Genomic DNA, 72,089 nt, shown 5'->3' with positions numbered 1-72,089 from the left:
TCCTAAAGAGGGAAAAAATGCCCCGGCGGTCCTAGTGTGTTCACTCACATCACTACCACATGTATATGGTAACAAATCCCCCCTAGAGTGATGCGGTGAACGAGAGCTGGCACATGAGTAAAGGGAAGTTCCATGCCCTAAGGACAGGATCAGTCCACAAAGGGGAGTAGCCCAAAGCTTTGCGGAAAGCTTCAAGCTTCTCACGAGACAATGCCTTTGTGAAAAGATCTGCAAGGTTGTCTTGTGTTGGCACATAAGCCAAGCTGATCTCTCCTGCTGAGAGCCTCTCCCTGACATAGTGGTAATGCACCTCAATGTGATTTGTGCGGGCATGAAAAACTGGGTTCCTCGCAACTGCCAATGCGCTCTGACTGTCAGTGTAGATAGTGTTGGCATTGTCCTATCCAACACCCAAATCAGCCATAAGGCGTCTGAGCCATACACACTCAACCGTAGTTGTGAAGACTGCCCTGTACTCAGCCTCACAACTCAAAGTGGCCACAGTAGGTTGCTTCTTGCTCAACCATGATATACATGAACTGCCAAGCATGAAACAAAAACCATTTGTGGACACTCGCGTGTCAAAACAACCAGCCCAATCTGAGTCCGAAAAAGCATGTAAGTCTGGCGGCAATGATCCCCCCTTGGGATAAAACAAGCCAAGATGTAAAGTGCCACTAAGGTAGCGGAAAATCCTCTTCACAGCCTGCCAATGCTTAGACCCTGGGCTATGCATGAATCTGTTGACCTGTGAGACTGCAAACTGAATATCTGGCCTCGTGTTGCATACATAAATAAGGCAGCCAACAGTAGTTTGGTAAAGAGTGATATCAGCAAGATCGCCAGCATCATGTAGACTCAACTTCAAACTTGTTTCCATTGGAGTGGCAATAGGTTTGCAATCCTCAAGTCCAAACTTACATAGCAATGTCTGTATGTAACTTTTTTGACATAAGGCAATACCACCATCACACTGCTTAAACTGTATACCCAAGTAATGATGCAACAACCCCAAATCTTCCATCTTGAAAGTAGCATTCAAATCAGCCTTAAAATCAGCAATATGTCTCTCATTTGGTCCAGTGATCAGCAAATCATCGACATAAAGAACCACAATGAGAAGTACCTCACCCTCACGCTTTACATACAATGTGCTTTCTGTTGGACTGTTACGAAAGCCTTGTTTGACCAAATGAGTGTCAGCTTTCTCATACCAAGCACGAGGAGATTGCTTCAACCCATACAAAGCCTTGTTACATTTTCACACTTTGTCCTCTTGTCCTTTTATGACAAAACCGCGAGGCTGCGTTACATAAACTTCCTTAAATGTCACCATTCAAGAAAGCAGTAACAATGTTTGATTGATGTACATCCCAACCAAAATGAGCTGCCAATGCACATAGAAAATGCACAGTAGTCATACGACAAGTGGGAGCAAAAGTCTCTTCATAATCTATGCCTTTTTGTTGTGCATAACCCTTTGCAACAAGTCGAGCCTTATGGCGATCAATCTCACCATCCGGCTTGCATTTCAACTTGTAAACCCACTTCGTACCAATGGCCTTTTTTACAGGAGGCAAATCACATAAAGTCCATGTGTCATTTTCTATAAGTGCATCATATTTTGATTGCATGACATCCATCCAATTTTCTAAATTCTTTGCTTCATCAAAAGACAGATGCTCCTCAACATCATGTAAGATAGACACAGCCAAAGCATAACAATTTGATGCATAAGATGCATGGCGAGAGCCTGAACGAGTACGACTAGACAAAGGTGCATCCAATTTACTGTCACGCAAAGTGTGCACCAACCATTTTGGCATACCTCTAGCCTGCTCATTTTCAGCCCTTTCCTCATCAAGTACATCATGTACATCTGCATAAGTAATAGGCTGATCTAAAACATTTTCAGAAACCCCCATGAGCTGTACATTTGCCTCATTGGAACTTACATTCGTATTTCCACCACTGAAAAGAGGAAACAAAGTGTCATAAATGTCCTGTGAGCTTACATTACTGTCTCTAGTACATGACAGCAAGGGCTGAACAAAATCTTCCACAAACACTACATCCCGAGAAACCGGAATACGTTTTGTTTGCGGATGATACAACCTGTAACCTTTGCTTTCAGTACTATAACCAACAAAAATACATTTGACAGCCTTATCATCCAATTTTCTGCGCTGCACTTGTGGCACCAAAGCATATGCCAAACAGCCAAAAACACGCATGTGCTCAATAGAAGGCTTTCTACCATGCCATGCTTCATATGGAGTAATAGACTGCAAAGCTTTCGTAGGACACCTGTTAAGTACATAAGTGGCACACATGATGGCCTCAAGCCAAAAAGAATGCGGCAAAGCTTGACTTTTGACCATACATCGTGCAATTTCTGTCAGTGACCTGTTTTTCCTCTTAGCAACACCATTTTGTTGAGGTGTATAAGGCACTGTACATTGGTGTTTTATCCCACGACTAGCCAGAAATGCATTAAATTCATGAGACATATACTCCCCCCCTCGATCGGAACGGAGGTTGCCCATAGTACATTTCGAGACATTTTCAGCCATAGCCAAAAATTATTTGAAGCACATAAAAACTTCGGACTTCGCTTTAAGTGAAAATACCCATGCATGCCTCGAGTAATCATCAATGAAAGTCACGAAGTACAGGTAATTGCCCAAGGACGGAGTTTGCATGGGTCCACAAACATCACTATGCACAAGCTGCAACACGCATGTGGCCCGAACTGAACCATCCTTTGGAAACTTAGAACGTTGCATCTTCCCCAAAATACAGCCTTCACAAACATGTTTGACAGGTGCTTCAAGAGGTGGCAAAGAAGCAACCATATTAGATTTTTGCAAACGTAGCAAACTGGCAAAATTCAGATGACGAAAACGTGCATGCCAAAGTTTTGCATCTAAAATAGCCCTTGAATCTGCAACAGCATTTGCAAAATTTTGTCCACACTTGTCATACAAAGTGAGCTTCTACAGCCCACGGCACAAAAGGCCTGATGCAACAATTTCATCTCACCAAACCTGAGATCATGAATTGTACATCTGTCATCCACAAATTTGACTACAAGTCCAAGTCTAGCAAGTGCGGATACAGACAAGAGATTCTTCTTGATCCCAGGTACATAAAGTGCATCAACAAGTATGAAAGAACTGCCATTTGCAGCAGTAAGCACAATCTTTCCAACTCCCTGAACCGGATAAGAGGCATTGTTGGCACAAGTGACAGAATTCCCATCAGGGACAGAGTTGAGAGAGGTAAACAATTCACGAGGTGAGGTAATGTGCTTTGTAGCACCACTGTCGAAATACCACACATTTGAATATGCAGCAACTGACAAGCATGCATCATGGACAGCAGGATTGTAAGTGCACTCTGCGCTAAAAGCCCATTCTGCATCAACATCAGCATCACAATCTCCTTTCACAGAAGACTCAACAATGGCTGCATTTGTTGTGGAACCAGCATTTGCAGTGGAACCACCCTCTTTCTTCTTAGCCTCTTTGGCCTTCAACTTAGGACACGACTTGATCAAGTGATCATTAGCTTTACAATAATGGCAACGCAACTTCTTTTTGCCCTTATCACCAGAATTGCCAGACGAAGTGCTGCCAGCAAAAGCATTAGGAACAGAATTTTTGCCACTCGCAGCAAAGCCATAAGAAGTGGCTGCATTGCTGTTACCACCCTTTCTTTGAGAAGCAATAAAAGCCTGTTCAACTGCACGCTGCCTAGGCTTGTTTTTTCTGGAAAGTGACTCTTGCAACAGCAATGTGCATAATGCATCAAACTTGACAACTTCTGAATTTCCTTGGGTCATAAGTCTCCAAGTACTAGAAAAAGTCTGGTAGGAATCTGGTAAGGCATCAAGAACAGTCTGCACAAGGGAACTGTTTGAAATGACTTCACCTGCAGAAATAAGTTGCTCATTGATATCCTTGACACTAGCAAGGAAAGTGTCCATATCATATTCCTCATGCATAATCTTCGACTCCAGCTCTTTACGCAACAAAGCAATTTTAGCCTCATTGTGGCTTGCATAAAGACCTGCTAGAATATCCCAAGCCTGTTTTGCAGATTTTGCTGAACGGATGTGAGGAACAATGGTGCGCTTCACAAACAACGCAATCAATGCATGAGCCTGCACATCCTTAACATCCCAACGAGCTTGTTCTGCCGTAGTCAAAACAACTGTAGCAGCTGAAATCCTTGCAACAAGGCCTGCAACATCCTCAACATCGCCTACATCCTCAGAACCAGGACGTACATCAATGCCCTGCACAATGTTCCAGACACCCTTTGACACAAGAACATGTTGCATCATATAAGACCACATAGGGTAGTTGTCCCCATCCAACCTGTCCTCAGCAACAAACATCTTGAACACATCTGTGTTGTTGTTGTCAGCCATGGTAAATGTTGCACCTGATGTGAAAACTGTCCGAAAATAGGAGAAACAGAGCGGGAACGACATGTGCTATATAGCACAAACCGTAGAAGACTATAAGGCACCTGTTATGCGGAAAACAACACTGACAAAAATTATGCACAAAATGACGAAATAGCCTGTGCAGTACTGCCTGTAGTGGAGACAGAGGCCGAAACGAGCCGAAATCGAAAATCTGAGTAGACCAAGCTCTACAAGCTTTCCCGAAGTATTTGTCGACCTGCGAACGCTCGCCAAAGCTCATTGAAATCGGAGAAAGTGAGCAGGCGTGTACTGGAGCAGCTAGTAACTAAGCCCAGGAGGATGCAACCTGCTCTGATACCAATTGGTGGAATTAGGGTTGCAGAGAAACACACACAGCTTGGAGAAGACAAAGGAAGCTCAAGGCACACAATAGAGAGTGTGTTACTTAGTGTGCAATGGAAAGATAGATAGCCCTAGAGTGATGGGCGTATATACAATGCATGGGGGAAAAAACCTCCTAAAGAGGGAAAAAATGCCCCGGCGGTCCTAGTGTGTTCACACACGTCACTACCACATGTATATGGTAACAAAAAATAGGGTAAAAACTAAAGTTTGTATTGACTTTTTGAATCTTGAGTATAAATTTGGGAAAAATTTGTTCAAACTTGTTGAAATTTGATTCATAGGCTTATGTTGATGTTGCATACCACTAGCTTCACCATGTTCTAATAAGCCCACAAATCAAATTTGGTAAGATTTGGACCACTCGAGTGAAATTTGTGACTAAAATTGCAAAGTTACTCTGCGGACAGATAATTGATGACCATTTGACCGAAAATTGTCCAAACTGGATGAAAATTGGCTAGTGACCTTAGCTTAAGGTGCTTAACAGATACGTGTCAAAGTTGAGGCAAAAATTTGTAAAAAATTGTCAGAAGTAAATAATCGCGATTATTTACATCTGCTTCAAAACTTGATGATTTTGCAAATTTGAGTATACCACAAGGTCAAGCACATTAAGTAGACCTCACAAATCAATTTTGGTGAAATTTGGATCCCAAAAGTAAGACTTAGCCAGATTCTCGAAATCAGAGTCTGCGGACACCAAACAGTTGATAAACTTGATCAGAATTAGTCCAAGCTTGTTGAAATTTTCCCAGAGACTCTAACAAGTTGTATACTTGCCAAAACTATCAAAAAAGTGCAAAATTTTGACAAAAGTAAATAATCACGATTATTTACTTCTGCTATCCAGAGAGATCATTTTTTTACTTTTGAACTCATACAGTGATAGATCAACACAATATAAGGCCACAGGGCAATTTTGGGTTCAATCGGATCAAAATTGGTACAGATACACTCAGTTATAGGTTGCAGATTAGACCTTTGATTTTGTTAAAGTCGAATCTAAAAGTCAAATTTTGACTCCCATAGCATGATTTGAAGTGATACACAGAGACCAATCACGAGAGTTCTCAAGAGCTCTACTGTCTTTATAGAAAAAATAGATAACTTGATTAATTTTGTACAGGAATCAGGTTGCAGACTCCTCAATTAGTGGCTTGACAGAAAGTTGCAATTGAATCGAGTGAAAATTGATGACAAGTCAATCCAAAGGTGAGTACTCTATCCAGGGCTTCATAAGTTTATATGAACCTTAGATTTAGTCGTGTACTAGGAAATTAGGGCATACTCGAAGAAACCCCCAGTAGGTATCTACTGAAGAAAGCGTGAATCAAGGCAATTCCTTGCACACAACCCTAAAGAAGTCTCGGACACTTTTTCAGATCCAACATCCGAAATGTCTTCTTAGTCGACTCACTCAGAAACCGGAACGACAGTGCGCTATAAGTATATACTATCTTTTTACAAGACTAACCGTCATGGAGCCCAGGTTTACTTGGACCCTAACGAGGAGTATGCTATTCGCATTGATGACCATGGTATTGAGTTCGAAGAAGAGGTTAGGGCAAACAAACAAGGGAAAATGTACATGGATCGAAACGGAACTCGGTATTTATAGGTCGAGAACCCTGACGTGATAGACAAATGGGGGTTAGAAATAAACACTATAATCCCAGATATTTCACCAAAAGAAGGACCACCAACTTTGGAATTCAAGGGATACGATCAAGTAGACTTGAAGCCTTTGAAACGTCTTAGTACGGATAATCCTAGGATCAGAGTCTATTGTTGGGAAGGTAGAAACATAAAAGATATTTTGTGGACTTCTCATGCCAAACCAGGACAATTAACGGCCATGAAGATCATCTACATCTTCAAGATCAAAGATAAGGGATCAGCAGACCTACCAACCTACCTGTTTAGGGATTGTTATAACAACAACTTTGTTATGATGACTCCTAAGGAGGTAGAACAAACCAAATACCAAGGGTATTCCATACGGGATTGGATATTGGGGCAAGGACCAGAAACAATTCCAAGGGATGAACACTGTGAGAGATCATCTGAGAGTAATGTGAAGAAACCAGAAACCACCTCATCACGTAGAAAACCGGGTGACACTAAGGCCAGTCCAGGGCTACATGAGTCACTATTTCCAACATACTTGTTTGAAGGACTCCAAACAGGACCAACTCCCAAAAGATCTAGAGTTGAGCCAAATAGATGTGTTAGACCAGCTGATTTTCAAAAATGGATCAGAAAATATAGTGGATCAAGGGATCCATATGACCACTTAGCAAGCTTCAAGCAAGTGCTAAGAGTAGAGCGTATATTCGATTTCCATACTCAATTCAAGCGGTTTGGAATGACATTAGAAGGAAAAGCTTTGACATGGTTCCAAAACATTCCACCAAGGTCAATCATGGACTTAAACACATTAGCTCAAGGATTTGTAGCTACTTGTTCCAAAACGGGGGATCAAACATAATATGGTAGCTCAAATCTACAACTTTAAACAGAAACATGGTGAGTCTGTTAGGGATTGTGCAACTCGAATGAAGCAATATATTGCCAGATGCCCAAAGATGGAAATACCTGCAGAAGAACGACTTGTATCTTTGTTTCTAGAGGGACTGCTAAACAAAGAACTTCATGCTATACTCTATAGTAAAAAGCATACAAACCTAGAAGCGTGTGTGTCTGATGCTATTGACCTAGGAGACAATTGCAAGATCTTCAATAAAGAAGATGTTCCTAAGGATAACCAAAGCGAGAAAACATCATCCACAAAACCAGCACAAGTGGGAACGGTTGCTACGGCACCACTCTCAGCCATAGAAGATATGCTAAAAAGGATGAACGACATGATGAACAATATGCAAAAAGCACCTATGAGAGGACCAGGACAAGGGATACCTCCACAGGGACAACCAATTAGGCCACAAAAATGGTGTGCAATCGAGGGTAAATGGACCAACCATGAAACCCATGAGTGCTACTTCAGACGAAAGTATGATGGGAATGTTCAGTACGTGCCCATGAGGCCCCAAGGACAACCCATGTACAGATATCAGCCTAATATGGCCCAAGCTCAAAGACCACCAATGGGTATGAAGAGACCTCAACCTGTGTTGGGACAACAACCTCCATATCTAGGACATAATGCCGTGCCTGTAAAGTACATGGAAGGAGTCATAGATGAACAAGCATTAGTGTATGTTACACCCTATGCAGAGCCTAGTCCATCTACAGTAATGGTAGAAGGAGATTGATATAGCCCACATCCACCACCAATGGAAGAAACCATGACTTATGCTCCACTAGAGCTTGCACCAATGTATTATGTAGCTAATCAAGGTGTCCGACCTCCCATGGGAAGACCCATGATGAAGCTTAGAACAGGAAACTATCATAAATGTGGTGCCGATGACCATTGGAAGAACGAATGTCGAGAGCCTAACAAAAACCTTAAACCAATTGAAGCCTATTGCATACAGTGTTGCAAAAAAGGAGGACACTTTCCGGAAGATTGTCCTAAGAATCCTTTGAACAAGGGAAAAACCGTCGTAAACGTAGTCCAAGTGATGCCTAGTAGCTCATCAGAGAGTGAACCGATTGTTCCAATCAAGGTAATCACTAGAGCCCAGGCAAAGAAAAAGAAACACAACTCCTCTGATGATTCGGAGAACACGAAAGTTTCTTCTCAAAGAATCAAAAGGAGCAAAAGCAAAAGATATGAGATGAGAACACAAAAACAACGGGTTGAAAACGAAGAGAAAGCAAAAATGCTAGCCCAGGACAAGTTGAAAGAAACCGGCAGTGAATTCAAGGAAACAACCGTGAAATCTGCAAGATCCATTCTGGTTGATAAAATTTTTGAGCCTATTAATGCTGCCTTGGATGCCTACCAAGCAGGACTTAAAGCAGACCAAAACATGGAAAAAAAATGGAAAAACTATCCATCTCCAAACATGGAAGCAGCAAAGCTGGAGGCTTATCAAAATTTGGTAAGAATCACACAAGAAATGCTGTATAAACAAAAACCCAAGCTTGAAAGTATTGCAAAACCTGAAGAGCTTGCGGTAGAAGAAACGAAAGCAAAATCAGATGTGGTGGCAGAGCCCCACCTTGAAACAAATGAACCAGAGCTTATAGTGCCGAACAGTGAAGATGCTTTAGACGGAATTCCATTTGTAGAGGAAGACTAGCCAGGACACTTATGGGAAAAGGTAAGAGAGATCAATGATGGGAGCCTAACTTTAAAGTCAGCTCCTATTGAAGAAGTCTGGTTGGATAACCTACCATCTGATATGAACATGGATTTGCAATCCTTATACGGGGATTGCGGATTGGAGGCTTCAGGAATATCTAAACCATTGACATATAAAACATTACCTTCTTACTTGGGAGATAACGAAGATGAATCCATCATGTGCAAGACCACTCAAGTAAAAAGAGCCAAACAAACCCTAGAAGTAGACAACATTCATTTAATCATGTCTACACCCATCCAATGCACTCTTACTTTGGGAGAACTGTTGAAACTCAAACCATACTTGTGGAACGATTTACAAAAAACCCTAGAGAAGGTTGGGATAACGGGGTTAATCTCTAAGAATTTGGGAAAATTGAAAAATGAAATGGAAAACACAGAGATTCGATCAGTTCCTATGAACAAGGTCGAAGAATATTATGAAGGGGAAGAAGGAAACACCACCCTCCCAGTGAAATATAATGACATTGAAACCATGGCAATACTAGATGTGGAGCTGGCATAGCCATAGCCACTAAAGCAGTATGGGAATCCTAGGGACAGTCAGCCATTAGACAAACGCGAATGAAATTGCAGTGTGCTGACGGACACATCGAGACACCATTAGGGCTACTTGAAAAAGTGATAGTCAATTCCTGTGGAATTGAATATCAACACACTTTTTCCATAATAGACTTCGGGAAAAAACTCAACTATGAAATCATTTTGGGAAGACCTTTCATGCGACAGGTACAGCTTATCCAAGATTGGGGAAACAACTATCTGTACTTGAAGCAGGTGGGATCTATAACAAGAGTCAATCTAAAAGATCACACTTATAGAGATGTCTTGAAAACACCCATCCAAGAGTTTGATTCAGTCTCTTCGGCTGAAACTAAACTCCAATCCTGGTTAAACAAAGGCCCTCCTATTTGGATGTGCGGAGCTTCAAAAAATGGAAGCTTAAGACGAGAGGAATGTATCCTAGAAAGGAGCTGTACAGATGAAGCCTACATACCTGAACCATTTTGAGAGCATTAATTTGAACCATTTGAGTGGACTCAAATTTTAGCGACAATGAATGTATGTGTTAATACGTCTATGCATATTCAATTTTGCAATGAGGATGGCTACGACATAATTCCCATCCAAATGATGTCAGTCCTCGATATTGAAAACAAAGATGAGGAAACCAAGGACTTGATGAAAGCTCAACAAGTCTTTTCTGACCTCTATTACGATGCAACTGATGAGTTAGATGAACACTCAGCTACCTCAAAAGATTCGGGGTCAAAAAAAGAGCATACGAGAGCTCAATTACTCTTAAGGGGAGGGGAGGAAAAGTTTTTCGACTTTCCAAACCAGAAATCAAGAAGACAAAAATGGTATAGACGAAAGAGAGACACCAATATAGTGAAAACACGACCTATGCCATCAGTCTCCAGTAAAACACAATTCCTGATGCAAATAAATGCTAATGATTGTGTCAAGGACAAAATAACTGGCAGATATCCTTCAAACAAAAATTCAGAAATGTCTCAGACATCGAGAAAAACAAGGAAGGGTACTCAAGAAAAATTACAGAATAAGAAACCACTCATGACCAGAGTCGAGCGGAAAAAGAAATATCAAGAGTTGAAAAAAGCTCTAAAGGAGATATACACAACCAAAATGGTAACCACAGAAGAGGATGGCAAGGATGTAATGCATGTTCCATCCCATTATAAAAGTATACTCTTTACGATCGGAAAATCATAATTGACAACCTGTTAGGGAACTACGAAAACAAAGCGAATCTTACAAAGGGCCTGAAAACACTAAAAGGGTAGACTTGGCTAAACACAGGGGAAGAGCCTAGGCCTGCTTACATTGTGAATGACCTAACAGAAGAAGAAAAAAAGCTTTTGCTGAGCTTGTTAAAGGAATACCGATATATCTTCACTTGGTCTTACAAGGATCTCAAGGGTGTTGATCCAGAAATCTGTCAACATACTATACCCATGAGAGATGATGCAAAACCAAGTAGACAGAGACCATACACTTATAACAAAACATTTGCCAGGAAGATCAAAGAAGAGATTGAAAAACTAAAGGAAGCTGAATTCATTTACGAAATTGAACACACAGATTGGGTGTCTCCAATTGTGGTAGTACCTAAGAAGAATGGGAAATTACGAGTGTGTGTTAATCTCAAAAAGGTGAATGCAGCTACCATTAGAGACAACTTTCCTCTTTCGATAACTGAGCATGTTTTAGAACGAGTGGTAGGAAAAGAAGCTTACAGCTTCTTAGACGGCTTTTGGGATACAATCAACTTTTGGTTGACCCAAAAGATCGGCATAAAACTGCTTTGCAACAGAATGGGGTATATTTGCCTATCGGGTTATGCCGTTTGGGTTAACTAATGCTCTAGCCACATTTTAGAGATTGATGAGCCATGCTTTCAAAAAGTATCTTTGAAAATTCTTAGAAGTATACATGGATGATCTATGCATACATTCGTCAATCCGAGCTGATCGTTTTGAACACCTCAAAAAGGTATTCGAGAAATGTAGACTTTATAGGATTTGCTTAAATCCTAAAAAGTGCACATTCATGGGAAGACAAGGGAAAATTCTTGGACACATAGTGTCTAAAAATGGCATAGCTACTGATATTGAAAAGATTCATGTCATTGCTGATTTGCCTAGACCAACAACATTCAAGGGGGTACAAGCCTTCATGGGACATTGTGGATATTACCGACGGTTCATCTACATGTATGCTATAATTGCAAAACCCATGTATAGCTTGATTACGCACTTTGAATGGACCGAGGCATGTGAAGAATCCTTCATGAAGCTTAAGCAAGCTCTCGCCTCAGCTCCAATATTGAAAGCACCAGATTGGGATAAGGTATTCCACGTAAATGTAGATGCTTCAAACTTTGCTATTGGTTGTATACTAGCCCAACCAGGAGATGGGAAAATTGACTTTCCTATTTCTTATACTAGCCGACAATTGAACATGGCAGAAAAGAATTACCACAACCGAAAGAGAAGGACTAGGAATGATCTATGCCGTTAAAAAGTATAGACACTACCTATTAGTCACCAACAAGTTTGTGTTCTTTGTGGACCACCAAGCTTTGTTATATTTGGTCAACAAGCCATGCAGCACAAGGAGAATAGTGAGATGGTTCATCATTCTTCTCGAATTTGATTTCACTGTGGTTGTAAAAAAAGGCACTACACATCAACGAGCAGATCATTTGTCAAGGATTGTTTCAGTGGAGTCCTATTTGTTCTCCGTGGAAATGATACCTAGATGGTCGGAAAACATTGTGTCATTGATGACAATAACTCAAGTGGATTCACGAATACCTTCCTATCACAATTGAACCAAAGAGGCTAACCGCAGGTTGGGGCTCAAGCATTTCTATGAACAATAGCCTTGCGGAGTGGACTTTTATAAAGCTTACGAGCTTCTATCCACCATCAAAGAGGACGGAACCGCACAAATATCTGACACCCAAGGGAACAAGGTCGAAGTAGTAATCACCAAAGAGATAGTGGTAGAGGCACTCAGATTGCCCACTGAAGGAATGACCATGCGGGCAAGAGATAGGAAAACCGCAAGCACATTTACCAAGGAGACAGCCACGGCTACATTCGCCGATCTCATCCACAAACAGATGGAAGAGCCAGCCCGTCTGTACCATCAACAATTTCATATTCTGGCAAAAAGGCCACCAAGGTACACTACACCAAATCACGTCGTGGCCACCACCTTCACTCAGGTTCTTAAGTCAACAACGTAGCCTGTGGACCACACGTAGTATGTCTTGACAACCTTGAAGGGCACCAAGAAGGAGGATGAAATAACATACTTGGGCGCGCCAGAAGTGTTGACTAGAATAGCCTATCATGCCATTGGCATGGCCGACAACCTACCGCCTGTCCCTGATCAGCACAACCCTCTCCACAAGCTACAAGGTCAGGTAAAAGGTCAAAGAAATCAGATGATGAGTCGGCTGACAGCTCACCAGAGCGGCACAGCAGCGAGAGCTCTGACAACGAAAAAAAGAGAGCTCGGAGGGAAGAGATGAAGGGGAAAGTTTTGGCTGCCCACCAAGAGGAGCCAGCTCAAAAACAAGCGCGTTTTGAAAGAGAAAAACAGGCTTACCAGCGCAGTAGGCAAGCACTAGGAAAGGACCCAGAAAAATGGGTACCCACAGGACTGAAAGGACCTCGAACAAAGCATCATACAAGAAAAGAGGCAGATGATCCAACATCTTATTTAGAAAGAATGTACCAAGAGGCCGAAGCTAAAGATGAAAGAGGCAAAAGAAGCGGCAAAGAAAGTTGAGGAAACGGCTACACAAGAGCAAAGCCAGGGATCTCCTCGACCCACCTCACCGCCGCCGAAACAAAAGGACCATCCCATGCCTAGCCCACCACCAGGCTAAGGTACCAATGAAGAAGCAGAGACTGAAAAAGAAAAAGATTCTGAATCTACCCAACGAACAAAATCTACACGAAAACCTGACCACACCGACGGACGTGAGGAAAAAGAAGCCGAGCCAAAACCAGAGTAGATAGCAGAAGAAACTCAAAAGTCGGCGGAAGAAAGTGATAAGGAAGTAGATACAGAAAAAGAGCATACCACTACACATGAGACGGAGCCCGAGCCAGAGAAGGCAGAAAGGCCAGCAACTGAAGAGACAGTAAGAGTTGAGACCACACCATCTACTTTTCCTCAGCTAGAAATTGTCGAGGCATCAAAGCCTCAAGATGGCCAAGAAGAAGAACGACCATCTACCTCCATAGAACCACCCGCAATTACGACACAGCAAGAAGCAACACATGAGGCTGCAGGCACATCCCAGCTGGCAAGACAGGAGGAGTGGCAGTCCAATGATGAAGTTATAATATAGGTTAACGAATATGCACACCAGATATAGGGAAATGACCGAGAGACTCCGTTCAGCAGCTTTGAACCGCAACACAAAGGCCAAAGAATTAGAAATGGCGATTGACGCTCTTCAAGGAGAGCTCTAAGACAGGATGATTATCATCACTGATCTCCAAAGGCAAGTGCAACAGCTAAAGGCACAAGCGAAACAACATCAGATAGCCAGGGATAAACAACAAAAAGAAATGGAGGAGTTAGGTGACCTCCCCACCAAATTATCTGATGCCTGTAAGGTAAAAGACGAGCAGATGACAGAAGTCACGAATGAACTTCTTACGACCTCTTTGTCAGCTCAGAAGATTCAAGTGCAGTTAGATGTTGCCAATGCTTCCCTGCAATATTCTGAATAGAGAATCAATGATCATGACATTTTCTTACGGCAAATCAGAGAAAACCCAGCCGTGACCTCGATCAAGGTAACTGATGAAGTGTACAAGGCACTTGAAAAGAAAAACAAGGACTTAGAACTGGAATTAATGCTTGAACAGTCATAGCGCAGAGACCTGGCACTGATGCGAGTTCAAAGAGAGGAGGAACTCCTAAAGGAGATAGCAGAACTCAAGCGCATAAATCAACTCCTCAGAGATGGAAAACCAGACATGCAGGAAGAGGCAGGCACTTCAGAGCCGCCACAAATAAACATACCCTCCGTCTCGTTTGCTGAGTTTAAGACGCAGTCCACAGTAGAGCCGAGTGGTGATGAAGATTTTCAAATTCACATCATAGATGTAGATACAGTGCCGATGGACCAACTATCAAAAGCTGAAGAAGACACACTGAAGGTGAAGATCACCTTAGCGGTGGATGAGCAGTGGAAAGCCGCTATGGATTGGGAATTGAGAGTTTTACACTCTGTCAATGTCACTCAACTCACACCCAATCAAATCAATGCTCAATGGCACCAACTATTCCTGCTATAACCTCTCATCAAAGTAGAACTTTTACAAGTAAAAGAAAAGCTATACAAGGATATGCAAGAAGATGGCACAGATAAAGACCACCCAAAGTGGAGGTTAAGCTGGCTGAACAAGAATCCGAGATACCTGATTCTGTTCACAAGAGCACCTGCAACCTTACAAAGAGATCCAACATTCTGTCATGTACCTAGAGTAAGGACATGGCAAGCGCATGAAGCACTGCAGAAGAAGAGGCCAACTTGGCTCAACTTCCCCAGGCTTCCAGCTCCTGAGAGAGGCCAAGCAACAGAGGAATACATGGTGAAAACCCTAATGGGCGCCATGTCATTTTTCAAGAGTCTGCCAGATCTCTCCTGTGCAATGTTATATAAGATTTGTAGGATGCTACTCACATGCATACAAGTTTTCAATGAACCTGAGCAGACAGGAGCCCCATGGCTCTCATTCTTGGAAGGAAACAGAGGATTATGTTACGATCTGAGTGGGAAACCTTCAGAAGAAATCCTTTACGGATTCTATGCTAGATGCATGTCCCTGTCCTCGCATAATATGCTAGCATTTGAAGAAGCATTCTACACTGGATTCTTCACTTGGCGAACAAAGATATTTGCGCCGGTGATAAGCAACCTCACATCCAGGTTTATAGGCTACTCAACAGTCGAACTGAAGAATCAAGTCACCATGCAATTTTTGCAAGTGCCTGACAAAGAACGAAGAATCAGATACCGAAAGGCACTGGAAGCACTTAAAGACCGCCTCGCCCGCCGTCAACCCTAAGACTACTTCAGCCCATAAAGTTGTGTCAAGGGATGACACATGTGAGGAGGGGGGGAATGTTAGCAACAAGCTAACACGGACACCATTTTTCAGAGTTCTCCTTGTAAAACAATTATTATCTTGATAAATTGGGAATATTGTAACTCCTATTTTCTTGGTAAAATTTGTAATTAATGAGCCGGGGGTACAAGCTTCCAAATTGTATCAGCTAGTCTATTCCCAGCTTTGGTAGAACTCTAGATTATTAGTTTTGACCACCCAAAAACCTTGGATAAGGTATAAAAGCCAATTTTTGTAAGTTTTTTATAAGTTTTTGGATAAGAAATACACAGCGTGAGCTAACAACGCTCACTTCTCTCCTTCTCGTGCTTTCTACTCCCTCTCCGATTGTCACACTGCAATTGCGATTGCGTTTGTTGCATTGCAACCGTAGGGAAGAGCTCTACGCATTGACATAAGCCATTCACAGTATTTCGTAGCTTTTGGCGTCACCGACCCACGGCCTAATTTATCATAATTAGGAATTTACACTTTTAAATCAAAAACTAAGCATAGGCGGGGTGTTGGGGGATCATTGCTAAGCATTTAGATGCATTCTGGGTCGAAAACGATTATGTCAAAAATCCACTGCTGTTAATAATCGCGATTTTGGAACTTGACCTAAAGTGGGGTTTGAAGCCATAGGCATGTGTGCTTAGGTCTTATAAAATTTTCCTAGACATTTCGTTACGTTTGGATGTCATTTGATGTTGTAACGGATATGATTTGCTTGCCGATGTGAGGGATTGGCTTTTGGTAATTTCAGTCACTTGAGTGTAGCTTGAGTTAGATGCGAGTTGTTAGTTGTTTTCCAAGAGATTGACAACCTCTTGTAGCCTCTATGCACTAGTCGAGTCAGCTTCGTCCCATGGTTTGACAAATTAATCGTGGTTCTCGCTAATACTGCAATAAGATAGGATGGTAAACATGCGTCCCACAACATGAACTGCTAAGCATGAAACAAAAACCACTTGTGGACACTCGCATCAAAATAACCAGCCGAATTTGAGTCCGAAAAAGCATGTAAATCTGGTGGCAATGATCCTCCCTTGGGATAAAACAATCCAAGATGTAAAGTGCCACTAAGGTAGCGGAAAATCCTCTTGACAGCCTACCAATGCTTAGACCCTGGGCTATGCATAAATCTGCTGACCTGTGAGACTGCAAACTGAATATTCGGCCTCGTGTTGCATACATAAATGAGGCAGCCAACAGCAGTTTGGTAAAGAGTGACATCAGCAGGATTGCCAGCATCATGTAGACTCAACTTCAAACCTGTTTCCATGGGAGTGGCAATAGGTTTGCAATCCTCAAGTTCAAACTTACATAGCAATGTCTCTATGTAACTTTTCTGACACGAGGCAATACCACCATCACACTGCTTAAACTGTATACCCAAGTAATGATGCAACATCCCCATATCTTTCATCTTGAAAGTAGCATTCAAATCAGCCTTAATTTCAACAATATGTGCCTCATTGGGACTAGTGCTCATCAAATCATCCACATAAAGAACAACAATGAGAAGTGCATCACCCTCACGCTTTACATACAATGTGCCTTGTGTTGGACTGTTACAAAAGCCTCGTTTGACCAAATGAGTGTCAGCTTTCTCATACCAAGCACGAGGAGATTGCTTCAGCCCATACAAAGCCTTCTTACATCTGCACACTTTGTCCTCTTGTCCTTTCTTGACAAAACCGTGAGGCTGCGTTACATAAACTTCCTCAAATATGTCACCATTCAAGAAAGGAGTAATAATGTATGATTGATGTACATCCCAACCAAAATGAGCTGCTAATGCACATAGTAAACGCACAGTATTCATACAACAAGTGCGAGCAAAAGTTTCTTTATAATCTATGCCTTTTTTATGTGCATAACCCTTTGCAACAAGTCTAGCCTTATGGCGATCGATCTCACCATCCGACTTGCTTTTCAACTTGTAAATCCACTTCGTACAAATGGCCTTTTTTACAGGAGGCAAATCACATAAAGTCCATGTGTCATTTTCTATAAGTGCATCATATTTTGATTGCATGACATCCATCCAATTTTCTAAATTCTGTGCTTCATCAAAAGACATAGGTTCCTCAACATCATGTAAGCTAGACACAGCCAAAGCATAACAATCTGATGCATAAGATGCATGGCGAGAGCTTGAACGAGTACGACTAGACAAAGGTGCATCCAATTTACTGTCACGCAAAGTGTGCACCAGCCATTTTGGCATACCTCTAGCCTGCTCATTTTCAGCCTTTTCCTCATCAAGTACATCATGTACATCTACATCAGTAATAGGCTCATCTATAACATTTTCGGAAACTCCCATAGGCTATACATTTACCTCATTGGAATCTACATTCGAACTTCCACCACTGAAAAGAGGAAACAAAGTGTCATAAATGTCATGTAAGCTTACATTACTATCTCTAGTACATGACAGGAAGGGCTGAACAGAATCTTCCACAAACACTATATCATGTGAAGCCAAAAAATGATTTGTTTGCGGATGATACAACTTGTAACCTTTGCTTTCAGCACTATAACCAACAAAAATACATTTGACACCCTTATCATCCAGTTTTCTGCGTTGTGTCTGTGGCATCAAAGGATATGCCAAACAGCCAAAAACACGCATGTGCTCAATAGAAGGCTTTCTATCATGCCATGCTTCATATGGAGTAATAGACTACAAAGCTTTTGTAGGACACCTATTAAGTACATAAGTGGTACACATGATGGCCTCAAGCTAAAAAAAATGTTGCAAAGCTTGACTTTTGACCATACATCGTGTCATTTCCGTAAGTGACTGGTTTTTCCTCTCAGCAATGCCATTTTTCTGAGGTGTATAAGGCACTGTACATTGGTGTTTTATCCCACGACTAGCCAGAAATGCATTAAATTCATGAAACATATGCTCCCCCCCTCGATCGAAACAGAGGGTGCCCTTAGTACATTTCGAGACATTTTCAACCATAGCCATAATTTGTTTGAGCACATAAAAACTTCGGACTTCGCTTTAAGCGAAAATACCCATGCATGCCTAGAGTAATCATAATGAAAGTCACGAAGTACAGGTAATTGCCCAAGGATGGAGTTTGCATGGGTCCACAAACATCACTATGCACAAGCTGCAACCTGCATGTGGCCCTAACTGAACCATCCTTTGGAAACTTAGAACGCTGCATTTTACCCAAAATAAGCCTTCACAAACATGTTTGACAGGTGCTTCAAGAGGCGGCAAAGAAGCAACCATATCAGATTTTTGCAAACGCAAAAAACTGGAAAAATTAAATGCCCAAAACGTGCATGCCACAGTTTTGCATCTGAGAAAACCCTTGAATCTGCAACTGCATTTGCAAAAAAAATTCCACACTTGTCATACAAAGTGAGCTTATACAGCCCACAGCACAAAAGGTCAGATGCAACAATTTCATCATCAAAACTGAGATCGTGAATTGTACATTTGTCATCCACAAATTTGACTACAAGTCCAAGTCTTGCAAGTGCAGATACAGACAAAAGATTCTTCTTGATCCCAGGTACATAAAGTGCATCAACAAGTGTGAAAGAACTTCCATTTGCAGCAGTAAGCACAATCTTTCCAACTCCCTGAACTGGATAAGAGGCATTGTTGGCACAAGTGATTGAATTCCCATGAGGGACAGACTTGAGAGAGGTGAACAATTCACGATGTGAGGTAACGTGCTTTGTAGCACCACTGTCGAAATACCACACATGTGAATCTGCAGCAACTGACATGCATGCATCATGGACAACAGGATTGTAAGTGCACTCTACACTAAAAGCCCATTCTGCATCAACATCAGCATCACAGTCTCCTTTCACAGAAGACTCAACAATGGCTGCATTTGTAGTGGAACCAGCATTTGCAGTGGAACCACCCTCTTTCTTCTTAGCCTCTTTGGCCTTCAACTTAGGACATTGCTTGATCAAGTGATCATTAGCTTTACAATAATGACAAAGCATCTTCTTTTTGCCCTTATCACCATAATTTCCATACGCATTGCTGGCAGCAGAAGCATTAGAAACAGGTGATTTTCCACTCGCAAAAGAACCATAAGAAGTGGCTGCATTGCTCTTATCTCCCTTTTTAAAAGCCTATTCAACTGCACACTGTTTAGTCTTTTTTTTTTTGGAAAGTGACTCTTGCAACAGCAATGTGCATAATGCATCAAACTTGACAACTTCAGGATTTCCTTGGGTCATAACTCTCCAAGTACTAGCAAAAGTCTGGTAAGAATCTGGTAAGGCATCAAGAACAGTATGCACAAGGGAACTGTTAGAAATGGCTTCACCTATAGAAATAAGTTGTTCATTGATATCCTTGACACTAGCAAGGAAAGTGTCCATATCATCTTCCTCATGCATAATCTTCGATTCCATCTCTTTACGCAGCAAAGCAATTTTTGTCTCATTATGGCTTGCATAAAGACCAACCAAAATATCCCAAGCCTGTTTAGCAGATTTCACTGAATGAATGTGAGGAGTAATGGTGAGCTTCACAGACAACACAATCAACGCATGAGCCTGCACATCCTTTACATCCCAACGAGCTTGTTCTGTCGTAGGCAAAACAACTCTAATAGCAACAAGACTTGCAACATCCTCAACACCGCCTACATGCTTAGAACCAAGACATACTTCAATGCCCTACACAATATACCAGACGCCCTTTGACACAAGAACATGTTGCATCAAGTAAGCCCACACAGGGTAATTGTCCCCATCCAACTTGTCCTCAGCAGGAAACATCTTGAACACATCCGTGTTGTTGTCAGCCATGGAAAATGTTTGCACCTGAAAATGTGAAAACTGCCCAAAATGAGGAGAAACTGAGTGAGACCAGCACGTGCTATATAGCACAACCCACATTAGACTGTATAGGACCTGTTATGCAGAAAAAGGCACTGACAGAAATTCTGCACTAAATGACGAAATTGCATGTGTAGACTGCCTAAAGTGGAAACGGAGGCCGAAATGAGCCCGAATAAAAAATCTGAACAGACTAAGCTCTATGAGCTCGCTCGAAATTTTTGTCGACCTGCGAACGCTCGCCAAAAAGCTCACTGAAATCAAAGAAACTGAGTAGGCGTTTGCTGGAGCTGCTGGCGACTAAGCTCGGGAGGACGCAACTTGCTCTGATACCAATTGTTGGAATTAGGGTTGCAGAGAAACGCACACAGCTTGGAGAAGACGAAGGAAGCTCAAGGCACACAACTGAGAGTGTATTACTTAGTGTGCAATGGAAAGATAGATAGCCCTAGAGTGATGGGCGTATATACAATGCACGGGAGAAAAAACCTCCTAATGAGGGAAAAAATGCCCCGACGGTCCTAGTGTGTTCACACACCTCACTACCACGTGTATATGGTAACATGGATACCAAAGAGAACCTCAACAGAAAGCACTTCTGCATTGGTTCCACAAAGGGGAGTTACAACCAACAATAGAATAATGTTAGTGAATATGTCGGGGAAAAACACAAAGAAAAGGCAATTATCACAACCCGCAACAGAACCTAAGCAGGTATGGATAAAGAAGGATGAAGTCGCAAAATTTCAACAGAACATGCTCAGGGATACCTCTCAACCGACATATGGTAAACATAAGAAAACAACTCCACAACATATCACAGAAGTGTGGGTACCCAAGAAGTTACTTGCAGCCCAAGGTAATCAAGAATAGCTATGGATTCCAAAGCGACACAATAGGGAACTCCCTTTGGTACAAACACCAAAGATTAAACCAAAATCAAAGCCACGACAGCCACAACAAGTTGTTAAGCAGATTTTGGTAACCAAGAGATTATGACAAAATCAATAGAGTCAACATCAAATTTGGATTCCCAAACAACAGACCAAGCCTACGAGAGATTCGGTCTTTGGAGTCAAACAAATGTGCAAACACACGATGCAATATGAACCGGGAACTCAAGAGCATCCATCCTCTGTCAATTAAACAAAGAGCGGCACATTTAGAATGCTTATTATTTCACTGCTTTAAAATAGGTCATGCCAAAACAAGCAACCTCAACATTGAAAGCCAATAAGCACAACATTAACTTTTTCCATGCATTGATCGAGTATGCACATAGGGCTACATTACATGTCCTGCATTGACACAATGTTGATACCCATGCACAACACATACCCTAGGGCGATTCACCGACGTCTGGGAGGACTCCAACTTTGAGGGGGGGAGCCATTCTCAATGCGAACCCAACATACTTAAAAAGTACTAAAAGGCCACTGTTTTTTATGATTTTGGGACTTTTTGTGTTATTGCAAAAAAATTAGTAAACCCAAGTATTTATGCCCTTATCTAATGTGGGTCTATAATTATATGAGGGGAAAATGAGTGTACATAGCAGTTTATTGTGTTGTTTTAGAATTATTTTGATTTATTAATATTTTTGGGTTAATTTAGTTATTTTTCTTTTATTTTTGTTAATTTTTGGAAGAAAAACAAAGAAAAATAGTAAAAGGAGGTGAAATGATGACATAATGACAACAGAAAAATACAAGAGTGATCAGCAAGTCAAGGGCAACATATGGTGAAGTCGGGGTGCAATTATGAAAATGTTGCGGCAAGTCCGATATGACCAATTTTTGGACGAAATGACATTTTCAAGAAATGGGGCAAACGGAGTCCAAATGGAGAAATTTTTTAGTCTAAAGTGCAATTCACGACAAGATAGGAGCACATGTCAAAGTTCACAGCAAGTGGTCCTGGGACCCTCGATATAATATATTTTGGGCCCACTTACTACCTCATCTCGACTATTCACAATTAGAGAGAAGCTTGAGAGACCTAGAGCGTGCGAATCTTCTACAACTTTATACGACACATACGAGACATCTGCCGATGCCATACATGAGAGGTAGGCTCATTACCATGTGCTCTTCTTGTTCAACGCTAACTTCAACGCGGAAAACTCACGCAAGAAAGCGGTAGGTAGAGACCGAAACAGGACCGTAACTCAACAACCACTAACCCGATAGCTACAAGGTTTGATAGGGGGTTGACCCTAGGATAGATGAGCATGTCTATGCCCTCCAATGCCACTTTAGGTCAGCGAGAAAAACCCTAACTTCTCAGGGTCCACAGAAGCCAATCAGGGATAAGTCGACAAAATGGCACAAACTTCAGGGATAGGTGCTTCTCAAGATTGTCTACAAGCTCGTGTAACTCCCTCCATGATCAATCATCAAAAAATGGGTAAAAATATCGAGCTAGGCTTCGGACACGCAAAGCGTCATTTGGCTCTCACAGCCAAACGGTGAGTCCGTTTGCCACCAAAATTCACAAGCATCATCAACATACTATCACAATCAAAACATGGTCAAACATCGAGGAAAGCTGCCATCAACCATCACCTAACTATTAGCCGCATTTTGAACGACAAATCGCCAAAAATGGCATTCGTAAGGCCAAAGACTACACCGAAGCCATGGAAAGGTGCCCCACAACATCTACAAGCTTGGGTGATCAAGCTCAAGAGAAATCATCGCAGAAAGTCATCTCCAAATACAAAAATCCATTTCAGAGTCGAAAGTACCACACATGGAGTTTCTAAGCTAAACTATTGAATTTTTAAGTTGAACCAGACCTAAAAGGACTTAGGGCATTAGCACTGATTTCCCCAATGCTTCAAAACAAAAAATTTGCATCCCAGACATCATACGCATATAATGTCTGGCTGATATTTTACACATCAAATGGTAACTTCTCCACACTAGTCTCTTCAATATGTTCATCACAACTCACATACCAAGTCTCATGCAAATGGGACCACATAAAGCCACCATAAAAAGAGTACTCTAAACTCATAGAAACTTGACACAAGGCATGCACCTAGCATAGACATCATACCCCAATGCTCATATATCAATTTTACAAGAGTAGACACCATCCGGGTAAGATGTCTAGACATGTCATCAAGAGGTGATGTCAGCATTTTGAGTATCCATAATTCAATATCATGGCATTTATAGTCTTTACACCAAGTTTGGGCATGGATAGACACATTTTGGTCATTATACCTCTCCTTTTTCAAATTCAAGTGCCAAACACACCATTTATGGCCTTGGGCACATGAGCACTTGTCCAAATTCAAATCTGAACACATCAAAGTGATGCACACATCATGAGTGAGCTATACATCAAGTCTGAGCCAAAAAAAGCCAACATAGATGATGTCTAGACCCCTGAAATTGACATGATGTAGTGTTTTTGACAACCCCAACACTTTTATTACATCGTTATTAGCTTTCCAACAAATTTTCATTATAATTGGACGTCATTTGACCTATTTTCACCCATATGACAAAAATCTAAGCGTACAAATCCCATTCTTGGCCATTAACATCTAATTATAGCTCAAATCCAATCCTGATGCTATAAACACTATACTCATGCTAGGGGCATCCTATCATATGAGTTTTAGGTCATTTGGGCACAAAGACATTACACGCGTATGATGTCTCAAATGTCAAAATTGGCAATCTGAGGTGGTTTTGACATATCCAATGCTCTTACATATGCTCATGAGTTCAAACCACAAAGCTTCAAGCCATTTGAACCTCATATACCCAAAATATAGCCATATTACCATTTCAAAGTCTAAAAAGAGTTTCTAAACCAAAATCTTGCTCATTACTTGTTCAAACCACATTCCAGACATATATGTGTGATGTACAAGCTATAAGCTATGCATATGTGAAGTTTAACCTCATTTAGATCACATAGACATCATACACATATGATGTCTAGCAACATAAAATGAGCATCGAAATGCACATTTGTCAACTTGCAAAACATCCTTAGGCCCTAATTAGCTTGTGATTCAATTTTGAAATCATTTGGATAGCTAGAAATTGATAAAATGCCAAATCTAGTAGAAGACACTAACTTATTGGACTTGGAGAGCGCAGGATCAATGGAAGTCGACAAGTCACTAGTAAAGAAGAAAAGGCTCACCTTGAAAGATATCATAGCAGCAACTGAGCCCTTCACCATTACACCTGAGACTCTGAAGCCAACTAAGCGTGGATGGACGAAGCTACTCTAGAAGTTGAAGGCATAAAGCTATACCAAGGGACATTCAGAGATCCACAAGGCAACACTGTGAACGTGCCAATGATCCCAAGAGAGCTCAATGAATATGCCAGCAAAGACGGCATCCTCTACTACTTAGAAAGAGTGGACCTACATAAATTTTTCACATCAGTGCCAGCCGGAGTTGATTTCTAAAGAATTTACGATCTAACCACCACAATCAAGAAACACGGCACAACAATCCTCACCACACTTGAGGGGGAAAGCAAAGAAGTCGCAAACCATAAATCATTGCCAATGATTTGGGACTACACAATGAAGGTGGCTCCGTCCGAGAAAGAAGAGACAAAGTAAAGATTCTCGTACGAAGACCAACCAAACTTTTGAAGAACTAGTGGACCCAAGAGCAAATAGAATCTGCAAGCTGTACAACCAAATTTTCCATGTCTACAAAACAAGCGGACACAACCGTGCCTCATGCCATTGCCACCACTTTCACTTGAGCATTAGGCAACATTGTACCAAAGGATGTGAACTACGCCCATTATATACATGAGCAGGTAGTGGCCTTGGGGATTGATAAGCCCAAATACATCTGTGGAGCGGAGATCTTGACCAAGATTGCATATGAAGCTATTGGAGCAAGAGAAAAGTGGCTAGACCCACCCACCCAAAACAAGTGGTTGAGATTAAAAGAAGATGAACCTTCTACAACAAAAGCACCACCTGTCTCTACACTTCTTTAAAGAAAGCTTGAGACAATACAAGAGGAAAAGGTAGAGGAGCCGCCAAAGAAGAAGGGGAAAACTGTAATGACCAAGGAGGAAAGACCAAAATAAATCAACAGTCAAAAGGTGGCATGTATTGAAAAGTCAATAGAGCAGTTCAAGGCCGAGCGAGTACTGAAAGGAGATTCAAAGAGTATTGGGTGCCAGAGCCAAAGAAAATGGGCGGTAGTTCCTCTCGACCCCTGGAGGACCGATTCGACCACTACATTAGAGCATATGAAGAGTCCGAGTGGGTGATCGACAACATAATCTAGAGCCATTCACCACTGAGGAGATCCAAGATCTCAAGAAGAAGTTGTAAGAGCAGCCAGAAGCACAAGAAGCAAAGAAAGAAAAAGAAGAAAGAGAGGCCAAGGCTGAGGGAGGAAGTACAACACCACCAACGTCTCCCCCTGAATTCAACCGACTACCAAGCTCAAAACCCCCAACATCCCAAAAAAAGGATTTACCAAAGATGAAATCAGAAGTTGAGCCAATGTCGGAAGAAAAGGAAAAGACCAGAAGATGCACTTATGAAGATCTCCTCAAGGGGGGTACACATTCGAGAATGCTTCTGAGGCTATTTACGACACATCTAACCCACCATGGACTAAAGAAAGAAGAGAAAGCTAAGGAGAAGTCTCAGAACCGAAGTACACAAGGGAAGGGCACCTGAAGTGCATATATCACCGCCTAGAGTACCAGGGTTGATGCCAGTCCTGTCAGTGCCACAATGGAGACCTCTGGAGAGACCGTGGTGTGCCCCCTCCAGTGGAAGTACTGTTAAGTATGGGCCATAAGTCCCCTTACCTAGACCACCACCAGAGCCTGCAACAAGGAGTGTGGTGGCAGCTAATGAAGAAGTGTTAGATCTGCCCACTAGATTTTAGACCGAATCAGAATGAGATCCCTCTCTGTGATTGAAGAGAACAATATGCTCATAACAAGAGAGGAGAACACGATGAAAGAGCATGCAACCTTGAAAGAATGCTGCAAAGATATATTCAGAGAGCACAAAGTGCTGAGAGAGCAAGATGCACAAAGAAAAGCACTACAAGAAGCAGATGCTAAAAGAGACACCCTCACACTGCAAATAGCCAAAGTGTCAAAGCAAATTGCAAAGCTACAAGAGGAAGAAGACAAGACTAAGGATGAGCTGGAATCAGCTAGAGACGAGATTATGGAGCTGAAAGACAAATTAGAGCTCCAAGGGCTTACCATACAAAGGTTGAGAGAAGCCCCAAGGGCTGCTAGAGCAAGCGTAGGAGCAGATAACCGGGTTGTACAAGCCTTGGAAACCTAGATCGCATCTCTACAAAGGGAATTAAAGTTAGAGCAAAGACAAAGAATTCATATTGCAAAAGGGTCTTTGGCAACATAAGAAATATTAAAAGCACAACAGCTGTCAGTGAGAGCTCTAGAAAGAGAACGATGAGCTAAAGCAACAATTGGAGACAATGCAGGAGCTACTACTCAACAATGCAGAAGAGGCAACAAGAGGTGGTGCAGTAGCAACTAGCAGACATAAGACAAGAGGTAGAGCGCGCACGAGGCCAACATACAGACCCGGGTCCAAGCGACTCGGGAGTCAACGCCCAGCAAGAGCCTATGGAGCTCCAAAAAAGTTCAGAAGAACCCGTATTGGTGGAGATACCTCCACAAATCCAAGAAGAAGGACCGGTGCTAATTGTGGAAGAAGAGGCCAATTTAATAGAGAAAGCCAATGAAGACAATACTAAAGCTGCAATAGAATGGGATCAGAGGATGTTACACTTTGTAGGTATCCTAAAGCTTGATGAAAATGTAATCAGAGAGGAATGGATGCAACCATCCCTTCCCTACCCTTTACTTAAATATGAAGTGATAACAATGAAGAAGTGTATCAAGGTAGAGGAGACAACACCTATCTTTGATGGTGATATCAAAGACCAAGAAGTCTCCAAAAGAATAGTGGATTCACAGCCTAAATGGCGAAAAGGTTTGCTTTGCAAGCACCCAACATACCTTATATGTCTGGTTGATGCGCCAAAGTTAGTACGGGATGATGTTTCCTTTTGCCCTGTGCCAAGAATGAGAACCTAGAAGGATCACTCCAGATTATTGGAGAAACATCCAATTGGCTTAATTATCCTAATCTTCAATCGCCTAAAGAAGGAGAGAGATTAAGTGGTGCTTATATAGTGAAAAGCCTCACAGGTGCCATTAAGCTTTTCACTGGCTCTCCTAACTAGACATGTGTAATGCTAAAAAAAAAAGTGTAAAACACTACTAGCCTGCATCGAAGTGTTTGCGTTGCATAAAGCCACGGACTCAAGTCTACTTTCCACAAGCAACACCCTCCACAAACTGGCTTACAACCTCTCCACCCAACCATCGCCACAAGTGCTACACTATTTCTATCAGAGAGTGATGTTTTTACCAAGCTATCACATGCAGGCCTTTGAAGAGGCTTTTTATACATGATTTTTCACTTACGGCATCAAATTTTTTGGACCAACTGTGAGCATCGACAACATAAGATATGAATCATATTTGAAGATGATTAAGCCACCAGGGTTATATTAAGCAAAGATTCAGCTTGGAGAGCCTACAAAGATGAGACCCGTCATGTCAGGGACGCAGAGGGGGGGAGTGCTGACGACTGAACACGGGAAAGTTACACCATATTTGTATTATTTAATTTGATGAGAAGTAGGAAATTTTGTAAGGGTTAAGAGATCATTTTTGGTGGAACGAGTCTCTAAGGAGGATTGTATATAAGCCAAATTTTTGTAACCCTAAAAAGACTTTTGAATTAATAAAACTATTGCGTTCATTGTGTCGTGTGTGTGTGTGTGTGTGAGAGAGAGAGAGAGAGAGAGAGAGAGAGAGAGAGAGAGAGAGAGAAAGAGAGAGAGAGAGAGGTCTTATCTCTTCGCTACACGCGCAACAGAGCAGCTATTGCAAAGTTGACACCACCAACGAATTAGCAATGGCAAGGGCTACGCTCCAATGCCAAGCTTGCAAAGTTTCGACGGGGTTTTGGCTCTGTCGCGAGGCGAGCTCCCACGAGCTTCTGAGCGAGTTATCTTGCAAACCGTGTGTCTATTGCGAGTTCTTTATACCAATGGGTTCATGGTGAGTAGAGCTACATGTTAGGACCATACATGACAAAAAACAGTGACCTATAGTACACTGTCTGTCTTCATACATGTTTGCTACACAGAGTGGTTATAGGCAGGATATCGGGTTAGAGTCCATAGGGTAGTGACCTCTAGGTAAGTAGAGTGTGCCCTATGAGTTTTGTGACAATTCGAGCACATTTGGTCTTGATTTAGAGAGTGTGAGCGTTGTAGGCTGAGTTGCATTCGTGAGCACATAGTATGTCCAGGTTTGATTTCCTCAAGTAGTGATGTCTTAGAAGGTTGAGTAGGTGATTGGCAACCATTCACTTGTTTCCATGCGCCTACGGGTTGAGCTTCGTCCTTGGCTGACATTTAATTTGTTGGCTTTGTTCTCGCTGTGCTAGCATCTCCTCGTGGCATATCTGCCAACACACACACACACACACACACACACACACACACACACACACACAGAGAGAGAGAGAGAGAGAGAGAGAGAGAGAGAGAGAGAGAGAGAGAGAGAGAGAGAATTTAAGCATTTCTTGTTGTAGCGATGGCATAGCTTTCATTGAGAGACAGGCTTTGTGCTTGAAAAAAACCTAGGTTTAGTGTAATCCCACCTACAATTTTGACATTTTCTTCTAAATTTATATTTGAATGTGAGAAATGCTACAAAATTTTGAGAAATTTATTGTAAAACCTTCAAATATAGTAAAGATACTTCCAAAATTCATGTGTAGCCTGTTTATTTCAAGCATTATGAAGGCTGCAATGGTAAAATTTCGTTTCTTCAAACTTTTTGGTTGGTGTCAAAATATATTGTCATGGCATGTTCAGACAAATTGTGTCCAGTGCACACGTGAAAGAGAGCATCTATGGGAAGTCTCGATCTTTCAAGGGGGAACCAAACAATCAAAATCTGCCCACATAGTGCAGTTCTCTTCTAAAATGCACCCATCTTACACTCTCATTCTTTGACCACATTTTGACCAACCACCTCAAGCACCATGCTCGCCCTAATGAATCCCATTCCCTTTGCAATCTCGGTATAGATCTAAACCTCCTCAAATAGGTTTTTTTAGAATTTATCCACAACCACATAGCCCTCTGTCACGTTGATGAGGTAAGTGTCATTCTAGGTCAAGAAGTACATTGCAATGATTTCATTATGAGACACTATTATGCTCTCTCTGAAGGTATCAATCAATGCAAAAGTAAATTTATGATGACATTATTTGTCTGTGTTGTTTCGGGGGGGGGGTCGGGGTTATTGTGCTCCTCGAAGCATGATTTATTTAGAAAGCTGCAAAATGTTCGTGATGATCTTTCGGTTCACCTTTGAACAACTTTTCCTTTCTACTATCATTGGAGGCGGTCGGAGTTCCACTTCTTAATCACGTGGAAATAGCACGACTAAGAGTACTACTCAGATATACTCCTCTCTCTTTCTCTCTCGGCTTATATTGCCAACTGTATGTAGGTGTAACAGTCTCGTCGAGGGTTCAAGCACTGCTCAGGAAATGCGAGTGAGTTAAAGAAAATAACTCACGGAGGGGAGAGGGAGGAAGAGGTGGTAAAAGGGACAATCTGAGCATATACCTTGATGTTAGCGCGCGCATGTACGAGGTGTGCGTTGAGCAGTTTCGCTTAAAGACCTAGCGTTCCTCTCTTGTTCTGCAGCACATGGCTTTGGCAGGAGCTCCGCATTACGCACAATGGCCCCCCACCCCTATGCTGGACAATGAAGAGGTACTTTCTCTCCGTTTCACGTTTGTACTCTGACTATTCTTCGGGCCCACCTTGCGCATACAGAAATGGTAGGGTTTGAATGCTCGCAGAGGCAGAGAGAGAGAGAGAGAGAGAGAGAGAGAGAGAGAGAGAGAGAGAGAGAGAAGAGAGAGAGAGAGAGAGAGAGAGAGAGAGAGAGAGAGAGAGTTTCTGTCCTTTAACTACTCTATGGGCCCTTTAGCAGGTAACCCCATTACAATGACTCATAAAACGAAGGGCATCCACAAAAGGAGGAAAGGAGTGTGGCTATAATGCCTAAACATGTATACTAATTGCACATGCCCATACTTGAACTAACTCTACATACCTAAACATAGAAGGTAAGTTAGCAGATCCTCCTTGCTACTAGCCCTCGATAATTGTAAAGGACAAATTTCAGAAACTAACCATGTTATCTTCAGGACTGAGTTTCTGGGGATAAGTCACTAACCAGCTCATCAATTTGTCCATGAGTTTTGGGGCTGACCCATAGATGGTATGTACGGATCCTCATGATCGAAGGAGTCTCACAATCCCCCACGTCCATACTCACAAGCCTTTGGAAATGCATACAGATTAGGTTGTCACCACCTATATGGTTGGAGAGTGAATATTCAGAGACCGGTCAGTGGCCATGCATTTGGCCTCAGACCTCAAGACCTGCCCGTTTGTCTCTCTCAAAAGAGATCTTCTTGAGAAAACAAAAACAAAACAAAAGAAAGAAAAGCCGGTTACATTGACTAGTGACATTCTTTTTCTTAAGGCTTGCAATGACAATGATTGCTGTGTAACCGATTGGTGACATTCCTCTTATTGAAGGATTGCAACGACAACGATTTATGTGTAACCGATTGGTAACATTCCCCTTCTTGAAGGATTGCAACGGCAACGATTGCTGTGTAACCGATTGGTGACATTCCTCTTCTTGAAGGATTGCAACAACATGATTGGTGTTAGGGTTACATCTCTTGCCCGATGGTGGTTCCAGTATCTCTGGGGAGCAATTTAGGGAGCGAGGGCTGTTTTGTGACTGTGCCTAGCCGTATTTGAGGTAGATCCAGCTTTTCGGTAGTACTTGCCAAGCGTTTTACCCACACGGTAGGCTGACATGAGGCAGGACTCCTGTTCCTAGGGATTTTTGGGGAAATTTTATTTGAAGCATTTTCGTGTCCCGACTCTGGACTTATTAGTCACCCCCACCCTTCATCGCGCATTGGGCACGCTCCCATTTGCATCGCTCTATCTTACAGGGCATAAGCCATTAAGATCACTTGCAAGAGAAGGATCCAAGATTTGTTTTGAGCTGCTATTTTTCTCATATGTAGTGCCATGCAGTGGTGAAAGTCTATAGCTACCAAGTCGCATGCTCCAAGGACTTGGCAAGCTTTCAAGAAATTTTTTGCCTGAAGCTATATGGTTTTTGACATTTTCCTTCGGAGTGCAACTTCTGGTAAAGTGGGGTATCCTGAAATGCTTGCCATGGAAACCCTAGCAGATTTTAACTTGAAATTTCTCGACATCTCTCAATAGGTGTCTCTTCTCGAGTTGATAACCTTGGAGGTCTGGTGTGATTGCTATGTCTAGGGACTACCATCGCCGCCAGAGGAACACTGTCTGTCCAAGAGCTGATGGACCATGCTGTGGTTGGCTACGACCTTATTGAAGAAACCTAATCCTAATTTTTCATGTAGGTTTCAGGATGGGAAGTCAGTTGACTTTTCTAGATCGATCGATGTTGAGATTGCTTTTTAAGTTTGAGTTCTGTTTGAGAACTTATTTGGTGTTTGAGATTTGTTTGAAATGGATGGTATCTGTTTTAAACCGTTCTGGTGCCGATTTGAATTGCTTGACTTTGGTTTTAATATTGGTTTCAATGATTAGTGATTTTACTCCCGGGTGGAGTAGTGAGAAATGATGTTTGAGAATGCTTGCTCATACTCATGGCCCGGATTCTTGTGGTTATTTGCGGGGGGGATATTGAATCTTTGAAAATTGCTGTTTTTACTCATGGCCCGAATCCTTGTGGTTATTTACGGGGGGAGTATTGTTGTCACTCATGGCCCGGACGTGGATGGTTATTTACGGGGGGAGTACTATGAAGTTTGGGCAGTTGTTACTCTCAGCACCTCCAAACGATGCAGGCTGCTGTTTGGGAGGCGTTTGGTTGTAAAAGGCCTCTATATCTCCCGGCCCGGACCTTGTTAGGTTATTTGGAAGGAGTGTTCATCGGCGACTTTATGTTTCTATGTCTTGTAAACATGCATATGTGAGCATTTGTGGTGCATTGTGATGTGCCAACTGTCACAAACTGGTGGCGTGGCATGGCCCTGGACAATGGGGCAGCAGACCCGGACACTCACTGTCTGGACAAGCCCGAAAAAGGCAGAAGACATGCTGACGTGGCAGTCTGGAATTTTCGACGCAAAATGTGGAGGCAGACTAACGTGGCAGAGCGTACGGATTTTCGCTATTTACGTTGATGCTATACGGATTTCTTGCTTTAGCTGGCTAAGATTTACTCACAGCTTTTGGGGATAAATTGCTTTATTTTCAGAAGCTTTTGGATTACTGCTTTTGGGGCTCTGCTTTTGGAACTTATAAATAAGTGGGCAGGGCCCTCACTTCGGAGAGCATCTGGACACAGAGTCTGAGAGTGAGAATCCTCCCACTGTCTTGTACTTTGAACACAGATTAATACAAAAAGAAATACCAAAAGGGACACCAGGCTTTGGGGCCAATATCTCTAGGCACGGAACTCCGCCGGGCCGTGTCGAATCAAGTGTGAATTGTGAACTGTTTTGAAGTGAATCTCTATTGTGTCGCGGTAGAATCTTGACTTGGAGTGTCCAAGTTTGTTACAGTGGTATCAAAGCGCGGCCGATTTCTCTTCTACAGGGAAATCCGATCTTTTTCTCGCGACACTTATGGATTTCAACACAGAACAAGCGACTTCCTCTGCATCTGGGGATGCGGTAAGAGATCACGAAGAAGATTCTCTCGAACAGTACGGTCCACCTCAGCCTACTTAGGTGGAGATTGAAGAGATGGAACGTTGACAATTGGTTGGCGACGCGACAAAGATGATGATCAACCTTGCGAAGGATCCAAAATTTGCAATTTTTTTGACTCAGACATCCTTTGACGAAGTGCACACCCAGTGGCAGAAGGCCACAAAGCCACTCCTCAAACCGGCACTCAAGAAACCTCCCACTCCGAGGATGTTTACAGAGCAAGAATTGAAAGAGGTGGCTGATACATGGATTACTCAACTTTTTTAAGTGAACAATAGAGCCAAAAAGCACGACAAAAAGCAGAAGAAAGGAATTGACTTTCCGGGTTATTTGGGTCGTCAATCTACTTTTGCCTCGGCAAGAAAGCAGAAGAAGCGTGTGTGATTTGAAGGAGTATCCAGTTCTTCTTCTTCTGACAGTTCTTCTAGCTCTTCTGACTTGAGCGAAGAAGACAGGAAAGGGAAAAGCCAAGCAAAAATCAAAGCTTCGGAAAGGGCAAGAAAAAGGCAAAGAAGCCTAAGTTTCACCCAATTTCTGACAGTTCTACAGAGGACTCGTCTTCAGATAGTTCGCAAAGAAGAAGCATTTCTATAAAGCCAACCAATATGACTTCCTCGAAGATAAAAGCAAGAAAGTTCGAGAATTTAAAGAAGGTGGACAATCAATTAAGTTTGACACTTTTTCTGGATTCCACGAAGCTTCGAGGGCTTTCGCCTTCATACAACAGTTTGATGTAACTTTCTCTGGAGGGCATTACTTAGAGCACTCCAAGATTCGGAGGGCTACCTCTTTCTTCAAGAGAAATGCTTGAACATGGTGGTCCACCCTTCTATTGAACAAGAAAGCGTCAATTAAATGGCTAAAATCTAAAAGGCTTTTTATTTCTTCTTGGCTGACTCGGGAGTACGAACGAGATATACGAACTGCTTGGAATCATCTTCGAATGACCAAGAGAGATTCTTTGGACGCGTATTGTGAGAGATTTTGGAGCTCTTTTGTCATAAAATCTAATATCTAACTAACCCAAATGATTTTCTCATATTAAATTGATCACTTAATGTGGGAGAATAAACAGGAACAAGGATTAAGATATAGATGCACTGGAAAATTCCCCTGACTGAATCTGATGGATTCTGAAGGGAATACTGATGATCATGTTGTGTGCAACCAGAGGATATGCATCTACACTAAGTGACTGGGCATGCACGGTCTACGAATAGACTCACAAAAGTGCCAGATCACTGCTAATCTAGACTTGACTCGACTGACTGAAACCGTATCATGCTGTAGCTTGTCCACGGACACATAGGGTTGGATGTGTCACGTGACATTAATGAAGTAATGTGTTAGTGTTGCTCTCTCTATCCAAGTACTTTCTTTCTCCCTCTACATCTAGATTCTACACACAAAGGAATGCTCAAGTAAATGCTCAATATGTTATTCACTTTCCGCTCCAACTCAACTTAAAAGGCTAATTACATTACATCTTTTCTACCAGCTTCTTCATTTAAGAAGATCTCGTTTAAAGAACAGATCGAGCAGTTTTGCTGCGGACTTCCTACGGAGATCCAAGATCACTGCTTAGAACAAAAGTCAGATTCTATTCAAGAATTGATGGGTCATGCGAAACGGGGTTTTGCCATACATTCAGGCAACCTGACGTATCCCACAGATGAGATCATGACTCAGAGAACCGAACAAACTTCTAATAATAGAAGTAGAAAGAAGAAGAGTCCCCAAGAAAAGAAAGATAAGGATTCACAACCTCGGCTCACTCTTCGAGAGAAGGCCAACTACATCAAAGAGGGGAAGTGTTTTTGATGCGGGGAACATGGGCACATCTCCGCGAAGTGCCCTAAAAAGGCACATAAAGAACAAGATGAAGAAAGGCTAGAGAGTTTGAAAGTAGCTGAGGAACGTAGACGAAAAGGCAAGATGAAAGCACGACTGGTTCCATATTGCATGGGTATCGACCCAAGCACGATTGATGAAAGTACAGAACTTTGTCGAGCTTGGGGCAAAGTGAAAGATCAAGAAGCCCTGATTTTCTTTGATGGAGAAGCCAAAGCCAACTTCATTTCACCTGAATTGGCGGCGCGGCTCGAGATTACATCCGATCGGATGGGACCACAAGTAGAGGCAGTTCTAGCGGCACCCGGCAGGGACGTGGCCATTACACCTGTCATTGGAAAACTTCGGTTGCATTGTCAGGGGTATTTGGGACACGAGGACTTCTACATAATGCCCTTGGAAGGTTGTGATGTTCTCCTGGGAGTCCCTTGGTGTCACGTGACACATCCAACCCCATGTGTCCGTGGACAAGCTACAACATGATCAGGGTTGAGTTCAGTCAAGTCAGTCTAGAATAGGAAGTGATCTGGCACTTTTGTGAGTGTTCGCAGACCGTGCATGTCCAGACACTTAGAGTAGATGCATATCCTCTGGTTGCACACAACATATCATTAGCATTACCATTAGAATCCATCAGGAGCATTTTCCAAGGCACAGAATCTATTTTCCCTATTTTTGACATTTTTCACTTATTATTTTTAAGTGACTTTTTTTGGAAACTGAGTAGGGCAAATTCCATAAGTTTGTATATAAGGAAACCTAGCGCTAGCATTTTTGTCAGAAGAGGCAGCAGGAGCTCTTGCTCAACAGACACCTTCTTAGCAGGACCCCCAACAACATGGCCTAGCGTTTTTGCAACCCAGCATCAAAGCGAGCGTTTTTGCAAGACAAATCAGCCTTGGCGTTTTTGCATTGCAGAGCAGCTTCGGCATTAGCAAACATAGTAGAACCACTTCACGACAGCAGATCAGGCCTAGCGTTAGTAGATTTCCCCCGACAACAGAATTCAGCCCTAGCATTTTTGGAGCAGCATGATATCTGGCGTTTTGCAATTCCATCGCGACAGAACCAGCCCATAGACCAACATTTTCAGCCCTTAGCATTTTCAGATTTCAACCTGTCTCGTCGTCGTCCTCGTCGTCGTTGACATCGTTGGCAAGTCCAAGCATTGTAGAGATTTGTGCAATCATAAGTAGACCGCTCTCACCATAGAGAGTGGGGCCTTCGGAGGAGGGTTGTCTAGCCTCCCCTTGTGCCTCTTTTCACTCATTGAGAGCGGACTGTGCACTTAGCGGCTGGTCAATCGACGTAAGGTGGGAAAAAGCAACCTTGGTGTGAGCGCAAGGCCACCAAGGGGTGCGCCCACGGAAAAGCGCAGAACTCGTGTGAAGAGAAGATCCTTCTCTAACACAGATTGCAAGCTAAAGAAGAACCTCAAGACCCTCAAGAACCTCAAGAACCAAGACCCACAAGACCCCAAGTTCCTCGTGAACTTAAGAACCAAAGATCACAATGTATGGTCATCACCCGACACGGAATGGATACTTCGCATGGAGGTGATGGGCATGAAAGTAGTTCCTCACCATGGAGGTTTTCCTGACACTCCCCCTTCGCCATCTACGCCAGGGATTGCACCAAATCCTATGGAGGCGTTGGTCAAGTTGATGATGGCACATCAACAAGAAGCGAATCGCGTTGCGATGGCACAACTAGAAAGAAAAGTAGAACGACAGGAAGCCTTGGAGCGTGAACGTCAACACAAACAAGAAACCTTGGAGCGTGAGCGTGATCAAGCGCTCTTGGCGGCCGAAGAAAGACAGGCAGAGCGTGCGGCACAGAGTGAACAATGCATGTAAGAATTGGTCCGACATGTTCTCGCCTCGAAGTTCGAGCCAGCCAAAGATGTTGGTAGTTCATCAAGTGGCGCAAGCCGAGATTCGGACTCCAACAACCCAGTCACAAAGAAGATCCAGTTCAATAAGTATGATGGTAAGATGGATGCTACGGTTATTCATTCTTCGTTGCATCAATTTAATGCTTATTTTGTGAGAACTAAGAAGACAGAAAATAGCAAGGTTTTGACGGTAGCTATGTACCTTGCCGGTGATGCCATCAATTGGTACCACGCATGGCAAGAGGCACAGTTAGCCGCGCACCTAGAAAAAGCCGACAAATTTACGTCCCTTTTCTTCAATTGGGCCGATTTCCAAGACAAGCTCAAGGCGCGGTTTATGCCACCTCAGTACCTGGCACGATTGAAGGACGATTGGCGCGGTCTCAAGCAAAATGGTATGCCAGTTATGTCTTTCTCTAATCGTGTTTTGCAGCTTGGCACTCAATTACGCAAATCGGATGTGGAGCGCAAGGAGGCTTTCCTTTATGGATTGGACGAGTATATCAAGTATGATGTCTAGCTGCTCGATCCAATCGATCTCAACAAGGCGGTAGCGATCGCTCTCGCACAGGAGATGAAGCACAACAAGGGAAAGCGCAAGGAAAACAAGACTTTGACAAGTACCTCTCAGACCTCCGAGAACCCTCTGATTGAAGAACGGTAACTCTTCTAAACCAATCTTCCAATAGTCTCTCAGAAAAGAAATCTCAAAATGAACCTAAGGGTAAAGCTAACACAATTGCTAAACCTAAGCTCACTCCAGATGAAAAGGTAGCACAAGGAATTTTAGGAGGATATATCACGTCGGAAGAGCAAAGCACTTATTCTAAGGAAGGTCGTTATTTTCATTGCCACATTAAGGGTCACATAAAAAGAACATGTCCTAAGCTTGACTCTAATGAATCTAAAGAATCCATAGAACCCACTTCCTCTGTCAATGCAATAAATGACAACACGAGTGTGCCCCAAGTTTCTCATGACCCTCCCATTGATGAGTCTCTTATTAAATGTTATGGTCATATGACGGGGCAACGTTTTGTCATATTGATTGATCCAGGCCGTATGCATGATGTGATTAGTCCCTCTCTAGTTGAGAGAGCCCGCCTAGTCCATAGACCTGTTTTTCCTATTTTTGACATTTTTCACTTATTATTTTTAAGTGACTTTTGTTGGAAACTGAGTAGGGAAAATTCCATAAGTTTGTATATAAGGAAACCTAGCGCTAGCATTTCTGGCAGAAGAGGCAACAATAGCTCTTTGCTCAATAGGCACCTTCTCAGCAGGACCCTCAACAGCATGGCCTAGCATTTTTGCAACCCAGCATCAAAGCTAGCGTTTTTGCAAGATAGATCGGCCTTGGCGTTTTTGCATTGCAGAGCAGCTTCGGCATTAGCAGACACAGTAGAACCACTTCACGACAGCAGATCAGCCCTAGCGTTAGTAGATTTCCCCCAACATCAGAATTCAGCCCTAGCGTTTTTGGAGCAGCATGACATCCTTCGTTTTGCAGTTCCATCACGACAGAACCAGCCCATAGACCAGCGTTTTCAGTTTTCAGCAGTCAGTACCCGCAGAAGAAGTTCCGAACCTCGCAGATCTCACCTTCCCGCAGTAGATCCTCGCCGCATGGGGAAATCAGCGAAGTTTGCAGTTTCAGCCCGGAAAACACAGATTTCAGCATCTGCGTTTTCAGCGTGTCGTCGTTGCATCATCGTCACCGAAATCGTCACCGACATAGAGTCAAAATTCAGCAGATAAAGATTTGCAGATTTCAGCCCTTAGCATTTTCAGATTTCAGCCCGTCTCGTTGTCGTCCTCATCGTCGTTGACATCATCGGCAAGTCCAAGCATTGTAGAGATTTGTGCAATCATAAGTAGACCGCTCTCTCCATAGAGAGTGGGGCCTTCGGAGGAGGGTTTGACAACATTCTGGTGTCGTATTCTTCTCTCTCTATCTCTTAGTCTCAGCATCTTCATTCACAATGTTCATCCACTTTGTTTGTGTCCATTGCACTCTCTCACTAAAGGAACGGAAGGCTCTTCCTTCCCGTAAGTAAAAGAAACCTTGAGCACAGTTCGGAGCACTCATCTTGGAACAAAGTTCAACATTCACTTCCGCTGCACCTTACACTTGGTACTGTAAGAACAACGTCGTGGTTGATAATCAGGCGAAGAAAGCGACATTGACTACTGAAAAGGACCTAAACATTGTACTTGATGTGAAACTTAAGGGCGAGTCTGTTCCTATTGTATCGGCTTCGGCCGTTTCGAAATTAATGAAATCCACTCTATTTGTTTACTTGATCTTTTTGAAAGAGTTGAATGATGAACATAGGACAAATATGTTTGAACTTGATAAAGAATGCCAAGTGTAAGGTGCAACGTATGTGAATGATGAACTTTGCTCAAGATGAGTGCTCCGAACTGTGCTCAAGGTTCCTTTTACTTACGAAAGGGAGAGCCTTCCGTTCCTTTAGTGAGAGAGTGCAATGGACACAAACAAAGTGGTGAACATTGTGAATGAAGGTGTTGAGACAGAGAGATAGAGAGAGAAGAATACGACACCAGAATGTTGTCAACCCTCCTCCGAAGGCGCCACTCTCTATGGCGAGAGCGGTTTACTATTGATTGCACAAATCTCTACAATGCTTTGGACTTGCCAATGATGTTGACGACGAGACGGGCTGAAATCTGAAAACGCTAATGGCTGAAATCTGCAAATCTTTATCTGCTGAATTCTGACTCTTATGTCGAGGATGATGTCGATAGTGACGATGCGACGACGACGCGCTGAAAACGCAGATGCTGAAATCTGTGTTTTTCGGGTTGAAACTACAAACTACGATGGATTGGACCGTGCGGCGAGGATCTGCTGCGGGTAGGTGAGATCTGCGAGGTTTGGGACTTCTACTGCGGTGTCTGACTGTGAAAAACTGAAAACTGAAAACGCTGGAGCTTTTGGTGTTTCTGTTGCGGTGAATCTGCAAAACGCTGAGATGTGAGGCTGATCCAAAAACGCTAGGGGCTGATCTGGGTCCTTGATGCAAAAATGCTGGGCTTCCGCTGTTCTGCTACGGGGCTGGGGCAGATTACGCCAAGGCTGCTGTAGGTGAAAAACGCTAGGTCTGCTTGTTGTAAAAACGCTAGGTTGCTGATTGGGGGGAGTCTTGTCAAGAAGGTGCCTGTTGAACTATTGTTCGTGCTGCCTCTTCTCCTAGATTATGCTAGCACTGGGTTTTTGTATATACTTGGCTATCAAAATTGCCCTACCTAGTTCCCAACAAAAGTCACCTAAAAATAATAAGTGAAAATTGACTAAACTAGGAAAAATAGGTCTATGCACTGTAAAAATGCTCGTGATGGGGTCTGATGGAAATCTGATGATCATGCTGTGTGCATCCAAAGGATATGCAAGTGTTTGGACATGTTTGGTCTGCGAACAAACTCACAAAAGTGCCAGAACACTTCCTAATCTACTGGACTGAACCCATGTCATGAAGTGGCCTGTCCACGTACACATAGGGTTAGATGTGCACATGACATCCCCTCCTTTTCAAAGTGAGGTACTGGTACCGAACTGTATGGTGTCGAGGGAGATCGCCAACAACGTCTGGAATCCTGGAAAGGACTCTTCCCCGGTCCACTATGATGGGTGGGTCATGCGATACTTAGAACTTCATAAAGGTCTGCAACGCTTGCTTCTCTGGGCCGCGCCGAAAGTGACACAAAATCATATGTGGCTCCTTCAATGCTTCAACTTCGTCTATAGTCATGCGTCTACCTTCTTTAAGAATCTCCGAGGATGAAAATTCCCGAAACCACTTTCAACAGAGAAACATGAACATACTCATTCCATGTAAAGTGACTGGAAAAATTCTAGTCTTTCGAAAAAACTGTGCATGCAATGTAGATGAACAAAGTGACAGAGTGCCAAACCGTTCATCAAACACATGCAAACAATGAAATCAAAACTTGTATTTTTGATTCAAATCTATCAACTGTGGCAAATCACAATGGAAATGCCTATGCTTGGTGTTCAATCCTTCTTGTGCTCTTTCGGTTACTGTGTCATGCCAAGGAAGAGACATGGAATGCGAATTCCTTGGGTGCAAACATTTCATCTTTTCATGAGTAATTCGCATACATCCCTGTTCATTCATGAGTGAATCGTTCATCGTACAATATGTCATGCCTATGAAAAGGGGTCACGTAAGGACGGTGACTAAAATACAGGAAAGCATCACGAATGAAACACTCGAACAATGTGTACTGACTAATCATTCGTACACATAATATTTCCTACGGGAGTTCTTTGGACCTCGACTCGAGAGCCAAGATCGGTTCTTCGTGATTGATCGAATCTGCAATGAGGTTAGCTTCACTAGAAAAAATATCAATTAAACCATCATCCGTGTGAACAATCACATATTTGTCCTGCAAATCATCATCCTCATGAATAATCACATCTTGATATGCAAATCATCATGCTCGTGAATAATCACATCGTGATCATGCAAATCATCATGCTCATCATCATGCTTATCATTATTATGCAAATCATGTGTGGCGTGCTTTGGAAAAGAAGAGATTGAGAGTCTCCTTCTTTGGATTTTGTTGAATCTGCACGTGCACATTAGAAAAGAGTAGGACAAACTCTTGCATGCGTTGGTCTGTCTACGCTTCACGCTCTAACCATCTTTCTTTGTGCTCACGAGTCAATTCGGCTAGTCTTTCTGTGGGCTCGCGATCCAATTCTGCGTTTCTTTTTGTGGCCGCCATTCTTTTTTCGTGCCACACTTCTCGGTGTCTACCTAATCGTACCATCATGTCCATCATCGACTTGACTAAAGCCTCGACCAAAGCCTCCATAGGATTTAGTGCAATCCGTGGCGTAGATGGGGAAGGGGGAGGGTAAGAAAAACCTCTTGGTGGGGGGAATTCTTCTTCGCCACTTCCATGCTCATGACCTCTATGCGAAGTATCCATTCCGCTTCCGGTAATGACCATACATTGAAGTCTTGGGTTCTTAAGTTCGTGAGGAACTTGGGTTCTTGCGGTTCTTGGGTTCGTGAGTCTTGAGGGTCTTGAGGTTCTTCTTTAGCTTGCAATCTATGTTAGAGAAGGATCTTCTCTTTACCCGAGCTCTTCTCTTTCCCACGGGCGCACCCCTTGGCAGCCTTGCGCTCACACCAAGGTTGCTTTTTCCCACCTCACGTCGATTGGCCGGCCGCTAAGTGCACGGTCCGCTCTCAATGAGTTAAAAGAGAAACAAGGGGAGTCTAGACAAGCCCTTCTTTCTTGGGTTTCCTGTCACTCTTCAAAAACACGATTAGGAATTGACACGCCCAAGAGGACTTGGGTTACGTGCAATGGCAACAAGCAAATTTTTTTTCTGTGGTTCTTTCCTTGAGTGATATAGAACAATGCCAAAGCTCTGATACCAATGTAAGGTGCAGCGGATGTGAATGTTGAACTTTGCTTAAGATGAGTGCTCTGAATTGTGCTCATGGTTCCTTTTACTTACAGAAGGGAGAGCCTTCCGTTCCTTTAGTGAGAGAGTGCAATGGACACAAACGAAGTGGTGAACATTGTGAATGAAGGTGCTGAGACTGAGAGATAGAGAGAGAAGAATACGACACCAGAATGTTGTCAAATCCTCCTCCGAAGGGCCCACTCTCTATGGCGAGAGCAGTCTACTATTGATTGCACAAATCTCTACAATGCTTTGGACTTGCGGACGATGAGGACGACGACGAGACGGGCTGAAATCTGAAAACGCTAATGGCTGAAATTTGCAAATCTTTATCTTTTGAATTCTGACTCTGTCGAGGACGATGTTGATGGCGACGACGATGACGATGCGTTGAAAACGCAGATGCTGAAATCTGCGTTTTCTGGGCTGGAAGTGCAAACTACGATGGATCTGACCGTGTGGCGAGGATCTGCTGCGAGTAGGTGAGATCTGCGAGGTTCGGGACTTCTCCTGCGGTGTCTGGCTGCTGAAAACTGAAAACGTTGGAGCTTTTGGTGGTTCAGTCGCAGTGAATCTGCAAAACACTGAGATGTCAGGCTGATCCAAAAACGCTAGGGGTTGACATGGGTCCTTGATGCAAAAATGCTAGGCTTCTGATGTTCTGCTACGGCCGGGCCTGATCTGCCATGCAGAAACGCCAGGGCTGCTGTAGGTGAAAAACGCTAGGTTTGCTGATGGGGGGAGTCTTGCTGAGAAGGTGCTTGTTGAACTCTTGTTCTTGCTGCCTCTTCTGCCAGATTATGCTAGTGCTCGGTTTTCGTATATACTTGGCTATCAAATTTGCCCTACCTAGTTCCCAACAAAAGTCACTTAAAAATAATAAGTGAAAATTGGCTAAAATAGGGAAAATAGGTCTATGCATTGTAAAAATGCTCTTGATGGATTCTGATGGAAATCTGATGATCATGCTGTGTGCATCTAGAGGATATGCAAGTGTCTGGACATGCATGGTCTGCGACGAACAGACTCACAAAAGTGCCAGAACACTTCCTAATCTACTGAACTGAATCCATGTCATGAAGTAGCTTGTCCACGTACACATAGGGTTAGATATGCACGTGACACCAAGATTTTCTCAACACTCATGCTGATTGCTTTTTTGAGGGCGTGCGAGGCGAGTTGCCACCAACTCGTCCTGAGGATCATACCGTTGATCTGATACCTGGAAGCACACCATCGAACTGGCCGCCTTACCGTGTGAGCCGAGCCCAGAATGAAGAGATTATGAACCAAGTGAAAGACCTCTTGGATAAGGGTCTTATCCAGCCGAGTACTTCACCTTATTGCTCTTTGGTGGTGTTGGTTTTGAAGAAAGACGAATCTTGGAGAATGTGCATTGATTATAGAGCTCTCAAGAAAATCACCATCAAGAACAGATTTCCGATCCCTAGGATCGATGATATTCTAGACCGACTACATGGATCCTCTTGTTTCAGCAGGATCGATTTGAAGAGCGGATATCATCAAATCCGAATCGCGCTGGTAGATGTCTACAAGACAGCTTTCGGACGATCTTCGGTTTATTGGAATTTTTGGTGATGCCTTTCGGCCTTACCAATGCTCCAGCGACTTTTAACCGAATGATGGACAGGATTTTTAGAGAGTACAGATCATGTTGGCACTTTCTTTAATGACATTATTGTCTTCTTCAAGGATGAGACAGAACATAGAGAACATTTGCTACAGGTCTTTCAGGCATTGCGAGATCACAAATTGGCGATTAATGCAAAGAAGAGTGAATTTTTCCTAGTAGAAATACACTTTTTGGGATACATCGTCTCAGCAGCAGGAGTGCAGATGGACCCGGCCAAGATTGAGACTATACGTGATTGGCCCGATTTGAAAATGTCCATGAAGTTAGAAGCTTCTTGGGCTTATGTTCTTACTACCGGCGGTTCATTAGAAGGTTTTCAGAGGTTGCTTCCCCTTTGCATATTTTGACACAGAAAGGAGTCCCTTTCTCGTGGGGACCCACAGAGGTGATTGCCTTTGAGACATTGAAAGAGAAATCGACTATGGGACCAGTTTTGGCTTTGTCGGATTTGCAGAAGTCATTCGAAGTAAATTGTGATGCTTGTGGTCGTAGTCTGGGTGCGGTCTTAATGCAAGAAAGCCATGTCATTGCCTATGAGAGCTGATTGTTTTCAACGCCGGATTCGACAACACAGATATATGAGAGAGCTTCCTGCTCTTACTCAGTGGCGATGTCACAAACCAGTGACGTGGCACGCCTGGTTACACCCAACCGATTGGCAGCAGACCTGTGAAACGCGGAGACAGGCTGACGTGGCAGCAGCGGAAAACGCGGAGGCTGTGACACGTGGCAGTTGTACGGTAGCTCCGTGATTTGCGCCGTAAAAAGCGGACAGGCCGTACAAAATTCAAGCTTTTGCGTTGGCTGAATTTCACGCAAGCTGAATTGGAAGCTTTTGGACTCATTGCTTTATTTTTACAAGCTTTTTAAGCTTACTGCTTTTGGGACTCTGCTTTTGGGCATCCCTTGTAACCTTTAAATATGTGGGCAGGGCTCTCACTTCCCAGAGCATCTGGACGCAGCGTCTAAGAGTGAGAACCCTCCCACTTGTTGTACTTTGAACACAGAATGATACAAAAAGAAATACTAAAAAGGGCACCAGTCTTTGGGGTTAATATTTCTAGGCACGGAACTCCGCCAGGCCGTGTCGAATAAATTGTGAACTGTGAACTGTTTTGAGGTGAATCTCTACTGTGTCGCGGTAGAATCTTGACTTGGAGTGTCCAAGTCTGCTACAGTGGTATCAAAGCCCGACTGAATTCTCTTCTATCGAGAAATCCGATCCTTTTCTCGCGGCACTTATGGATTCCAACAACGAACAATCGACTTCCTTTTCCTTTGGGGATGCGGGAAGAAATCACGAAGAAGATTCTCACAAAGAGTACGGCCCGCCTCGGCCTACTGAGGCAGAGATTGAAGAGATGGAATGTCGACAATTGGTTGACGACGTGACAAAGACGATGATTAACCTTGCGAAGGATCCGAAATTTGCAAAATTTTTGACTCAGACATGCTTCGACAAAGTGCACACCCAATGGCAGAAGGCCACAGAACCACCCCTCAAACCGACACTCAAGAAACCTCCTACTCCGAGGATGTTTATAGAGCAAGAATTGGAAGAGGTGGTTGATACACGGACTACTCAGCTTTTTGATGCAAACAACAAAGCCAAAAGGCACGACAAAAAGCAGAAGAAAGGAATCGACTTCCCGGGTTATTTGGGTCGTCAATCTACTCTCGCCTCGGCAAGAAAGCAGAAGAAGCGTGTGCGATTTGAAGGAGTATCCAATCCTTCTTCTTCTTCTTCTTCTTCGAGTTCTTCTAGCTCTTCTGACTCGAGCAAAGAAGACAGGAAAGGGAAAAAGCGAAGCAAAAGCAAAGCTTCGGAAAGGGCAAGAAAAAGGCAAAGAAGCCTAAGTTTCGCCCAGTTTCTGACAGTTCTACTGAGGACTCGTCTTCAGATAGTTCAGACTCCGACGATCATAGATTTTACGCAAAGAAGCATTTCTATAATGCGAATTAGTATGACTTCCTCGAAGATAAAAGCAAGAAAGTTTGAGAATTTAAAGAAGGTGGACAATCAATTATGTTTGACACTTTTTCTGGATTCTGAGATGCTTCGAGGGCTTTGGCCTTCATACAGCAGTTTGATATAGCTTTCTCTGGAGGGCATTACTTAGAGCACTCCAAGATCCGGAGGGCTACTTCTTTCTTCAAGGGAAATGCTCGAACATGGTGGTCCACCCTTCTATTGAACAAGAAAGCGCCAGTTAAATGGTTGAAATTTAAAAGGCTTTTTATTTCTTCTTGGCTGACTCGGGAGTACGGACGAGATATACGAACTGCTAGGAATCATCTTCGGATGACCAAGAGAGATTCTTTGGACGCATATTGCGAGAGATATTGGAGCTCTTTTCTACCAGCTTCTTCATTTAAGAAGATCTCGTTTAAAGAACAGATTGAGCGGTTTTGTTGCGGACTTCCTACAGAGATCTGAGATTATTGCTTAGAACAAAAGTCAGATTCTATTTAAGAATTGATGGGTGATGCGAAACGGGGTTTTGCCATACATTCAGGCAGTCTGACTTACCTCACAGATGAGATCATGACTTAGAGAACCAAACAGACTTCTAATAATGAAAGTAGAAAGAAGAAGAGTCCCCAAGAAAAGAAAGATAAGGATTCACGATCTCGGCTCACTCTTCGAGAGAGGGCCGACTACATCAAAGAGGGGAAGTGTTTTTGATGTGGGGAACATAGGCACATCTCCGCGAAGTGCCCTAAAAAGGTACAGAAAGAACAAGATGAAGAAAGGCTAGAGAGTTCGAAAGCAGCTGAGGAACGTAGACGAAAAGGCAAGATGAAAGCAGGACTGGTTCTAGACTGCATGGGTACCGACCCAAGCACGATTGATGAAAGTACGATTCATGCCGATTGCTTTTCTGAGGGCCTACCAGGCGAGTTGCCATCAGCTCGTCCTGAGGATCATACCATTGATTTGATACCTTGAAGCACACCACCGAACCAGCCACCTTACCGTGTGAGCCGAGCCCTGAATGAAGAGATTATTAACCAAGGGAAAGACCTCTTGGAAAAGGGTCTTATCTAGCCGAGTACTTCACCTTACTGCTCTCTAGTGTTGTTGGTTTTGAAGAAAGAAGGATCTTGGAGAATGTGTATTGATTATCGAGCTCTCAACAAAATCACCATCAAGAACAGATTTCCGATTCCTAGGATCGATGATATTCTGGACCGACTACAGGGATCCTCTTGTTTCAGCAGGATCGATTTGAAGAGCAGATATCATCAGATCCGAATCGCGCCGGGAGATATCTACAAGACAGCTTTTTGGATGACCTTCGGTTTATTCGAAATTTTGGTGATGCCTTTTGGCCTTACCAATGCTCCAACGACTTTAACCGAATGAGGGACATGATTTTCTGAGAGTACAGATCTTTTGTTGGCACTTTCTTTGATGACATCTGGACTGTTATTAACAGATTTAGCAAGCAAGCTCATTTCATTCCAGTGAAGAAAACAGTCAAGCCAGATCACTTAGTGAGACTGTTCATTGCCCAGATATTCAAATTACATGGCGTGCCTGACACAATTGTCTCTGACAGAGATCCCCGATTCACGAGTTTGTTTTGGAAGGCTATTTGGGAGAACATTGCCACGCGGTTGCAATTCTCGTCATCTTTTCATCCGCAGACAGATGGGCAATCGGAGACTGCAAATCAGTCGTAGTGGATTTATTGAAGTCTTACATCTCGGATGAGAAGACTCAATGGGAAAAGTATTTGCCCTTTGTGGAATTCGTCTACAATAACACGATTCACTCTTTGATGGGGAAGGCGCCATTTGAGATTATTGAAGGTGCTACGAAGGTTCCACCCTTTTTAAGCACGAAAGATAAGATTTTTGAAGCCGACTAATACACGAGGGACTTGGACACTGCTTTTGCCAAGGTCCGGGAGGCTTTACAGAAATCTCAAAAAAGACACAAAAAGGCAGTAGATCGACATTGTCGCGATTTGAAATTAAAGGAGAACGATTGGGTGCTCTTACGTTTTGAGAAGGCACGCCTGAGAAAGAAAAAGGGAAAGGAGCGGCTTTTTTCAAAGCTTAGCATGAGATACTATGGACCTTTCCATATAAAAGAAAAGATAAATGATGTCTCCTTTAGACTGAAGCTGCTCGATACTTGGAGGATTCACAATGCTTTTCATGTGAGTCTCCTGAAGCCTTTTAAAGGTGATGTGCCCGATGATGGGGAGCAAGATGAGGAACTTGAAGTGGAGGAAAGCGAGGAGATACTCGTTCCAGATAGATATTGGCACATAAAGATAGAAAGATAAAAGGTAAACCGATAAGGCGGTTCTTGGTTAAATTCAAGAACTCTCCCGCATTGGATGCAAAGTGGATGGAGGATAAACCTCTTGGGCACTGATGACATGAGTAGTGAAATTAAGCTCTCATGTTCTTCACTTTGAAAAGCGTGTTAAATTTGTCTTGTATTGCTTCATTCAAGGTGTTAAGTTCTAAATTTGATTTCAATCTATCACTGATTGCTTATTTTAGGAATCACGAGTTATTTTGGCCGTCTCTTTTGTTTAAGCCAATTCGAAAAAAAGGTAGTCTTTCTTGAAAAAGAAGAAGAAGATAATTAGTCTTTTACTTGATGAATTTCCTCTTACTCTGTCAGATGTGTGTTGGATTTCCCTTTTGTCTTTCTTAGGTACCTATGTCTCTCTTGATTGTATGTTTTGTGGAATTGCTCTAGCTCTTCTTAATGCTTGTAAGTTCAGACCTTTTCGACTATATGAAGTTATAATATATTGACCACATCTTTGGCGGTCATGGTTTAGGTGATATTAGTTTTTGACTACTTATACAATTAATCTTTTGATGGTTGTGGGATTAGGTGAGAACAATTTTTGTGCTGGGATTTCCACCAGATGTGAAAGAGAGAGAGCTCCAAAACTTGTTGAGGTGGTGGCCAGGCTATGAAGCATCTCAAATGAACTTCAAAGGGGAGCAACCCATGGGGTTTGCCCTCTTCAGCTCAGCTGCAATGGCCTTGTCTGCTCGAGATGCTCTTCAGGTGCTATGCTGTCGATTTTGGCTGCATGTCTGATCTATGTACACTTCATAGCTGTATGTCTGGTCTATGTACGCTTCATGGCTGCCTTTGAGGAGTTGGATTCATGTACTTGTGTTTGTCTTGTACTCCTTGCATTGAGTTTAACGCTGATAAGTCTCCATGCTGGGTGAACCAATTAAGGCTGTCTTCTGAATTGTGGATAGTAACTTTGGTGGCTGGGATGCTGCTCTCTTTGTATATTTGCATGATGAGGTCCCCAAGCAGCTTGGGATTTCGTCTCGCGAACTTGTTCAGTTCATTTGGTCATTGCATGAAACCAGCTTGAAACATGGATGTTTCTTTTTTGGGCTTTTTAGTTCAGTAGAATGATTTTGGCATGGAGTTGCATATTTGTGCATAGCCTCAAAGAAAAAAAGGTTCTCTCATCATTTGGAAAAATCTTGCAAATGAACTTTCAATCGTTTGTACATTGTGTGTATGAGCAAGCAAAACCAGGAGTAAAGCTGTGATCTCTCTGTGTGTGTGTGTGTGTGTGTGTGAGTGAGTAGAGCTAATTGCTTATCATCTGTTTTTTTTTCAGAACTTAGTGTTTGATCCAGAGACAAACTCTGTCTTGCGAGCAGAAATGGCAAAGAAGAATCTATATGTCAAACGTGGCAAGTTATCTGAGTTCTTCAATTTGAAAAGAGATTGGAAAGTTTGGCATTGGCTTTAGTTTTCGTTTTTGTGATTGCAATGTTTTTATCTTCACCTTTACTTTTGTGTGAGCTATCTTTTTTGGCCCAAGTAGTTTTATTTTTTTGTGCATGCTTTTGGAGGACCAGCATTTCGGTATTAGGAGAGGGAGTGTTACTTGTATCGCTGAGATTGATGCAACCATTCCTGGTGATTAGCATGGCTTGATTTGAAACGGGAGGGCACCGCGTGCCTACTGAAAAGAACAGGCTGGAACAGACTTTTCCCAGAGAGAATCCACACAAGACATGGAATGACATAGTTCCAATCCCAGATTGCAATGTCCCCAAACCCTAATGCCCCTTTTGGTATTTCTTATATTGCTCCAACAAGATACAAGCTCTGGGACTCTTCTCTACTTCCCCACAAGGTGAAATTCCAGAGTGAGCCTTGCACACATATTTAAAGGCTTTGGGCCTCCCTCAAGAGCAGTTACACACTATTTTGATGTTTAGATCTTTAGTGCTTCTAAGATTTTTGCTCTTGCTTGACAATTGCTAGCCTTAATCATGGTTGAGTATGCCCATCACCTCTGGATGGTGATAGAAACTCAACTCTTTGGTTTTATAGAGTACGTTCAAAGCATGAATGACCTCTATACAAACCTGCACCTACTCTTGGGCACTGAGTAGGAATGTCCTGGATGTGTTCCAAGCTATCCATGATAAAGGTGCTAATCTTATTCCTCTTGTTTGGACAAGCAGCGAAGTTGAGGTCACATATTGTCAAGTTTGGATCTTTGTACTTCTTTGGTTATTTTTTGTCTCTTGGTCACCTTAGTGATCGAGGTACACATTTTCTGAATAAGGTGATAAGGGAATTGTTGTGGACTTTAGAGTACTTATTATTATCCGCAAGCGAATGGTTTGGCGGAAAGCAGCAATAAGGTCATTATAGTACTTCTTATTTTCTGCAAGTGAATGGTTTGGTAGAAAGCTGCAACAAGGCCATTATGTGGATGCTGACCAAGTTAGTGGCTGTGGAACATGATGATTGGGATCTTAAACTTTTTGCGGCACTATGGGAGTATTGCACCTCATTTAAAGTGGCTACGGGGTTTACTCTGTTCAAACTTGCATTTGGAACCGAGGCCATTTCTCCGTTGAAATTTGTAGTACCCAGCATGCGGTGACAGAGAAACTATTACCTGAAGACCCGATGGTCTACCGTATAGACTAGTTGCTCTAGCTGGAAGAGGATAGATATACCAGTTTAGAACTGAAAGAAGAAACAAGTGGACCGGGGAATGCGGTTTAAGATATTCAAATTAAGAGACTTGGTGCTGATGTTTAATTCGCGACAAGGGAAACATAAAGGAAAGCTTAAGTTGCGGTGGTTGGGCCTGTATTGTGTTCATTTAAATGCAGGTGCCAATGTGTTCTTTTTGTGGGAATTTTAGAACTGAAAGAAGAAACAAGTGGACTGGGGAATGCGGTATAAGATATTCAAATTAGGAGACTTGGTGCTGATGTTTAATTTGCGACATGGGAAACATAAAGGAAAGCTTAAGCCCCGGTGGTTGGGCCTGTATCGTGTTCATTTAAATGCAGGTGCCAATGTGTTCTTTTTTGCGGAATTGGATGGCACTTTTGTTTCGAGTTCGATGAATGGATTCAAACTGCGGCATTACATTGGGATGGTGCCCACTAATCATGAGGAGGAGATCACAACGGTTGATCCGACTGTCGTTGTAAACATGATGGTGAGCAACTTTGAATGTGGAGTCTATTCCCGAGGGGGATATTCGAGGTATCATGAGATGGATACTAGAATGATAGTGTAATTGTGACATGGGGATGGGGGTCCATTAACTGCTACACGTGTGAATTCACGAATCGAGGCATAGTCTACGGTGTTCACAAGAAATGCTATATAAGTACGGTACCTGCCTTGGCCTCACTTTTATATGCTGAGTGTTTTTCTGCTACCTGTGCGAGAACTTTGCGTCTTTTTGAGCAATTCTGCTCCCTGCACTCTCTTGCGCAGTCCATTGTCTGCAACTCCTCAAGCTTCTTACAGATAAGGATATGGCACCTGTGGTAGGGTCAACAAGCATGAGGGCCCTTACTCCTATCAACAGCCAGATGACGGAAGGGATAAAGATATGGCTAGAGCGCAGGCGATTGCTGGAATATACCCTCATCGATTGGGCACATGTACAGCCTCATCCACATACGCTGTTAATTTTGCAGGAGCTCGCCGCAAAGGATAGCCAAGGTGTGGTGCACTTGCATGGTGAGCCACACCAGCTATCTACACAATTGGTTGTAGAGAAGTGTCGTTTACCTGCAGGGGTGACAACGCAAGCAGAGAAGACGTCAATGCAATGGTTGCGGCATATGGAAATCCGACCAGTAATGAATTCTGATTGCATGGTTGCCAAGACCTGGAAATGCAGGAATGTCTTCGATGGGTGCTGGAGGGAGTTTGTCTAATGGCTAAGGTCTACAACATATCCAAGGCAGCTCATGCAATGATTTCTGTTGCAAGCTTAGGAAGAGGTGTGAATTGGGTAGAGATTCTGATCAGGCAGCTGTTTGTGGAAGCTAGAAGCTTGTGGTTAGCACAATGGATAGAGGACAGGTGGTGAACACCAAAGTCGGACAGATTTTGTGTTCGCTTTTCCCTAAACAAGGGTATGAAGGCCCTACTTTCATCACTTTTGTTCCTGCTACGACTTATGTGCCACTGCCAGCTGCTGATGTCCTGGTTATCTCTATGCTCTTGACGTCTGGACAGGGGGAGTCCAATCGGTTGGCTACTGTCGGTTCTAAGAGTGCGTTGGGATCTGCCTCTGTCGTGCCCACCAATAACCCTGTGACGATGATCACAGCTTCCCAAGCAGTAGTCACTTCTCGTTCAAATGATGCATATAGCAACCCCCTGCCAAACGATGGAAACAGGAAATGCAAGAGTGGCGGTCACAGGCATTAGCGGCAAATCAGGGTGTTCGAACAGGACAAAGTAGTGATGCAGCTCGGACGGCGTCCGTACCGTCTTCTTCTACTGCGACAACTTCTACAGTAATGGTGCCTGTAACGACAAGGTCTGTCTCCACGTTGTCCACTGAGGTATCTACATAGATAACATCTGCAACAGTGCCTCGGACACAGGAGCAAACACAGGTGTTGGGACCAATGCCTAATTTTGCCGAGTTACAGCAGATGCTGGCCGGTTCAGGCCAGTTTACGGGCTATTCTTGGTTGCAGCCTGGGTATAAACTGCAAGCTCAACATGCTACTGACTTCCTCCAATACTTGTTCTATGTCAGCCGGCACTGGCAGGAACAAAACGAGCAATTGCAGGCCATACCGGCACAAAGGCAGCAAATATCAGATCTCACTGCACAGAATCAATGGCTGATGGAGAGGCTAAAGGAGATGGAAAAGCGTCTGCACCGAGCTGAGTCTCGTGCTTTTTCTTTGGAGCAGTGCGAGGAGCAGGCTTGACGACAGATTCGTGAGGCTACGGAAGTGGCTACTGTAGCGGAGGAACGGCAAGCAGAGTTCGCACAGAGTGTTTCAGAGGAGTTGGTAAGGCATCGGGCATACTACTCCCTCACAATGGCGTACCAGAAAGCTAGCTCCGACTTACTCCCCTTAATGGAAGATGATCTGGATGCAGTGGTGTCCTTGTTGAAGGAGGACATCCAAGTGAAATGGCAATCGGTCCTCAGGCCCCTCTCCAGAGTTCCAGCGTTGCCCGCATCGAAGGGTCAACCGGGTGGATCATCTATCACTTCGGCAGATCAAGGTAAGCAAAAGGCTCATGATTCTGACCCAAATCCGCAGAGCGCTGTTTTTAGAAACCTATATCCGATGTGGAGAATACTAGCCGGTTGCAGAATGTGGAAATGGAACTTCAGACGATGGAGGTGGAGCTGAAAAGTGTGAAAACCCAACTGATGTTGAGCAAGGAAGAGGAGCAGCAGCTACAGGAGGAATTGGCCCAACAGACGAGCAGTGTGGTGAAGTATAAAGCTCTTTTTTGAGGTACCGCTTTTTGCCTAAATCAGTGTGCTAACTCTTTGAGTCTTAATAATCCTCCGGCTCCACCTTGGTGGAATGAAGCTTCTAACCTGTTAAGGCGGGCACTATTCCAATTAATTATGCTCCTGCTCCACCTTGGTGGAATGAAGCTTCTAACCTGTTAAGGCGGGCACTATTCCAATTATCAACCCTTTGCTGCCTTGCGGCCATACGTCAGCCCTAACCCGCCTCCACCTTTTCCTCCGCATCTTGATTCCTCTGATGGGAGTAGTTTTTTCGTATGTGGGATCAGGTCATCCGTGTGTGCCAAATGTTAGGCCGTTGGAACCTTAATCAATGTATGAATTAATGGAGCGCTGATTAGAAACCCTGGGACCCTTTTGTACCGTTGTGTCCATGTGGACCTATAAAGTCAGATGCACTCTGCGTTCTGTGTAACTGTAGGTAATGATGACGACGATGTATTTTGATGAGAATGGTGATACTAGTATTGTTGATTTTGTTCTGTCTCTTGTACCTTATCTGTGTGTAATGGTGCTGTCTTGAATGTTGTCTGGTGCATGGCACTCTTCATCCTCAAGGTTAACAAAGGGAAGAGTTTTAGTCAAATCCTCCTTTCATACAAAATATCACGATGCACAATCTTGACTTTCACCTTGTTTCCTTTTCTCCCATCCGATTCAGAGGAGCAGCAGTAGAACCACATTGAAGAGCAGCGGTAGATATGAAGCTATCAAGCCACAAGGACACAGCAAGGGCCCGGGAATGGACTAACGCCATTCCCATTGGGAACACGTTTCCTTTTTTCAGAAGCGTTTTTGCTATCGTGTCACGAGGGAACGCCTTGATGATCCTCAATGTGTCAAATCAATTTTGTTTGTGCGGCTGAAGCCAGCTTGTTTTGGATATGTATGCTAATAAAGTTGTATATATGCAAGCTACATGAGTGAATTCATTGAAATGATTTCCACTGTATATTTTTAGAAATTTAATATTTTCCCCTGATTGCTTGTATTTTTAGGCAGCAATTCTGTCTTGTCATGCTGTATCTTCTTGTTTCAGGTGTAACAGGGGCTGGTGTAGAACCAACTGGTTACGATCAGAGCAAAAGATTGCGAACAGTGGGTGACTATACTCGGGGCCCTTATGTGCCTGGGGGTGCCTATCCTGGGCCCATGCCAGCTCCAACTAGCTGGGTGCCTCAAAGGTATTATTGGGATAGAACTGATAAATTTGTCGTACGGAACTCCACATATAGTAATGTACTGATTTCACTGACTTAGGGGCAGCTATATTCCTGCTCCTTATGATCCTTATGCTGGCTATGGTATGCCGCCCCCGGTCCAGCCTCTTACTCCTATTCCGACAGCATTAGCACCTTCTGGATATGCACCTGTTCAGGTGAACTGATCAGCTAAAATTCCAATAAAGCCAATATGGGGTCTTAATGTTAGGAAGATTGTTTATAATGTTAAGAATGGCTTAATTGGGGCATGTCTCGCGAGAACTTGTATTTTTTTTCATGTGCAATGTTTTGGAATGTTGTTATGCCACAGAACAACAAAGACAATCCCCCTTGCAACACCCTGTTTATTGGAAACCTGGGAGAGTCCACAAGTGAAGCCGAATTACGGGGTCTTTTTTCTGGGTATACAATCTCTTCTTGGCTGTTTTAATGCGAGTGTATGCTACTTCAGTGTGCCAGAACCAGCAAACTAATGAATTTCTTGTAAGCTATGCTTTTGATGGTCTCCTTGTCAAAATGTGTACTGCAGCCAACCAGGATTCAAACAAATGAAGGTTTTGCGGCAGGGAAGGAGCACTGTGTGCTTTATAGAGTTTGCGGTCTGCCCTTTCTGTTTTGATCTTACTATGAGCTTTACGCACAATTTGGAAGATTCTGTTGCAGCTCTTGAGTTTGATATCTTCTGGCATTACAGGATGTGAATGCTGCCATTGCCGTGCACAACAACCTGCAGGGAGCCATCCTTACAAGCTCTGATCGGGGCGGCATGCGATTACAATATCCTTTTGATCCAGGCACTATCTATGAAGTGCAGTTCCTGATAAATTTCATTAGTTTTTTGTGCAATATCTGCAAAATGCTGACTTGACTTTTCTTAAGTATTCGAAAAATCCCTTTGGGAAAAGAAAGGACTTTCCACATTCTTCAGATGGAGGAGCACCAGGTGTTGGCGATGCAGATGGTGCTTCTCCCAAATCCCTACTAGCCGAGTAGCAGCAAATCGGTATATTGGATGGCTCATCAACTGGTGGCGTATCTTGGCAGGAAGGGATGTATTCTAGTTCTTTCTGGAATCAGTCTAGTTGGTTACAAGTTAAGACATTTGCAGGGTAATTCTGCATAGCAGTGCATATTGTTGGCAGTAAGATTTGCGAAAGTGTGTGTACCTCATGTCAAGGCATGATAAAGCATGGACTTATTGCTGGGGCTCATAGCAAACTGAAGATGTCGCTGCATCATTAGGTCCAAGCACGGAGAAGATGCATTTGTATATGTGAGCCATAAATCGACTTGCACTCAACATGGCAATTTCTTGCATGACAAACCCCCCCTGGGGAGCACAGAAGGAATGAACAGGCATCATCTTACATAAACATGTATCATGGATCATCGTTATTATGTACACCTCATTTGAAACTTTGCATCAGAGATCAATTTGTGCAATGGCATGCTGCAAGCGTGTATGGCAATGTGTACTCTTCTGTATTGCACATCGGCCATGATGGTAAGCATTGCTGTATGGGGTCATTACTTGTCCATGAGCATCGGATCAAGGGGAGTCGATTGAAGGGGTGAAAGAGCATTAGATCAAGAGGTGAAACAGCATATGCTTGCGTCTAGGTTGTTTAGCTCTGGTTATGTGTTCACTAACTTGCTTCAGCTTCTAATTGGCAGGGCTCGTGAGAGTTCATTTAGGACATCTTGCTAATGGTTTATAGGTCTCTCCTTGTTTGACTCTAACTGCTTATTGTCTGAATCAGTGAGGGGTGATTCAACAGCAACTGCTTGCAGCAACTCAGATTGTAATTTTTGTACCGTAGTTTCCTCGCCTGGGCATTCCTCACTAGCTGCTATGAGTTTGTGCTTCCCATACGATTGTTGCTGGAGAAGGGTGTTGAAGGCTGCAGAGATTCTTGGAAGCTGTAACCCCATGTATATCGTTTAAAGGGTAGTCTATGTGTGCTTCAAATTTTGTTTGTTAATGAGTCCACTAGATTGTTGCAAAGGTCCCTCACTTGGTGATGCCAACTGGAGAGGCTTTTTTACCATGGAAATCCAACGGGGCTCTTTGTAATTGGGTATGTTGCTAGGATTTTGTTTCAATAAAGCACTTGCTTTGAAAAGAAATACATATTCTCACGCTAGAATCGAATATATCTCTGGAAATAAAATGGTTTGCTATCTAGGAAAAGTGTGGAACATGGAGTCATATTGATGTTGTTGTATGAAGCTTACACGTCATCTTGTGATTTCAGCTATAGCCTGCATTGTGAAGTAGTTTTGTAGATTTGTGTGCGCTTTTAGGTTTTTCTCTCAAATAATAATTTTCACAGCACATTAATATTTTGGTCAGACTTAACGCCTATTTTCAAAAGTAATAAATTACCTCTTTATGGAATCTTGGTGTGGGGTTTCCTATTGCATCTTATAGTGCTTTTGATTATGTGGAGGCTATGAGGACTACCCATATGCTCAGGTGGAGGGTTCAAATCTGTGGTCAAGTAGAGACCTACTTCCATTGTGTCCACTACTATTCCCTATGGAATTTGCGTATTGGACTCTTGTTTTACCTTGGGGTTTTAATGGGGTCACGAGGTTGCTCATGAACTTTTGACAAGTCGAGTTTGTGCTAGCTTGTGTTAATATCCCATTAAAATAAGGGTGCTTTGACAAATGTTTTGATTCTTTTTCGATTTCATCAGCTTGTTTTTTGAGACATCTTCAAATGGTTGTGAAGGATGCCTATAGTTTTTTTTTGCTGGAATAGTCCATATTGATACTACACATGTTGGAAGTCTGGGAGGTAATTCATCCATGATTGGTCAGTGAAGTGTGTATTTTTGGTGTTCGACTTAAAACATGATGTATGAATCCAATGGGCAAATTCTTACCAGTCCTTTACTTCAAGAAACAGTGTACGAACAAATTTTGCGCAGAAAGCTTTTGAATCCATTGACAGAAGATTTGTAGTTGGCTTGATTGCATAATTGTAATGAATAAGTCATTGGACAGTATAAAAACATGCTCTTAAATTCTTCTTTCAGCGATAATCTCCACAATACATGTCATACCTTCTGGTCATGTTTATGTTTAGCTCTAGAAAGTACAGAATTGTGTATATACATACGAGATGATGTTGTGGGGTTTCCTTGGTGCAACTGGAAGTGGGTTATCTGCTTTTGCGTAGGAGAGGAAGACCATTGGGTAAGGCACCTAAAAAGTTTAATGGATACAAAAGATCTTTCATGTGCAGCTATATAGTGGTTCAAAGGTACGGTCAAAGCGAGATAAGGCTCGGATTGAGTTTACTGTTTTTTTCTAGTTATTTACTTATTGGACCATGTCTTGGCTTGGGGTCTTACTGGGGCTATGGGAGTTGCTAGTTAAGTTTGAAAAGAATTAGCTTTGTTAGTCGATAGACTATTACTAGAATTTGCAATAATATCCCATAAAAAGAGGAGGTGCTTTAACAGGAATTTTGAATCTTTCTTAGTGTTTCGTAGCTTGTATCTTGCGACATCTTGTGAAGTAGGCCTCGAGTTTGGCTTATAGTTGATATCACCCCTTTTTATTGGCATATCTTGATGTTATGCTGTTTAAAGGCAAGGAAGAAAGATGATTTACTACGATATTTGATGGGTTTAGTGCATTATAGGTTGCAAAATGTGCGTTGTATGAATTCAACATGCAACACCTCACCAATTTTTGATGCATGAATAAAGTTTTCTTTGAAGGTTCTAGAACAAATTAACAATGGGTTTGTTGGTGGGGTGCCTAATGGACATAATGAAAGCATTGTTTGCACTATGTTGAATGCAAGCAATGAAATTATGTTATACTAGCAATTTATTGGAAAATGTAAAGGTGGTAAAGATTTGGTAGTTGTAATCTCAACTGTGTCACATATGTATGATGTATAATGTTGGATCAAGTTTGCTTGACAAAAGTAGTTTGGCTTCACTACATGATTATGTAGATCTCTAATGTCGTGAGAAGCGTCACTACATTTTTCTAGCCATTGAGGTTTTATCCCTTGAAATCCAAGTGGGCCAATAAATTGCAACTAGGTATGTTGGTGGGATTTTGTTTCAAGAAAGCACTTGCTACTTGAAGAAAATTGAATATTGTCATACTAGAATTGAGTATACGTGAAAGTAGATCAGTCTCTGTTTTTGGTATCAAGATAAGACCTGGATCCTTGAGTCATGTGGAAGGTTTTGTGCAAGTCATATATTAGGGTTTGAGTTAGCACCTTACACGTCTTTTGGCAATTTTAACCAAGTGTATGCTCGATAGTGGTTTAGTAAAATTATGGTGCCTATTTCTCAGACTTACATTCATTTGCAAAAGTAACTACCTTATTTATGGGAGCTTGTTGTCAGATTTCCTTTGTGCATCTTGAAGTGAGCCATCTAGTTTCTCAAAGTGAGAAAGACTACTTGCTAGGTGGTTGAGTGAGGGGAGGCCAAAACTCTTTCATGTGTAACCTTTTGTGGCAACTTCAAAACCATGATCAATTAGAGACAAAGCTCCCACTACGTTCACTATTTTTTTCTGAGAGATTTGCCTATTGAACTAATGTTTTGGCTAGTGGCCCTGTTAGGACCGTTCGGGTTGCTCATGAAGTTTGAACAAGTCAAGTTTGTGGGTAACTAGACTATTGCTAGATTTTGCTATAAAACTCCTAAAAAAAAAAGGTGCTTTGATATGTGTTTTGGTTCTTTTCTAGCCTTTTAAAGAATCTTTAAGTGCTTGTAAGCAGACCTAGAGTTTGGCTAAGAATTTAATCCTTTCTCCCCTTTTTTTGGTATAATTGTTTAATATTATGCCAATTACAGTTGATACAAAAGATCATTTCATACAAGAGTTGATGGGTTTGGAGTGTCTTGGATGATACTAATGTGCAAAATTTCACTAGTGCTTGACAAATAAACACGATGCATGAAAAAAATTTGCTTGGAGGTTTCCAAAATTGACAATGGGTTTTGTTGTTGGTTTGATTACATTAGTTGTACAAAATCAAAGTTGTAGGTGCTTGAAATTGATTCATCTCTAGCTAGTGGACACTATGAAGACATTCTTTGCACTCATTTTATGCAAGTAGTGAGGTTATGTTATAAGGAAATTTGGATGGAGAGGGTTGCTAAAGGTCACACAGATTCTTGGCAATTGTAATGTCAAAATAAATGTCTCAAATGGTTTCTACATACATGGTGTACATAGTTGAAGCATACTCTTCCATATATGATTCAAGTTTCTTGACAAGAGTACTTTGGCTTCACTAGATGATTTCATACATGTCTAACCTGGTGATATGCATTGGTAACATTTTTCACTCAATTATTGCCATCTAGTAAGGTTTTTGCCATGGAAACCCAAATGGGCCCTTGAATTTTGATTGGGCATGATGGTGTTCTTTGTTTCAAAAATCATGCTAGTTTATAAAAAGTGCATTTTATCATGTTGGAATTGACTATTACTGGAAATAGATTGATCTCCTTTTTTTAATACCAGGTAAAGAGTAGGAACCTTCAAGTCATGTTGATTGTCTTGATCGAACAATTCTGATTCTCTCTTTGCAAGTCATAAAACTTGCTTTTTGAGTTAGTATCTTGCATGTCTTCTTGGGAATTTAGCTATAATGTTGTAATGGTTGTAAAATTGTTTGTGTTAGATGTTAAGTTTTTTTTCTCAATAACAATCTTCACAACACATGCCATACATTCTGGTCCTATGTTCATTTCCAAATGTATTGAATTGCATCATTATGGGACCTACTTGTGAGGTTTCCATGATGGATCTTGAATGGGACATAAAGATTTTGGTTAGGTGAAAAGGACTACTTGCTAGGTTCTTGAGGGAGTGGAGTAGATGCTTCATGTGTATCTTAGGTGTTGGGTTTCAGTTATGGTAAAGGAGAGATAAAGCTTCCAATGTGTTCATTACCTTTTAGTGCGAGATTTGCTTAATGGACCACTACTTTGATCGGAGGACCTAATGGACGATGTAGGTTGCTCATGAAGTTTGAACAATCCAAGTATGTGGGCCAATAGACTAGTGTTAACTTTTGGAATAATACCTCCAACAATTGAAGTTGCTTTCATAGTTGTTCGACATGCTGTTTCTTTATTTCTTCTTGCATTTTGTAGTTGGATCGAAAGTAAAGGTTAGTAGCACTTTTCAATCAAATTTATAACTTAATCAAAAGAGAAATGCTCATGTAATATGATTCTTGACAAAAATTTGGTGTACTTCAGGTAGTAGAGAGGGCTTTGTATGGCACTAGCATGCATAATCTTGCTAGGCCGTGATACATGAACATGATGTATGAATAGATCTGTTTGGAAGGTTTTTGATCAATTTAGAGAGGGTTTGTTGTTAGTTTCTTTGCCTAATTTGTAGTGGATGACTTGTTGTGGGAGTTTGAATCAATTCACCTACAACCAGCCGATGCTCCCAAGCCATTCTTTGCATATTTGTGAATCTAGGCATTGAAGAAATCTTATGAAGAGAATTCAATGAAGAAGGTTGTTGAAGGCCACAAAGATTAACTTTAAAGGCATAGTTTTGCCTATGTGTGGTTCAAGTTTACTTGATAAAAGTAGTCTTGATTGTTGCTTACTTGAAAAGAATCACTATTTACCACCACAATTTTCTTTCTGAATTGATCACATTTTTGCCATGGAAATCCAAGCATGGGTGGCTAGAGTATTGCTAGCTCTTGACATCATTTCTCTTAACGCTAGGTTTGTGTTTGAGCCATTTAAGTGGCTTGGTACCTCATTCTAGAAAATTTGGCTTTAGGACTACCTAATTTTCATAAAACCATGAACATAGGATATCAATGAGACCCTATCACATAGAGGAACATCATTTATCCCAAAGAAGTGCAAAATTAAAAATATTTTTTATAAAAATAGTAAAAAACCAGTAAAATAGCTTTAAAAATTTGATAGCATGCGTGTTGACAATCTTTTCCTAAAAATAACATATACATAAATTCTTATTGTATACATGTCCAAGTATTTTTAAAAAACGTTTCAATGTGCTTTGGAGATTTTTAAAGGGTTTACATGGGATATCAAAACTTTTGTGCAAGTTTTGTTCGATTTACCTAAAAAGATGGCCCTTGGAAAATACTAAATTTATATTGAATTATTTCTTTCTATTTTTCTACATGCCTTGAGCACAAATCCCTGAAAGGTTTTGTTGAGGTTTTCTATGGTTTATGAGAACAAGAATTTACACAAAGGTTACTTATAAGCACTTAAGTGGCTTACAGTCACACATCTCTAGTGTTAACAAATAAAGGTGCTCTGCTAGGTGATATGACTACTATCAAGGTTTCTTTTGCTTGTATTTTGAGACATCTTCATTGGCATAACTCCTTGGATTTCTATGGCAAAAATCTTACTAGTCGAAGACAAAAGGTCATGCTCACAAGTGTTAGTGATGCTTTCTAACTCATGAGGAATCTTTTCAACAACATGTGAAGCCAAACTACTTTACTCATGTAAACTTGAACAATCCATAGGAAGTCAAATAGATATAGTTTAGAGTATGATAACATTTAAGCTAATTTTGTTGCTATTACAACTTCTAAGAGTCTTTGGTCTTAAATTTCTTTTAGGAACTTCAGTGCCTACATTTAGTATAATGCAAACAATGGCTTGATAGCGTCGACTAGTGGAGGTGAATCTTTTCAAACCCCACAACAATTTATGCGCTACATATTAAGTAATCAAGCCAACAACACTAATTGTCCATTGATTGGAAACCCTTGTAAATAGTTTTGTTTATACATCGAGTGCTCATATGTCACTATTTTTCACATTGGATTCATGCAAATCCCTCTTTACTACTTGAATTACATCCAATCCTATCAAATCTAGTATTACATGAGCATTTTCTTCTATTCTAGCACTTGCGTAGATTTGAGATGAAAAATCTACATGAAAAGGATTGATGACATTTATTCTAGGTCTAGCTCACAAGAACTTAAATATGTCTTAAATTACAAGCAAAATAATAAGAAAAAGTCAAATGCCTATCAAAATACCTTTTCTTCTTAGGGGTATTATTGGAAAAGCTAGCAAAAATTAACTCACGTAGAAACTTCACTTGTTCAAACTTGATGAGCAACCCGCCTAGCCCCATCACAACCCCTATCCAAAGTAGTGGAACAATAAGCAAATAAAGAATAGTTGACATAGTGTTAGCTTTGTGTCTACTTGACCATAGCTTTGATACCACCACATAAGGCATACAAGACATAGCTTTTGTACCCACAAACCCAAGTGTATAGTCTTCATCACGTAACCAAACACTAGATGAACCATTATAAGATGCCTCATTTGATGACTTGAAAAAGCCATAAAAAATTTTGCACTAGATCATCAACATCAAGATCATTGTATTTTTCGATATAGTAAACTCTAGCATGACAACATCCATCTTTTCAACAAACAAGTGCTTTATTTAAAAAGAATCCCTCCAACATACCCAATTACAACTCAAGGTACCGTTTGTATTTGGAGTTCTAAAGTATTTGAGTTATAATTACCACCCCACCCCCCGCGCCCTCCCTCTCCTCTTCACACATGACTATTGTCTTATTGAGTTGTGCAACTTGTGTACTATCAACTCATGTATGTATTAATAGAATGCAGAAGAGATATATGAATCAAATAGGAAATTGTGTTCTTAGAAATTTTAAATCTTGCATAAAACGTCATATATATATATATATATGACTTCTTATACCATCTCAAGGGTCAAGTATCTGTTATGACACTAGCTTTTCCATTTAACTAGCTTGAGCTATAGTTGCTTGGCACTTCATTCTATGAAATCTAGATATAAGGCTTGATTTTCTGCAAGGAACCAAGAACACAAGATGTCACTAATGTCTTATGACAAAGAGGAACCACCTGTTGCAAAAATACGAAAAAGAAAAATTAGGATTTAACAAAAAGTCATAAAAAGCCACAAAATTGGGCGTTTAAATTTGACAACACGCATTTCTAAAGATGCATTGACAATGTTTCTGCTAAAACTAGTATATGCATGAACTTTCCTTGTGCACATGTCTTAGTATTTTATACAAAATATAATGTGCTATGAAAATATTTAAAGGATCTATACATGAAAGCAAATTTTAATTTTTTTTGTGTTCAATTGTGCTTAAGATAAGACCGTTGAAAAATGGTGTTTTCTTACGAAATTGTTTCTTCGTATTTTTTACCAGCTCCCTACAAGATTTGAGAATAGATCCAAAGAGGTTTTGATGAGGGTTCTTGTGGTTCATGAGAACAAAAGTATACACAAAAGTGGATTTCGTTCACAAAACCCCCGTGTTAATGACTTTACCAGAAGATGGCATTACTTAGTTTATCTTCAAAGAACAAAGGGCAAATATATTTTGAAAAAGCTCGTGGTCTTCATGGTCCTTTTGTAGATCCTATAGGTAATCAATAAGTGATGCTATAATTTTTTTAATGGCTATACGATGCTAGAGCTAGCTAGAACAAAAATATCAAAATGTTTTCAAGTTAGAACAAAAAATAACACATAGTTGGGTCTTTTGTACTATTGAAAAACGGTAAGTGTGCTTATGCAAGGAAGAAATTTCTTTGCAAGTCTTGAAAACTTTGTACCTTACAAGAACACGCCTTCCATTTTTAGGCTAGCTCTAAAGAGCATGGATTGGCTGAAGCTATATGGGAAGAGATGGAGAAGATGTTAACAAGTTTGATGGAGAAATGCATTGCCATTACTATGACCCAATGACGAGAAAAAAAGAGTGATTAATATCATATAAAACCGTGTGGTATGTGATTCAAAGACATTTTTCTTATTGAGTAATGAACTCATCAACGCGATTGTTGGAGACTTTTGGGTATACCTAATCTGGTTATGTGGTTATTCTACAAACACAAGAAAGGATGGTGGAAAGAGTAAGGATGGTGGAAAGAGTTTGCCAAAGCTAATGAATTATGTGTATTGAAAATAGATTAAGAAATACTATAATTGCAAGCCCTTTTTTGAATCATTAGATAAAGTCTAGGATCAAATTTCAACATTCTAGCTGTATAGAGAGAATTTTGTCTCGCCCAATGAGGGAGGGCTACCGTAATGGCTATTGGAGATTTTCCATTTCTCTATCATTTATTTGCATTTTTACAAAGTGATTCAAAATGTGAATATCAAGATTGCATATATCATTTGGCTATTGAATGTCATCAAGATCATCCACACTTCTTTTGATAGTGAGTCTTTTCAAGTATCACTCTCCTTTGCATTTTTCATACCCATATCCCTCCATTCACCAACATTGATATTCTATCGCACTTGGTCATGTCCCTCCATTCAACTACATCACTCTTCTATCTTACTTTTGCTTTGCCCATTTATAAGCCAATTCAAGCCATTCCATGCCCTTTTGTATTCAAGCATAACCCCATCATTTGAACCAACTTTGTAGTCACCATTTGCATTTAGTTTGTTAACAATCTAATCTATGTTTTGATACTTCCATTAGTGTTAATCTCTCTTCCTTATCTGTTGTCATTAACTCACTAACCTCACAATGAATGGTTCATTCACATTTCTGCCATAAAAATTTCTTTCACGTGGTATCGAAGTCAATGGCTTGCACCTAGGCCTACTAATCCATTTTATTTGATCATCTTTAATAGCTTAATTAGTTTCATTTTATCCATTGCATTAGCATTCTAGAAACTTGAAAATCCCTATTGGGCATGAGCATGCTCTACTAACCTTTGGTGATTAGGTGAGGAGAAAGTTAGATTTTCCCTTGCATTTTAGGAGGGTTATTTCCCCCCCTCTACTCTAGCTTGCAAAAGAGCACTCAAGCTCTAACTTTGTGCATCATTAACTCATTTAAATTGCCATGTAAGTTTATGTGTGTGTGCTCTTGTGGGCACTGACAGAGAGACTAAATTCAGATATCCTATTTTGAGGCCTATACACACGAAGGCCCATAGAGTGGCTACCACACTATTAATAGTGTGGAGACATTACGAGGTGTTGAGTTCAAAGCCTTGCAACATTTATTTCAGCCATCGTTCTTCAAAAGAGTGAGCAGTAGTGCTGTGAGGTAGACTTGAAGCCACAACAAGGAGCTCACAAGTCAAGCACCTTAACCATCACACTGAGATCTTTAGCTTGTGGTAAAGCTCCAAAAAAAGATTATTCAAGTTGACATTTGCTACTTTGAATGACCCAAGAGCCATCTCTTGCACACCACACACTGTTCGGCTGCTTGTGCTCTAACTTGCTGCACTGTTTGACCTACTCTGCCCTGACCACCTCTCAACGCCACCCTTGCTACCCATGTGCTAGTTATCAAACCATAACCATAGCCTTAAGAAAATTTCAAATCCATAACCATAACCAAATTCTCAAACCATAGCCATAGCCATAGCCATAGCCATAGCCATAGCCATAGCCATAGCCATAGCCATAGCCATAGCCATAGCCATAGCCATAGCCATAACCATAACCATAACCATAACCATAACCATAACCATAACATGATTTCAAAACCATAACTATAACCAAATTCAAAACCTTAACCATAACCATAACATGATTAAAACCGTAAACATAACCATAACCATAACAATGTTCATAATCATAACCATAACCAAAACCAAAAGTGAACATACAAGAATATATCTAGAACCATGGCCAATGTTTAAAAGTATACATGAACCAAAAACATAGATATAACTAGCTATACATCAACATGTCTCCATGAAAAACATATACATAGAACATACTCATCAAGGTAAGCCCTCCCAATCGACGGGCTCTTGCTCATCCTGAAGCTGCAGGAGAAGAGACGACCATCCATGCTCTAATCCATATTTCTCTTAAAGAACGCTTTATGGCAAGCTCCTATAATATAAACACTTAACCATAAGATAAACATTAGAAAAACATATAACATACGCTATTTAAATAGTGTATGACACTTACAAACTCATTATGAAGAGTCTTGTAGCCTCCACTCCCAAGATGAGAAGATCCTATAGACCAGGCGTGCTCTGGATGCATCTTGCTGCTACTGAAACCTGTCTGGACGCTCTTGTGTCTCTCGTACAATTTTTGCCCACTCCTCTATGTCCGACCATGCTAGCTTTCGCTCAATATTCTTGTATCTATCTTGTGGTTTTGATCGACAACGTGACATCATCGCAATAGCCACACCCAAGATCCAATCATTGGAGACTGGATCATATCCATTTGCTGGCTTGCACTCTCTGTGAATGACATCAATAGTAATAACCTTGAACCACATTACATCAAAAATAAAAATGTAAGCTTTTGAAAGCTAATTTTCAAGATGTCTTGGATATAGCCAAAGTATTCAAGTTGGTCAGCCTGTGTATTGCCATCCTTGAAACTACTCCAACTTTCTTGAACAAAGCTTGCCGTGACACCACTATCGAAGATGACCCTTCATTCGTCTATTCGTTGCACTCTAAAGTGTCGGCCATGCGACCAAAAAGCTTCATATTTGTGATACTAGTGGCACATAAAACAATTTCAGACTCACTATACACATATTTTCATGTAGGGTAAAAATAAAAAGCAGGTACAATACATGCATGCCAATTACAAATATGGAAAAACAAATTAACAAGTAATAGTGAGTGCACATGCCTAGATTGTTATTAGAGCGTATAACAATCAACACATAAATTTGAACAAACAACTAGCTAGCCCTAAGCAGACCACCAATCAACCATAAGCGTCTTTGCATGACTATCCCGATTCGGCCAAACCAAAAGCCGCTAGCCCTAATTGTAAGCATCTTTGCACGGCTAATCCTAATCGGCCAAAGTAAAAGCCGCTAGCCCTAGTCGGAAAAACCATAAGCGTATTTGCATAGCCAACCCTAATTAGCCAAACCAAAAGAAGATAACAGTGTAAACTACCTCACATTCTCTAGCCATTCATGATCCTTGTACACCTCGGTCTAGAGATGCATGGAGATTAAGACCACCGGATTATAGTTTCGTCTTTATTGGTCAATGTCTATATTTGTGGGTGCGATATAAGTACACACCCACGTCTACATGACAATGCATGCAGATCGAGGAAAAACCCTAATACTGCAACAATCTAATCCAAAACTCCCACCGAACAAACTAAGTTGGTTTAACTTGTTGGTCAACTAAGTCGATTTAAAGTGGAAAAAACTAATTACACCGGAAAAATGTTAACTGTTTTCCCTTTACAATTTACCAAAAGCCATTTTTCTTTTACAGTTTCTACATTGGCACAGTGTAAACTATCTCACATTCTCTAGCCATGCCTGATCCCCATACACCTCAGTCTAGAGGTGCACGGGGATAAGGACCACCGAGTCATATTATCGTCTTTATTGGCCAATGCCTATATTTGTGGATGTAACATAAGTACACACCCATGTCTACATGTGGAAATGCATGTAGAGGAAAAACCCTAACACTCTTGCACTCTACGCAGCGTTACACGGTCAACCCTAAGCGTCTTTATGTGACTAGCCAATTTAGAGAGACCAAACTAAAAGCCGCTAACCTTGAGCAGCTAGTTGTAAGGGGCTAGTCCTAAGCGAACTAAAACAACCAGAGTGCAAAGAACTAAAACATAAACGGCTAGCCCTAAGCACCCAAACACATTCAAACCTAAGCGACTAAACACTATAGATCCAAGTGACTGAACTCAACATTTTTGAATCGATTTAGAGCGTCTTTATATGGCCAGCCCTAAGCACCTTCACAAGGTCAACTCCAAGCGGGCAAAGAAAATGTCGCTAACCCTAAATAGCTAACCCTAAGTGAACTAAACTGAAATAGCCAAACCGCTTACCCTAGGTGGCTAACCCTAATAGATCATTGAAATATATAAACTAATGAGACACCAAGAAGATTTAGAGAAACCAAATCAAAAGCCGCTAACCCTGAGCGGCTAGCCCTAATAAGCGACTAGCCCTAATAAGCGGCTAGCCCTAAGCAAACAGAAACAACCAAATTGCGAAGAAATAAAACTTAAGCGGCTAGCCCTAAGCGGCCAAACACCTAAGTGACTAAACACTACAGACTGAAATGTTTGAACTCAATATTCCTAAATCGGTTTAGAGCATCTTTATACGCTCGAGTCTAAATGACCATCCTTAACTACGTTTATAAAGCCAACTCCAAGCGGACAAAACAAATGTCGCTAACCCTAAGTAGCTAATTCTAAGCGGAGTTAAACAATCCAATTGCTTACCCTAAGTGGCTAACTCAAAGCAAAATATTAAAATGACTAAACTAATGCGAGACTAAGCCGATTCAAAGCGGCCAAATCAAAATCAGTTAATCTTGAGTGGCTAGCCCTAAGCGGCTGAACGCTGTAGACTAAAATGGCCGAACTCAAGTTTTTTGAAATTGGTTTAGAGAGTCTTCATACGGCTAGCCCTAAGTGCCTTTACGAGGCTAACTGCGAGCGGGTAAAGCAAACATCACTAACCCGAGCGGATTGAAACAACTCAACCACTTATCCTAAGCAGCTAACCCTAAGCGGATTATTGAAATGGCTAAATTAATGCGACACTAAGCCGATTAGAGCGCCCAAATCAAAAGCCGTTGACAAGGCCAACTCTGAGCGGACAAAGCAAACATTTATTTACCTAAGTAATATAATATGCATCACTAACTAGTGGACAAACCACCAAAAGCGCTTTACCCTAAGCGATCTAACACGGACCACCAACTATTAGTGACCAAACCAAAAGCCGTTAACCCTAATAATCTAACTTAAATGTATTAAGACAGCCAACTAAAATAATTAAACCTAAACTTAACACTATAACCTAAACCTAAACCTAAGCCTAAGCCGCTAACCCTAATAATCTCACCTAAACGTATTAAGACGGGCAAACATATTAAGATGGTCAAATTAAAGTCTAACACTATAACCAATAACTATATTGATCTCTAACATATCACATTCTAAAACTAACCTTTACAACACCTATGATAGACCAAAACTCAAAAGTACAACATAAATTTTAAATAAAATTGCATAAAAATTAATCTAAACTAAGATATTAAGATGTTCAAATTAAATTCTAACACTATAACCAATAACTATATTGATCTCTAACATATCACATTCTAAAACTAACCTTTACAACACCTATGATAGGCCCAAACTCAAAAGTATAGCATAAATTTTAAATAAAATTGCATAAAAATTAATTATAAATTAATCTAAACTAAAATAACTCAATAATTCTACTAAAAAAACCAAATTTCAAAATGCTTGTTTGTGAATGATAACATTTAGTCAAAATTAAAAAATAATAAATTTAATATATATATTTTTATTTTTTATTTGAAAATATACGTGTGTGTGCGCATGCATAGTGTGTTTGATTATGTGTACATATAACATTACATTTGTATTTATTTACGTGTTTATGTACATCTGTGTGATTATGTGTGTGTATGTGCGCGCATAGTGTGTGTGATTATGTGTGTGTATGTGCAGGAAAAGAAAAGGATAGGGCATCCACATGCGGTCTATGTGAGCACAAAGCACTTGAGAGAATGCCGCCAAACCTGCAAAAAAAAAAGAAACAAACACACACACACACACACACACACACACACACACACACACACACACACACACACACACACACACACACACACACATACACAAATGCAATAATCTAAAAATAAATCTTACCTTCTTGTTGCAGGGGAGTGTGTGAGTGGATATCTTGAGTCGGGTAAGCCCCGTAGTAGCAGATCTCAGGAAATGAGCAAAGATTAGCACCAAAGGAGCAAGATGAGAAGAGCCAAATATGGAGCAAAAATGTAGAAATGAACCCATGTGTTGTGTTTTGCAGGTGGAATTGGTATAGGGGTCCGAATAAGCGTCGATATTAGCGGCTGTATAAGCGTCGGTATGGGCATCGATATGTAGTTGAAATAAGCGTCAATATTTAAAAAAATGTATCTTCCTCTAGTTTTAGCAATGCATATAACGACACCCACCAATGACATCGATAATCTGGTGTCGGTAGTGAGGGAAAGCTTTCCCATGCCCATTGAGGCCATTGAGGGCTTTGCAATCGTTGCTAAGCATTACTCACTACAAAATAAGGACCTCCTCATTTTTCAAGATCTTTTTGGGGATATTTTTAAAATCTTTTGATAACACATCAACATCAAGAACAAACTTGAAACACCATTTTAGATGCAATGGGAAAATCTCTAAACTTTGCGACAAGCTTTGAATGCCTATAGTCCTATTTCCCATTTGATTTGGAAAAAAATTGTGTAATTTAATGCTATATATAAGTTTTGTTGATGAGTCCTACTATGATATTAAACAAAGAGATAATTTCTCAAGAAAATGGTGGTGTTGAGAAACACCTTGTTTCCCATTAAAAGTTTATTTTCATGTTGGTGATAAATTCCTCATAAAATCATACATATGAAGGGAAAATAAAAAAACACCAAGATATGAATATTAAATGCTATTCATTCTCTCCTATTAAGCTAGCTTGTGCGTTCTCCACAACAATGGATGAAATCTTAATGGCTTCTGCAAGTCTTCCACGCCTTGGAGTTCATGACCACACGATTGTATCAACACACTCCCAATGCTTTGGATCAGCAAGATTGT

The 72,089-nt window shown here is 41.7% G+C and overlaps 2 protein-coding genes across 9 annotated transcripts; both read left to right on the top strand.

Annotated features, from left to right (window-relative positions):
• The first annotated feature begins 30,232 nt into the window (after window positions 1–30,232).
• On the top strand, window positions 30,233–57,588 carry LOC147420628 (uncharacterized). Of its 8 annotated transcripts, none has more exons than XM_086505215.1 (10): window positions 30,235–30,482; window positions 49,062–49,121; window positions 49,248–49,427; window positions 50,008–50,083; window positions 55,214–55,358; window positions 55,435–55,552; window positions 55,708–55,799; window positions 55,927–55,996; window positions 56,092–56,174; window positions 56,276–57,588. In XM_086505215.1, exons 2-10 carry the CDS (start codon window positions 49,116–49,118, stop codon window positions 56,388–56,390), a joined length of 885 nt encoding a protein of 294 aa, XP_086361341.1. In that variant the 5' UTR covers window positions 30,235–30,482; window positions 49,062–49,115; the 3' UTR covers window positions 56,391–57,588. The 8 variants fall into 8 exon arrangements, 6 of the variants coding, with proteins under 6 accessions (XP_086361340.1, XP_086361341.1, XP_086361343.1 ...); XM_086505216.1 differs by lacking the exon at window positions 49,062–49,121 and adding an exon at window positions 30,706–30,841 and having other exon boundaries at window positions 30,237–30,482; XR_015187071.1 differs by lacking the exon at window positions 49,062–49,121 and having other exon boundaries at window positions 30,239–30,482; window positions 56,276–56,506; window positions 57,158–57,588.
• On the top strand, window positions 53,726–54,140 carry LOC147420629 (uncharacterized). The gene is made up of 2 exons (XM_086505218.1): window positions 53,726–53,915; window positions 54,007–54,140. The coding sequence occupies exons 1-2, from the start codon at window positions 53,726–53,728 to the stop codon at window positions 54,138–54,140; spliced, it is 324 nt and encodes a 107-aa protein (XP_086361344.1).
• Window positions 57,589–72,089: the final 14,501 nt, after the last annotated feature.

Source organism: Adiantum capillus-veneris, chromosome 28 (genome assembly GCF_014529385.1).
Source record: "Adiantum capillus-veneris isolate H3 chromosome 28, ASM1452938v2, whole genome shotgun sequence".
Taxonomy (NCBI): domain Eukaryota; kingdom Viridiplantae; phylum Streptophyta; class Polypodiopsida; order Polypodiales; family Pteridaceae; genus Adiantum; species Adiantum capillus-veneris.
The sequence above is the reverse complement of the archived record's forward strand: the minus strand, read 5'-3'. Positions and strand labels throughout refer to the sequence as shown.

Excerpts from the sequence above, each read along its gene's own strand:
- LOC147420628 (XM_086505212.1), top strand. The coding sequence starts at position 30,417 with ATGGCTTTGGCAGGAGCTCCGCATTACGCACAATGGCCCCCCACCCCT. Across the intron at positions 49,428-50,007 it reads CTGCTCGAGATGCTCTTCAG|AACTTAGTGTTTGATCCAGA; the intron begins GTGCTATGCTGT and ends TTTTTTTTTCAG. Across the intron at positions 55,997-56,091 it reads TGTGCTTTATAGAGTTTGCG|GATGTGAATGCTGCCATTGC; the intron begins GTCTGCCCTTTC and ends CTGGCATTACAG.
- LOC147420629 (XM_086505218.1), top strand. The coding sequence starts at position 53,726 with ATGGCGTACCAGAAAGCTAGCTCCGACTTACTCCCCTTAATGGAAGAT. Across the intron at positions 53,916-54,006 it reads TATCACTTCGGCAGATCAAG|AATGTGGAAATGGAACTTCA; the intron begins GTAAGCAAAAGG and ends AGCCGGTTGCAG.